The sequence below is a fragment of the Syzygium oleosum genome, unplaced genomic scaffold (assembly GCF_021117445.2).
Source record: "Syzygium oleosum isolate NSW1041296 unplaced genomic scaffold, Sole_v2.1 Sole_v2.09, whole genome shotgun sequence".
NCBI lineage: Eukaryota > Viridiplantae > Streptophyta > Magnoliopsida > Myrtales > Myrtaceae > Syzygium > Syzygium oleosum.
Window position 1 is genome coordinate 8,312,861 of NW_026607493.1, and position 59,027 is coordinate 8,371,887.

At 43.3% G+C, this 59,027-nt stretch overlaps 3 protein-coding genes across 3 annotated transcripts in view; 1 reads left to right on the top strand and 2 right to left on the bottom strand.

The window, feature by feature from the left end:
* Window positions 1-12,769: 12,769 nt before the first annotated feature.
* On the bottom strand, window positions 12,770-21,280 carry LOC130138987 (protein trichome birefringence-like 34). Its single transcript, XM_056314856.1, has 5 exons — window positions 20,761-21,280; window positions 19,624-19,649; window positions 19,229-19,411; window positions 15,654-15,849; window positions 12,770-13,351 (listed from the first exon to the last, which is right to left on the bottom strand). Exons 1-5 carry the CDS (start codon window positions 21,063-21,065, stop codon window positions 12,955-12,957), a joined length of 1,107 nt encoding a protein of 368 aa, XP_056170831.1. The 5' UTR covers window positions 21,066-21,280; the 3' UTR covers window positions 12,770-12,954.
* Window positions 21,281-22,399: 1,119 nt separating this feature from the next.
* On the bottom strand, window positions 22,400-26,419 carry LOC115662979 (protein trichome birefringence-like 34). Its single transcript, XM_030585055.2, has 5 exons — window positions 25,995-26,419; window positions 25,368-25,539; window positions 24,115-24,314; window positions 23,230-23,388; window positions 22,400-22,977 (listed from the first exon to the last, which is right to left on the bottom strand). The coding sequence occupies exons 1-5, from the start codon at window positions 26,417-26,419 to the stop codon at window positions 22,629-22,631; spliced, it is 1,305 nt and encodes a 434-aa protein (XP_030440915.2). The 3' UTR covers window positions 22,400-22,628.
* Window positions 26,420-56,424: 30,005 nt separating this feature from the next.
* LOC115662437 (protein trichome birefringence-like 34) overlaps window positions 56,425-59,027 on the top strand; it is a 19,031-nt gene continuing 16,428 nt past the window's right edge. The window contains exons 1-2 of the mRNA XM_030584585.2: window positions 56,425-56,768; window positions 56,894-57,066. Of these exons, the coding sequence (XP_030440445.1) occupies window positions 56,425-56,768; window positions 56,894-57,066 (517 nt within the window). The remainder of the gene's footprint in view (window positions 56,769-56,893; window positions 57,067-59,027) is intronic.

Sequence of the window (59,027 nt, forward strand, 5' to 3'; positions counted from 1 at the left end):
TGGATTCTTTGGGTGCAACCAGATAAGGACGATCGATGAAGACAAAGAGAAGACGGCGTTCATCACTCCATGGGGGACCTTTCACTACAGGGTTATGCCTTTTGGTTTGAAGAATGCCGGGGCAACATACCAACGTGCTATGGTCACTCTCTTTCATGACCTGATGCATAAAGAAATTGAGGTCTATGTCGATGACATGATCGCCAAGACCAGGTGCGGAGAAGACCACATTGAAGCTTTGAAGAAGCTATTCAGCCGGTTGCGTGAGTTCAAATTATGCCTGAACCCTGCAAAGTGCATATTCGGGGCGACCTCTGGTAAGTTACTCGGATTCATCGTGAGTAGCAAGGGGATTGAGGTCGACCCCTCGAAAGTCAAAGCAATATGTGAATTGCAACCCCCATCCACAGTGAAGGAGGTCAGAAGTCTTTTGGGAAGGTTGAATTACATTGCTCGGTTCATCTCCCAACTCTCTGAGACCGCACAGCCTTTCTTCAAACTTCTCAGGAAAGACGCTCAGATCAACTGGGATGAAGATTGTCGGGAAGCATTTGAAAAGCTGAAGCAGTATTTGATGAGTCCCCCGGTACTAGTTCCACCAATCCCAGGGCATCCTCTAACTCTCTATTTAACGATTCACAGTGAATCGTTAGGAGCCCTGTTGGCCCAGAGCCACCCCGACGATGGAAAAGAACGAGCCATCTATTATCTGAGTAAGAAATTCACCATTTCGGAACATAATTATTCCGAATCAGAAAAAACATGCGTCGCATTGGTGTGGGTGTTGCATAGGCTCCGACAATATACTTTGCACCACCAGACGTTCCTCGTAACTGAAAACGACCCTATTCGGTATTTGCTTAACCGACCGGCATTAGTGGGAAAATTAGCTAAATGGCAGATTCTAATTTCAGAATTTAACATCCAAACATCATCGCAGAAGTCAGTGAAAGGTCGGGTGATCGTTGATATGCTGGCTGAATGCCCTGGGGAAGCACATGAGGATGATCTTCCAGATGATCGTATTTTATCAACGGAGGAACACACATGGACCATGTTTTTCGATGGAGCAGTAAACCTGTCTGGCTCTGGCACCGGGGCAGTCTTGATATCCCCAGATGGGCAACATTATCCTGTGGCCGCGAAATTGGTGTTTCCTTGCACCAACAATATAGCAGAGTATGAAGCATGTATTCTCGGTTTACAAGTAGCAATTGATATGAAAATATCCAAACTAAAAGTGTTCGGCGATTCTGCCTTAATTATACTCTAGACTGTGGGTGAATGGAAGACTAGGGATACTAAACTAGTACCCTATTGTGACTATCTGGAGGAATTGGTTTCAGAATTCAATGAGATCTCGTTTGACTACCTATCTAGATCTCATAACCAATTTGCCGATGCACTGGCCACACTATCATCCATGTTGCAGGTTACCAATGGTTTAGAAATAGAACCTCTGAAGATTGAAGTCCTGACCAGACCGGCCCATTGCATGACCTTGACTGAGGAACTCGATGGTAAACCATGGTATTATGATATCATGAACTACATTAAGGAGCAGCAGTTCCCTGAAGGGATTAGCTCTGCAAACAGAAGGTACATAATGAAGATGGCAACGAAATTCTTCGTCAATGGTGAAAATTTGTACAGGAGGTCCTATGATTCTATTTTGCTAAGATGCGTGGATGCGACAGAAGCAACGCGAATTATGCAGGAATTGCATGAAGGAGTATGTGGTCCACACATGAATGGACACATGTTGGCTAGAAAAATAACAAGATTAGGTTATTACTGGCTTTCCTTAGAAAGTGATTGCATCCGACACGTTCGAAATTGTTACCGTTGTCAGATCCATGGAAATAAGATAAACGCCCCACCAACTGAATTACACCAGTTGTTAGAGTCATGGCCATTTTCAATGTGGGGCATTGATGTGATCGGCCCAATTAATCCGAAAGCATCGAATGGACATCGCTTTATCTTGGTCGCAATTGATTATTTTTCCAAGTGGATCGAGGCCGCGTCATATGCCAATGTCACTGCTTGGAATGTGATGAAATTCATCAAGCGATATGTAATCGCCCGTTATGGCGTCCCTGAAGCCATCGTTACAGATAACAAGACAAATCTGAATAACAAGTTTGTTGATGATTTACTCAGCGAATTCAAAATCCGCCATCTGAATTCGTCTCCTTACCGTCCCCAAATGAACGGAGCTGTTGAAGCTGCCAACAAAAACATTAAGAAGATCTTAGCCAAAACTGCTGAGAACTGTCGAAATTGGCATGAAAGATTGCCTTTTGCATTAATGGCATACCGAACATCAATTCGGACATCTACCGGGGCAACCCCTTTTTCCTTGGTGTATGGCATGGAAGCAGTCCTGCCTGTTGAAGTAGAAATCCCCTCACTGTGGGTATTGTCCCAATTGAAACTGTCTGATGCAGAGTGGAAGCAGCAAAGATTGGAGCAGCTGAATATGATTGATGAAAAGCGGCTGAAAGCTCTTTGTCATGGGCAATGTTATCAACAGAGGGTAGCCAGATCATTCAACCGGAAGGTGCGCCCAAGACACTTCGAAGTAGGCGATCTTGTCCTGAGAAAGGTGCTACCACTACCCCCTGAGCTTGGAGGTAAGTTCGCCCCAAACTATAAGGGTTCCTATGTCGTGAAAAAGACACTCCCTGGAGGAGCTCTGATTCTGACTGAAATGGATGGATGCCAATTCTCCAACCCGGTCAACTCTGATGCTGTGAAGAAGTACTATCCTTAAAATAACCTCTATGTTCCTATTGATAACAAGGGAATTGGCAGAAAAGTTATTGATAAGGACACTCCTGGTGACAAGTTTAACCGGAAAAGATTTCGCACACGACAAAATGGCGTCAAGGCCGATCCTAACAATCATGGAAGTCTCGATGGCAGTCACGCCCATATCCGTCAAAGACCTTTAAAGTAGAGATTAGTTTTGCTGCGAATATCCCCATGCAAGCAATTGCACATGCCCTGTGCATGTCAGGAATCATATGATTCCTGAGAAACTCTCCGACGTACCGGAGCCGTATTAATATAGCATGCGCTGACAATAAGACTGTCTATTTGGAAGCACCCTTAATCATATAGGATTTCATTTGAGCTTCGAGACCAACCATGAGAGGAGAAAAGACTCTGCTAGCTTTGAAGGCAAAATGAAAGAAGTGTAATTTATATCGTTCTCAATTTATCCTCAATCATCTCATTTCTAACATAAGCTCATGTTTTTGTCAGAAGGGAATTATCAACGTACGAGAAAACTCAAGGAGTTGTCAGTTTAATCTCATATGAAGGGAATCACGAAGGGTAATGTTGTATCGTTTCCAATTCCTGTCCCTCAAAGAACCGTTCATTAACATTGTCTTCCTTATTACCTTGCAGGCATATCCTACTATTGCAGCATAGGTAAGTATCTCTTTCCCTAAAAACTTTTCTCATAAGAGTACAAAGAAAAAAAAGAAAGAAGAAGCAAATGAATGCTTAACCCTCCCCCAAATGCATCGCATGTCTTTTGGAAAAGAATTTTGCATGGTAATTTTACTTGTTTAATTCACCAATTCCCTGTGAAAATTTTGACAATTCGACGAATGGTGTCGAACTGCTCCGATGTATTGAACGAGGTGTGTCAGGATGATGAGAGGCAATCCTTAGTCTATACACATTCTCACGTACCAAACCCTTGCAAGATGAGCGAAAATGTTCCATTTCTACAAGGTAAAGGGATTTCTCGCATAAGGTACGGTAGCCAAAATGACGAGAGGCAGTTCATTTCTCTGCCCCATACACTACCATTAATCCTTTGCTTGACCATTTTTGAGCCCATACACTCGAAGGTTCCTTTTAAATTACCCCTGTCAAGAACCACCCCACATTGGGGCAGCTTGAGGTAAATCAACATCACAGGGAGGATTCAAATTCAAAGGGAGCAAGAAGAGTGTCCCTCCCTTTCGATCACCACCCCCGTGGCTTCGGCCTCGCCGTCTTCACGGATCTGGCGGTCCTCGATAGAGTCCTCCAAGACAAGCACACCATCGACGGCAGGACGGTCGAGGCTAAGAGGACTTTGTCAAGAGAGGAGCAACAAACTAAAGCCTGTCCAAAATGCCAACATGTCATTGATAACAGTGATATTTTCACCTAGGAACTGAGCAAGACAAGAAGGATGAGGAGTTTGTAATATCTAAAATTTTCTATGATCATCAGTCGCAACAGCTCGCACAAGGTGAAAAAGATGAATAGAAATTTTATTGCTCTCACTTACATTAATCTTTGAGTATTATTATTGCAGATGAATTCTCACGATAATTTAAGTGCCTTAGAATGACGAAGAGCAATTCTTTTTTTATCCCTTACACTTATATCCCTTGCTAGCCCAATTGAGCCGGCGATTTCATTTCGTATGAACCCAGCTGGTGATCATCCCCCGCACCGGGGCAAAGTAAAAGTCATCACAGTTTGAGCATCAGGGTCCAAAGTACCGAATCAAGATGAAGACTCCAAGAGCCTAATAACATTATTCTGTTTAAACTTGTTTAGGCTAATCCTGACAACACCAAAAGAACAGCAAAAAAAAATGCTGAAAACTAGGGGCATGAAAAAGCAGTGTGCTTGGTAAAAGCAAGGCCAATGCCCAGGAAAAAAAACAAAGAAAAAGAAAAGGAGAAGAAGAAAAACGATGAAAAAGATGAAAAGAAAAGAGTCTCTAATTTCTGGGTAACTACTATGAAAAACAATGAAGTTTTAGCTGAGGAGATCTCTGAGCGTGATGAAGGCACTCTCAAATATCTCAAAGATATTAAGTGGTGTAGAATAGACGACCCTAAAGGGTTTAAACTTGAGTTCTTCTTCGATACAAATCCCTACTTTAAGAACTCTGTCTTTACAAAGATCTGTCACATGATAGATGAAGACGAACCTATTCTGGAGAAAGCAATTGGGACAGATCGAATGGTATCCAGGAAGATGCTTGACGCAGAAGCTTCTCAAGAAAAAGCTGTCCAAGAAGCCAAAGCACGGGATTACGCAGAGAATTTTCAAAAAGGATCCTGACGGTGGAGAAGAAGACTAGTGACAATGCCAAGATGATCACCAATTCTCACCCTTACACACATTTTTGAACCCAACGATCATTTCGTTCCTCAACTTGTAAACCGAGCCTACGTTACGTCCCTCATGAAGTCTCTTCTGACTAGAGCACTTGAATTAACGTGGGATTTCAAATGTTTATAAACAACGCTCGAGGAAGTGTGAGCAAGACTATTTCTATCTCGTTTTGCAGGGTTCTTGACTTGTAAACCTGGAGATGATTATAGAATATTTTCTTTCATGGCCTTGACTTGGACAGTCACCTTTGTTAAGCCATTGACCAAGCCTACATTACGACCCTGAAGAAGACCTCTCAGATTGGCAGTGTCGTACCGCTTACGAGAAAACTCAGACCCTTGTTGATGTGATAACGGTCAGATTGAGTGTTTTCGATGTTCCCGCCTTAATGGTCGGGAAAAACAATCCTTTTCAAATGAGAGTGAGTGGAAAGTCTTTTCTGACTGAAGGTCCCTCGTTCAGCATCTCGAGAAGTCCATCTTGCGAGCAAAAATTGTCTTGATTGCCCTCAGTGGATGTTTGGTGATGCAAACATGGCAAAATCATCATGCATGGACTTTCAAATACATATTCTGGAATAGCCTAGCTTGTCTATCCTTGATGAATGCACGCATGTTTGCGCTAATCATCTTTGACAGCTCAGAATTTTAATCCCCAGTGATAGGACACGAAAATTTGGGCGCTGGAGAAGCCCCCATTATCATCCCAAGAGAAATGTCCCGAAAAAGGTTGGATATTCAGCAGATGATGCATCAAACCTCCGGGTAAGAAATCCCAGGTATTTCATCAGAATTCTTTTAAAACTATCCAGAAGGTAAACCAGGTGTTCCTTTGAAAAAAGAAAAGTATCTTGACTAGCTAGCTGGTCAAGATATTTCATACGATATTCCAGAATAGCCTTAGTTGTCTATTTCTCCGATGAATACGTATGTCTTTGCACAAAAAAAACTTGTCTGACAGGAGACATGCCCTTAAGAGGCAGGAACGTGCCCAGGTAAATACATTTTACCCATGCTCGATTCCAAAAATTCATGTACCTACGATTGTTATGGTACCCTTTGAACATTGGATTGACCCCTTTGTTCACTAACTGAACATTGGATTGATCTCTTTGTTCACTAGGTACCTACGATTGTTATGGTACCCCCAACTGAACATTGGATTGACCCCTTTGTTCACCAACTGAACATTGGATTGACCCCTCTGTTCACCAGATACTTACGATTGTTATGGTACCCCTCCTGAGCACAGGATTAACCCTCTTTGTTCACATCAAGTCTTTTCAGCTACCTTTTATGATGCAGGTACTTTGGCAAAGCAAAATCCAGTCAAGGCGACCGAAGAAAGGTTCGGGTCCTGGACAAACGAAATCCAGTCAAGGCGACCGAAGATAGGTTCGGGTCTTGGGCAAGCGATTTCCCCAGTCAAGGCGACCGAAGAAAGGTTCGGGTCCTGGACAAACGAAATCCAGTTAAGGCGACCGAAGAAAGGTTCGGGTCCTAGGCAAGCGATTTTCCCAGTCAAGGCGACCGAAGAAAGGTTCGGGTCTTGGACAAACGAAGTCCAGTCAATGCGACCGAAGAAAGGTTCGGGTCCTAGACAAATGAAATCCAGTCAAGGCGACCAAAGATAGGTTCGGGTCCTAGGCAAATGATTTCCCCAGTCAAGGCGATCGAAGAAAGGTTCAGGTCCTAGACAAACCATTTCCCTGTCAAGGCGACCGAAGACAGGTTAGGGTCCTCGACACACAATATCAACTATCTGGAATTACTCTACCCTTCGGCAAGGTAAGTAGCCCCAGGTATGTTTTTATTTGCTTTAACACGTATCATCGTATCGCATCATAAAAAATGGGACTCACAGTCTCGCCAAAAATAATATTCATTGAGCATGCATGGGCCAAATTTAGGTGTCATTTTATCTTTGAACGTAACCTCTGCGAGCTCAATCTCTGCGAGCTCTCCTTTAAAGAGGGGCAGCTGTTGACACCTATTTTTAATTTGCCCAAAATTAATTGCACAAAATTTAGGAGTTAATTTTCTTTAATTCCTAAAAAAAAATATTTCTATTTAAATCCATTGCATATAGAAATTAGACACATTTGTATTAATAGAGTCTATTAGAGTGTTAAAAAAAAGAGAAAAAAAAGAATTTCCAAGTTGGGCCGGGTCGGGGCCGGGCCGACCCGGCCCTTTTCTTTTTCCTCTTCCTTCCCCCGGGGCTCGGGCCCTTTTCTTTTTCTTTTTTCCCCTCCGCGGGCCCAGGCCCTTTTCTTTTTTTTTCTTCCCCCTCTCCGCGCAGCTGGGCCCAGCCCGGCCCAGCTACATTCTCCTTCCTTCTCCTCCGTCGCCGGTCCCTTTCGCCTCCCCTGTTTGCCTCTGTTCTGGCCGCAGGGTGACGCACGGCAGCGCAGCCCCGCGCCGTCCCTATCCGGCCAGAGCAGGGCCGGAGGAGCACGCCGATGGGACTGGCATTAATTGCCAGTCCCGTCCTCCCCGTTTTCCCGGCCTCCCTTATCCCCTTCGTCCTCTCTTCTCCCTGTTCCTCTTTGCCATCTCAGAACCAGCCCTCCCTGCTCTGCACCGGCCTAAGTGGCCACGAAAGTCACGGGCCAGCGTAGGCCGGTGCAGGCCATCGTCAGCAGACGCAACGGAGCAGAGAGACGTGTCGTCGCCGGCTATATATAGCCATAGAGAGAGAGAGAGAGGCCGGTCGGCCATTTGAAACAGAAATAGAGAGAGACAGAGAAAACCGAGAGAGAAAAAGCGAGCCCAGAGCGTTTACAGGGTAACCAAGGACCGCCCGAAGCTTCGTCGTCGCCCGCCGAGCAGCCGGAAGTCACCCAGGCACGCCGTCGACCGGTGAGCTTCCCCCCGGGTTCCTACTGCCCTGTTTTCCGCTGTTTTGGTATTCGGTTTGGCCGAGACTCGCGCCGGCCGTTTCGCGCGAGTCCCGACCCATACCGTCGTTCCCCGTAGTCTGTATGTCTTCTTTGAAGGTAAGTACAGGTCTCTCGAAGACGGCGAGGCCTCGAGACAGGTCGAAATCTCTTATTCTTGTCTGTGTACGCCATGTGTTCGCTAAAATGTCTCAGTGAAACATGTTTGTTTTTGGCCACCGGCCGGCGAGTGGGTGGCCGGACGGCAATTGGAGTGACTGAAGAAGTTTGGTGGTGGCCCCAGAGGCCGGATTTGGGGCCGGCACCGGCCTGGGTCGACCGGCGGAAGGCCAATTTTGGCTCCGCCGGCGTCGCCGCGTGTTTGTGCACGCGGGGTTGACCCGACCCGGATCAACCGACCCGACCCGGGTCAACGGCCGGGGTCAGATCTGTTGACCCTGGTCGGTTCCGACCCAGATCAACTGACTTGACCTGGGTCAACGTCCTGGGTCGGATTCGTTGACCCGGGTCGGTTCCGACCCGGATCAACTGACCCGACCTGGGTCAACGTCCTGGGTCGAATCCGTTGACCCGGGTCGGTTCCGACCGACTCGGATCAGCTGATCCGACCAGGGTCAACGCCCTGGGTCGGAGCCATTGACCCGGGTCGGATCCGATCGACCCAGATCCGCCGACCCGGTTATTATATTATTATTTTTTTAAAAAAAATTAAAAAAATTAAAAAAAATTTCTTCTTTTTCTTTTCTTCTTTCGTATTTCCTTTTTTTTTAAAAATTTAAATTTTTTTTAAATTATGTGGTATTTCTAAATGTTTTGATTTATTGTTGTATTAGTAGACATGTTGTTAAAATAATTGCCGTGTTTAATTTAGATAAGCCTTTAGGATTATGCAGTAGTATTTTGCATGTTTTTTTTACTACTGTTTTGTTATTATTATGCATGTTTTTAATTAAAACATAATTGCATGAATTGTTATGTTTTGAATGTCATCTGACTTAGTTAGGATTAGAACCTTAGGTTGCATATCTATCTTGACTACTAATCGTTTATGATTATGCACTCGCTTGATCACCTCACATGTTAGGAAAAAGGTCCTAAAATCAATCCAAATTGCCTGATAAATGTTTTCAGAAATGAACAGGGTAAAAAGATACCGAAATGGCATTAGTTATTCAACTAGTGTAACCAAGTCCCCGGATTCAGTTAATCTCTGGTTCGCAGGAATAGGGTGATTCTCCCATCACCTTATTTGGGTTTCTAATCGACCCACCCCAAATCGATTAGTGGCGACTCCTTGATATAAACCACTTGCATGTTAAAAAACTTAAACCCTAAGTCGCGATATGGTATGGGCTTGGGAGAGCCCGAGTTAAGTCCCGAACCTAGACTTAGCATGTACCAGGCGAAACTCCCTCTTTTGCATGTTCGAAAAAAAAAAGCAGGAGGTCGGTCGCGACAATACTAAATCAATACAAAAAACAATAACAAAAAACAATTTCTTTTTTTTGATCGAAAATAAAAATGCCAAAAATCATTATTTGGATATTTTTAGTTGATGCTTTTTAGTTTACTTTTATCTCGTTCGACCAAAAAAATCTCGTTTGAAGACATTAGAATTAAAAATCACATTATTATTTCACTGAAAATAAGAGAAATTTCGCCAAGTGTCTCGATTTCTACTAATTAACTATAAATTAATATATGATGAGATATAACTATTTCCTATCTTATTTCAAGAAGTACTTAAAAAAATTTATAGACTTCCCTAAATGTATATGTTGTTCATCTTTTTCTCCACAATGCCAATATGATATTAGAAAAGATTTGTTTTATCAAATGTAGATTAAGACAATATTCCTCAATGAGGAAAAGTAGATTTCTTACCATTTGATCAAATTGATAGTATCGATGAATAAAGATCGATCATAGCACAAAAAGATCATTGCTTTGTGAATCTATTTACTCCTATGATTTTGTTTTTTAGTCTCCATGTTGTCTATTCATATCGGTAATTCTAGTCGTTCCTTAACCATACTTTATGAGTCAATTTATTATTTCTATATATGTGTAATAGATATTTTGTCTTAATTTATTTGTAACGATGCCGAAGTTTCCATTTGTAATGCCCCTACAATGGAATTCAAAGATACCATCGGTGATCGATGGCATAATAACTCAATTTAGAAATGTATTTTTTAGGTTAATGACACCACGGGCGCTAAAACTAGTGTCGGTTCGGACTTAAGTCTAAATTTTTTTTTCGTGTATTTAAGTTCTAAAACTTTTAAGCTTTATGCATTTCATGACTTCCCTAGAGTCCATGTATTTTTAGTGGATGGAAAATCCCAAGTGGCACCCGTTGTAATTTTTAATCCCATGTGGCGGAGCTTATCTAGTACAAAATGATGTTCTTTCACCATTGCCATTGTAGACTCTTATCTTTTACTGAGTTGACAAAATCCGGATTGATCTTCAACTTTTGCGAAAATTATGATCCTAGTACCATTGGCTCTTACTCTGCAAGGGCTTCCCAACGACACCCACTTTACTCAAATCAAATTCTTTGATCACTGGATACCCGATTTTTAGTCATAGCCGTCCGATCTCTCGACTAGGTTGAGAAAATTACAACCGTCACAAATCAAGTGATGAGATCACGAAAATCTGATTAACTTTTTCGATACCTTAGAAATCACCTCGATCAAAGTTTATTCGAGAAAGATATTGTTATTTTCTACCTCAGCACGGTTTCGTCCGATTCGTGGAAATCCACGATCCTGACATCTTCTCAAAAATCAAATTGTATTATTGGAAAGTTCGAGTCGTGAGCTTGATTGGACGTTGGATAACACAGATGGACGGTTTAAGATTGATCAAAGTCTTGACAAAATCGTGCGGACGTCATGTGGTATATATCAATGCCCCGTGATAAGCCGCCAGGCAACGACAACACAACGTGGGATTGGCCCAGTCCTATTTTTCACTAATCCCAAGAATTTTTTTTTTAAAGCATTTTATTAGCTTTTTCCTGCATTGTAGTGGCCTTGAGAAGCATTTCCCTTTTGCTTTCAAAATCACATAAGAAATAGGGCTCATTCTCACTCATTCTAGTCCTGGTAAATTCTATCTAGGCTCCCAGACTTTGAATTTAACTCTCTTGATGTGGAAAATCTCTCTCTCATTTGGACTCTCTTGTGTCTCGGTGCTTGCTTTGCAGGTGTTAAAAGCATCTCTCGAACAAGGGACATGTCCTTTCGCTCTCTCTTCAAACTAGCAAAATTGCATGTTGGAGGCAAAATGCTTTTAGAATGAATCCTCGGTATAGAAGTAACGTCGCTATGTTACCGAAATAAGTTCATACTTGTTGATAAACATATAGATTGACATTCTGGGGAGTATTATATGCATTTTTATTTAGACACCCTATTTGACCAAGCCGATCCCTTGTCCAATACCGAGGATATCGATCTGAATGGACTAGAGAGGTGGAGACCTCGAGCGCCGTCGGTTGCTGAATCCAGGCATGTGCATGTGGATATTTTCGTTACATGTTTTGACTAATATTGAAATTTGAATTGATAAAACTAACTCAATCTTTAATAAAAATTTGGCTTATTGTGCATCATGAGCATGCCGATTGAAATTGAGTAATGATGTTGAATCATATGCCAAAATTGTATCGTATGCTGTCATGAATAAGCACGTTGCTATGAAACTTGACTTAAATTTGAATTGGCACTTTGATTGAGTGTCACAACGTTGATTGATTAAGAACATCGTGTGATTTGCACGCTAATTTGCATTGAATAATTGGTCGAATTCGGATAATGTTGCATCCATAAGCTGCTCGACTCGCATGATTAATTTCGTTCGTTGATTTGAACTTCGCATTAAAGTAAGAAATGCACATTGTCTTGAATTTACGTGCTAATTAAGTCATTAATGATGGATAAAGTACTGTTTGAACCTGTGGGCTGTGTGTCAGTTGATTGACTACCTTGAATACATGAACACTGTTTTGATAGGATTGGATTTGTCCTAGTTCTTCTATTCAACATTTGAATGTAGCTCATTGATTGCTTCACGTTCATGAATCGCACGTTCTAAGAGACTGGGGACACACACAACTCGATGGAGTCGAGTCATTGTCCGCCCTGTGATGCCGCGATTTCACCTGAGGGCGGCAACAAAGTTCTCGATCTTCCAAAAACCTGAGAAAAAATTATATGTATATCAAAATAGGAAATCCTATGATATTGCATGAAAGAACTTAGCCAAGTGATGTGGTACAGGGCAACATGGGGTCGTTAACTCACTCCGCACGTGTAACCGAACTTCCGGACCTGAAGTTTCCGATTTGTTTAGACCAAATCAACTTCTAGGTGATTCCTCCCCCTAGCACCTATTAATTTAGGGTCTCAATCGACCTTGAATGATTGGTGACAACTCTTAGAACGATTTAAGGGTTTGATCAATTGTAGTTCACCTCGAACTAGGAAAGCTAGGTCATAGACTTTCAACGAATTTTCCAAAAAAAGAAAAGTTTAGACTTCCACTTTCGAAAAGAAAAAAATTGGATCGCGGGTTGTGAGACGAGGGGTTACAAGCACGTTAGGAAAAACTAAAATATAAAATTGCAGAACCTAAAATTTAGGGAAAAGCAAATCTGAGACTAGAAAGTATAAAAAATTGGAAATTGAGAAAAAGAGAGAGTTTGAATGCCAGCCCCGTTCTCTTTATTATTTCTACCTGCGGTCTAAAACTATAATGCAATCTGAGTTTGAATGCAATGGACGACGTTCACTCTTACAACTCGATGAAACACGAGACGTTTTAGCTGGAAAAGGAAATTCATCCTCCTCCACTCAACTGTCAACTGTTCGCCAAAATTAACTGACAAGTTCACAATCACTTTGTTACTCTCCCACTCCACTTTGTAACCCGGAAGTCCGATTCCGGAGAATGTAGGCGTAGAGGAGCTCGTTCCAAACGTCGGAGACCCTGGGGAGACACCAGTGGAAGCAATCGGCATAGCCGGTCGGGTTTGCTAGTTGCTCTTGGCTCAGGGAATGCCACTGCCTTTTATAAATGGAAGGGTGCGCGTCCTTGCGATACTCCGATAGCTGCGTTATGTTCAGGATTTGAACGTTGAGGCCCCTTGTCCACAGTCTGCAGATCGCCGCTTGCACTTGGGTCTTGGATTTGTTTATGTGAACTTGCAACCAATCTGACCATGTATTCAGGGCCATCTCATAGGCACGAGGCCCTTGTACCATCTTGTAAATTCCATCAGGACTCCCAAATGATCCCCACCTATATTTCGACATTTAAATTGTTCTTATATGTTGTTTTAATGAAATCATTCACTAAGAATTGTCTCTCAATTCAGTGCAATTATAGTGTAATATTTCAACAGCTAAACTGAAAATTGAAGTGATTTTCTTTTCTTGTTTTTTTTTTTGCATGAAAATGTAAGGACAAAATGAAGGATTTCCATCTCTTTTCCCTTTAAGAACTGGCTGAGTGGTCAAGTGCTTAGTTCAGATTGGGCAATGTATTTGTGTCATGTTATCACGCGGAGTCATCATGCATATAAGTCATGTTATCATGCTAAGACATAGGACTCATCAGGCATATAATTATAAATTAATTGATTGGTAGAAACTCTAGTATAGATATAAAAATGTTAACCAAACCTACGATTTCTCTTTTAGGAACACAAGCCCCACAAATGGGCCAATTGCTAGAAAATCTCTTTCTCAAACTGACATCCTTTTAGTCCAAAAAACTTTCATAATTTGTCTGGGTTAACATTTTTTTTCCACAAATGCTTTTATACTCACCTATGTCAATCGATCCTAATGCATTATGCAACAACTTGTTTATAAGCAATATTCTTAATCATCCTCTTATGTTGTCGAATAATTTAGATTATAAGAAAATTAGACATCATCTTCTCCCATAATGATTTGTATTATCATAAAGAGCTTGATGAACTATTATCATATGTAACATCTATTTTAAGCAACATGTTAAACTTTATTCAATTTAAATATTATGGAAAATTATATTTTTATCTACATGTCAATATTCATATATTGTTTTGAAAGTTTTAAGGTGTCTGCTTTACACAAAAGTAAAAATTTGAAGAAGAAAAAATGGCAAAAGTACACTAGAAGTGCCATAACTTGTGTACGGCGATCACTTTGGTGCCATAACTTTTTTTCGGATAACTTTGGTGCCAAGTTGGAGGAAAATCGATCACTTTAGTGACTCCGGCCAAAAAGCTGACCTGGCATTTATATTAAAAAAAAATGGTCTGACTTGTACACGGTGGAAATTACGTGGCTTTTTTTTCTTATTTTTTAATTTAAAAAAAAAAAAGTTGCAGCCGGGAAGGGCCGGCGGTGGGCGTAGTGGTCGGCGAGGGTCGCCGGCCCTTGGCCAGGGCCCGGCAACCCTCGCCGAGCCCAGGGAGGGCCGGATCCGGCGACCCTCACCTAGCCCAGCGAGGGCCGGATCCGGCGAGGTCTCACCTCGCCGTTGCGACTCAGGCGACGGCGAGGTTTGGCCTCGCCTTCGCTGGGCGAGGTGAGACCTCGCCGTCGCCTGGGTCTCGCCTCGCCCAGCGAAGGCGAGGCCGCACCTCGCCATCGTGACCCAGGCGACGGCGAGGTCGGCCTCGCCTCGCCAAGCAAAGGCGAGGCCGGACCTCGCCGTCGACTAGGTCGCGACGGCGAGGTCTCGCCTCGCCGAACGAAGGCGAGGCCAAACCTCGCCGTCGCTGGGTCGCGACGGCAAGGTCCTGGCCTCGCCGTCGCCGGGCAAGGTCGACCTCGCCGTCGCGACCCAGCAACGGCGAGGTCTCGCCTCGCCCAGCGAGGCGAGCCGCGCCTCGCCGCGCGACCCAGTGACGGCGAGGTCGGCCTCGCCCGCCCAAAGAAAGGCGAGGCCGACCTCACCGTCGCCTGGGTCGCGATGACGAGGTCTTGCCTCGCCGTCGCGACCTAGGCGACGGCAAGGTCCGGCCTCGCTTTGCCGGGCGAGGCGAGACCTCGCCGTCGCCCGGGTCGCGACGGTGAGGTCTCGCCTCGCCGGATCCGGCCTCGCCGGGGCTCGGCGAGGGTCGCCAAGCCCCGGCCAGGGGCCGGCAACCCTCGCCGACCACTACACCCACCACCGCCGGCCCTTGCCGGCGGTGGTGGGTTGGCGGCAGCAGCGGCGAGGGCTTCCTCGCCGTTGCTGCAGGTTTTTTTTTTTTAATATAATATAATTTTTTTTTTAAAGTACACGTATGCGGGCTAAACGGCGTCGTTTTTGGTTTTTAATGCTGACTGGACCTATCCAGCGAGTCGTGTTAGCGCCACATCGAATTTCCGTCGAGCCACGTCAGCATTGGCACTAAACTGATCGATTTTCAAAAAAGTTGGCACCAAAGTGATCCGAAAAAAAGTTATGGCACCAAAGTGATCGCCGTACACAAGTTATGGCACTTCTAGTGTACTTTTGCCAAGAAAAAATTAAAAGTAAGTTTCATTCCAAATAGTAAGACAAGTTATGAAAAGTTTGGAACTTACTGATGCTTTAGAGATGTCACAGAGCACAAGGGACTTACAGAACTTTCATCTCCGGTGTCAACCACCAGAGGTAGGAATTGAATACGAGAATGTCCGCATCCGACCAAACCCTTGCATGCTTTTCAATGGCTTGAACTTGAACAATTCGCTCGGGTAAACGATGATTATATGGATGGTCGCTATTGGATTCCACTAGCATCGGTGCCCAGTAGAACTCAATCGTCGCGTTGTATTCTTAAGTTCATTCATTAGCCCCAACATCCTCACCAAAGGTCCAAATTAGAGCACTGGGACTGATTAATGTGAGAATAGAGATTGTTACTCGTTCGCATGCATTGGCTCGCCCCCAACTTCTTTCTCATCCCCCTCAGAACACGCTCGTGCCCAATTTGTTACCAATTCTAAATTTGTGGCACTTTCTCTAGTAATTGTCCACCCCTAGCATCTCCCAAGCAAAGCCTAAATAGATGGATCGACTGCTGCAATCAATTTGAAAGGGACAAGTACTAGTTCCTAGGATCATCTCCTAGCATTGATGTTGGCGAAAAACATAAAAAACGTTATCGATGGGGGCGCGAGCTTGACTTCTGGCCCAGAAAGATTTGTCCGAAGCTCCCAATCCAATTAATGCACCTAACAAAAGATTACGGGTAGGCTTAGTCGGGCCACGCAAAATGAATTTGAAATCTCCGATTGGTGTAAGCAAGGCTCGCTCCTCCATCTTATCCGGCTACTTAACGATTTATAATAGGTTTGTGGAGGCTCTAATCTCATTTGATTGATTATATGAAAAATCAAGTTGCGATGTATAAAGTTTGGGAGAGTCCCTGCAAAAGCATTAGGCACCACCTTGCCAGAGATGCATTTGCATCACCGAGGTTCATCTTGGGACTTATGGGAATCCTCTCATGTCCTGTCTAAGGGTGGTGGTGAGTATGCATTGTCCTTGGTTGATGAAAGATTGGGTTTGTCTACTTAAGTACATGAGTGAGGTAGTTGGCTGGTTCGCGTCGGGCAAGGCAATGATTGAAGAGCACATTGGAAGAAATTTCGTGTGCTTGTGAATTGAGAAAGGGTTGAAATTCTCAAATTTTACACAATTAAAGACATAGTGAAATACCATACCGATATCAACTCACCACAGCTGAATGGAGTCGCAAAACTCATGAGTGGTATTTCATTGGGGGAGAGCTCACTCTTTACTCTCAAATGTTTGACTTGATGAAGATAAGTGGGCTAAAGTAGTGATTATTGTATGTTGGTTAGTGAACAAAACACCACTACGAGCAATTAAGTGAAAAACTCTAGAGGAAATGTGGTCAAGTAAGCCTGCTATTGCGCTGAACTGCAATTGTTCGGTTGCCTTGCTTATGCTTGTGTGTGTGACGTGGCGCTAGAGTTGAGTATAAGAAGGTGCATATTCACATGCCATAGACGTGGGGGTGAAGTAATACAACATGTGGTGCTCTAGGAAGGATTCGTCTGGGTTTCCATGTTCAACAAATATTTAACTTTTGACGAGTGTACTCCGTTTCAAAAGAAGAGTGACAAATTGATTGATAGAAAATCTAGACGGTGTTAAAAAACAGGTGAAGAGTTTAGAGATGTTTAGAGTGCAGCAGATGTGATAGCGTTTGCAGAGTCACCAAATTCTTAGCAGCTGATAGTTCCTCTAAGTGACAGTTATGAAGCTTCGAGGTAGCCTATGAAGGTAGATAAGATAGAGCGATAGTCGTATGCAAATATTGAGATAGATGATTTAATTGCATTAGAGACAACTTCGGTACGGAGATACAAAGAGTGAAGGCCATTGGGATGTTGCAAATGATTTAGAGGAGTTATGTCGAGAACGCGTCGAGATACTTCAACATGTAGTTGAAAAAAATCCTACAAGTACCCCACTTGCTGCATATTAAAAATTATCTAAACTGTCATGGTGTTCTTGGATGGGGATGGAGTACTTGTTGCACGCTTTTTTTTGTGGTCAGTTACTTGTTACCTGCTTCACATGCTAGTACAGTTGATTGTTTGAGTTATGCCGAGGATAATACCAGCGTAATCTTTCATGTGCCATCGAGAGAATCTATGCAGTTAATCCAAGTGTACATAATGATGCCATGAAGTGGAACCTCCTAGTTTTGTTGGGGATGATAGTCGTTGGGGTATGTTCAGAGGATGTAGGTTAGGTAATGTGGCAACGACTAAGTTTGGAAGGTCACTGAGAGACATGGTAGTTTTGTCGATGACTGAAGCCGAGAACATGGTGAGACCACATAACAGATTGAAGAAATAATGCTTTGCATGAAATCATATTAGTCGCGGTACTTTTCGCGGATTATATTTAAGATTAAACAAGAAAAGTGTTAGAGTTTTTCTCTCTGTGAGTTTTCTAGGCAAGTTTTCTATGTGAAATTGTGAAACTTTATGAGTTTGTTTTGGCTAGGAAACACTTGAGCGATTGAAACTTTGCAATTCTCTAGATTCATAGTGGATTTCATTATGGCTATTCCTCCTCATAGAGTAAGTACAAACACTTGCTGGGAGTATGCAGCAGGAGCCTAATACTTTTGCTTGGGATATCGCCAAGAGGAGCTCAAGTTCGGGCCGTCAATATATTTAGTTGGACTCACCTTAACTCAAAAACTTAAACCAATAAATTATAAACAACTTGAATTTATTAACCACTACATGTTACACTAATTCTTCGACGTGGTACTCTTCGAACACAATTCACACTTCTCCCCTTTAAATGTGAGCTCAGTGTTAGGTTTATTTCCCTTCAATTTAGATATCTTTTTGTATCAACATGTCTCAACTTGAATTTCCAATGCTCATCTACATCTCTAGTCTCTTTTACTAGATTGAACCTCTCTTTTCCCAGACTGAGCCATGAAAGTTGCCATCGAGACCGCATAGCTACTTCACAACACCCACCTTCACCTGAAGCCTCTTTTGCCAGACCAAACCATTTAGGCTGTCAACTACCATCATGACTGCCTAGAAATCGCATTTGGCCACGAGATCCTTTCCTTAAGATATTCATCATATACTGATACACATTGGGTGTGAGCTACCAATCAACTATTGGTTTTGATACTATTTGTTGGGAACGTGCAGTAAAAATTCAACCTTCACCTAGGAGATCACCAAGAGAGAGCAAAAGTCCGAGCCTATCAACATATCTTATTGGACCCACATTCACTTAAAAGTTTAAAGTAAAGAGTTATCATCAGTTAAGATATATTAATTACTTTACACCACACCAATTCTCTAATGTGAGTCTTTTTTTAACACAACTCACACACGCATTTTCATAACACTCGGGTCAAACCACGTAAATATTTGACATATTTATCGTTCATTATTGATTTCTCTGGTAATTTCGTTCTCCTATATTTGGTATTGAATTGCGAGATCTGTTAGCTTCCGCATTAATTTCACAACCAGAAGCATGTGATAATTTTCGGTGACGAAGGTCCCAATCATCAAAATTATGAGAGGTTACAAAGTAACCAGCGCAACCAAAAAGGGGAACAATAATATCCGAGGGAAGATTTTCGTGTTACCAACAATCAACATAATCTCGAAGAGAAAAACAAAGGAAGGAGAGAACTTACCATGGCATTGAAGGCGATTAACGAGTGATTGTGGTGGTAAGATAACCATTTGAGGTTGGGAGGGATGGAGGACTCCACGAGGCAAATCATCGACACCCATTGTCCTCTGTTCAGAGAGTCCCCGACGTACACCAGCCTCTTGTTCCTCAATCTCTCTAGCAACCACGTCGCATTGAACCCGTAGAGAAATTATAGGATGACATACATTATACCGCATTTAAATCGTTAGATCTGGTGGGATTTACGTTCGATGCGACTTATCGACGAAATAGTCAAGGTCGAGTTTGGCACACTCGCTGGATTCTTGCTGGGGTGAGTCAGGAGTGACACCATCTAATAGCGATTCCTTTCATTACTGTTATGCATTAGAACAGCGAGAGATGCATCTACCTGGGAATGTCACAGCCATGGGGTTGCTGATGTAGCTAACAAGGATCACCTAGAGGGGGGTGAATAGGTGATCTTAAACAATTTTTGATAATTTATGCGGAAACAAAATAAATCACAGTAGAGTCTGAATAAAATTCAGATTCAAGACAGATTATAAAGACGGTGCTCTTGATGTGCATAATGTACAGTAAGAGATAAAGGATAGAGAATCTGCACACAAGTTTATAGTGGTTCAGCTTATAGCAAGCCTACGTCCACTCTCCCATGCTTACAACCTACTAGCTAGATTTCACTATGTAATCAAGAGGAATTACAACTTCTGAGTATTAACACTCTTGTGTATGATAGGACTCTCTATCTCACACAATCACTCTTACAAAGCGTCCCTCAAGATCTTAATGTTTTGCTCAGAATGACAAGAGAAATGATTGGAGTATGCTCAGACTTTGGACTTGTTGATTCTTGATTCTGTTCTTCCTTCTGCTGCTCGTTGATCTCCTTAAATACTCCTCTACTTCCAAAAGTAGCCGTTGGACAGCATTCAGAGGATCATCTTCCAATCTTCACCTTGGACAGATTTGTATAGAAAGGATTGAGTAGCCGTTGGATAACAGATTCCGAATCCCGCTGATTCTGGTTGCCCATACAATCAGAATCTTGGTTTCCATAAGTAGAGCTTTGTCCGTTGTAATGCATTCTTGTCGTGATGTTTGATTGTCAATTAATTTGATTGAGATTGAGACAATCAGAACATTCCTTCTGTGAAATCCATGCCAGATCACTAGCTGTTGTGATATGTTCTGAATTTTGCGTCTGAAGAAATTTTGCGTCTGTATCAGAAGAACTTCTGCGTCTGCGTCTGAAGAATTTCAGCGTCTGAATAATTTCTTCGTCTGTATCTACATCCGAATAACTTCTGCTTCTGCATTTGAATAACTTCTGCGTCTGAATCTCAGAACTTCGATTATGTGGGTCTTCAAAAACATACTTGACAGTTTGTAAAGTCTGAATAACTTTCTTCTGAGCTTCCAGAATATACAGACCTGGAATAAAATTGTTCAGAATAAGTATTAGATTTACAATAACATAGAAGGTTTTGTCATCTTCAAAATCAATAGGAGTTTTCCTCAACAGTTGCCACCTCCAATGGCGATACTGTAAGTCCTTCCATCCGAACTTCTCGCAAGCCACCTGGTCTAACGTGAACGCGCATTGCTTCTCCTCATACAACGGATAAGACGCGTTGTCGTACACCCACCTCCCCGAGAACAAATTGCACAACGTCGTCGCGCTTTGAGGCGAGGCACCCTTGGTCGGTGGCGGCCGTAACCGAGAGCCGTCACGCGCGACGGAGAGGACGGCAACAATGGCAGAGGCGACCAGGGAGTGGAAACTGCTCCTGACACCCCATGTGGCTGAAGTTATTTCCGCTTTGTTCGTCATATTTCACGCTTCTGCGATCTATCCATACATCTTCTGCATCTTTTTTTGCACTTATATGTACCGAGGGGGGACCTCTTGGGTTAGTCAGGTGACCCACACCTCATGTCCTTGTCTACTATCTTGTCTGGAGCAATTATTTTTCTCCATGATTGATTCTATTATGTAAAAAGTAGAAAAGTCATTTCACGAGTCCATCTAATATATAGGTATACTTATATGTACTTACACATTGTATTGTCAATCATTTATTAATCAATCAAATCTTCGAACCGATTCGAACCTCGAACTTCTTGCGATATGGAAGGGTCGGAATCTGAAATCTAAGATGTAACAGGTCTCAAATCTAAGATATTGCTTTGGCCATAGTCTCCAATCCGATCGAAGATTGAACGCCCCAATCCCTGCCTCTTGACCATGTAAAATGACAATGCCCCGGGTCAGTGCTGGACCTAGGTTACACCAAATCTGACCAACATTATCTGGCCTTGAATGAGAAGGTCATGAAAAATCTACATTAATTAATTTAAACGGGAAAATTCTACGTTGTGTAATATTAATAATGGGACCAATCCCCTTCAATCTAATCCGTTTGATCAAAGAGAGAATAGAGTACCATCGTCGGATGATGATAGAAAAATAATAACTTGTCAACGTCCAAAACACTTCCAAATGCACCGTTTGCCGCTTTAGTCTGATCGAAGGTGATAAAATCATGATTTTTGTCACTTTAGGTTTCACATAAGGTGATGAAAATTCGTAGGTTCAAAATTGTCCCAACTTTGATTATATCAATAGCAACAAAGAACAAATTTTGTCGCTTAAGTCTAACTTAAGGCAACGAAACTCTGAATTTGTCGTCTTATAGTATGAACTAAGGCAACAAAGAAACTCTGAAACTCTGAATTTGTGGCCTTTGGTAGATCCTAACGTGACAAACTCGACAATTTGTCGTCTTTGGGTAACGTAAGCCCTGTGGCAAAAATTTCTGTCGCCTTAGGGTTTTTTTCTAGCAGTGATTAGAAATTTCCCAGCATTTTCATAAATTTACCAACAATCGAAGATTTTCCAGAATTTTTTGTTGACTGGACCGTGAACTCGTCCTTGACTGATGTATTATGTGAACTATGTCGTTACTAATTAATAAATGAGGTAAAGTTGAAAGATAGGTTTAGATACAGGCATAACCTCTTCTTCTAAATGACCTTGTCAATCGGATGTCCACGAGCGGGTTAGGGCGCCTGCATTTAGGCGACAAAGGACATGAAAATGACCGCCAAGCTGCAAGTTTTAGCCCCTCTTATCGGGTTAACAACATTGAGAAACTAATTTGCGTGAACGCAAACCCCATTGATTCATTCATTTCGGACTTGACAAACATGTAAGCGAATTAATTTTCTGATTTGAAACAACATTGCTTGATTATATAATGTGTGACGAGGATAGAATAGCATGGACACAGCCTACTGGAGCCAACCAACTGCATCGAGTAACGTCAATTGGGAGCATATTCACTATAGTTTCATGATCTGTTAGATAATTTATCTATTTTCTATGTTTAGGAGTCTAATTATGTAAAATGTAGGCATACAAGAGCTCGTTCCACACATCCGGCAGTCCGGGAAGGCACCAATGGAAGCAATCTGCGTAGGTGAAGGGGTTTGCAATTTGATAACTAGTGAGGTTTCTGGATTGCTTTTTGTGGATGGACGAGTGCGCGTCCTTGCGATACTCCGAGAGCTGCGTGATGTTGAGCACGTGAACATTGAGGCCTCTTTTCTGGAGCTTGTTGATGGCCTTCTGGAGCATCTGCATCATCCTGCGATCCGACCCGCTTCCCCTATAACCTTCTTTGGTGATCGGTTCTGTTTCTTCGTAGCAGTTGTGACCTGCGATCCCACCCCAATCCTTGGCCCTGCAGCAAAAAGATGAAAAATAATGAGCTGGTAAGTTCGGAAGATAACCTTTGAACCCTGCTAAATGAAAATCATAGAATTCGGGCAACAAGTGTGGTTACTATGACCGAGTTAAGTAATTGGTATCACACGAATAATTCAACACGAGAGAACTGTAGTATGTTTCTTTTGGCGTGATTATCAGCACTTCAGTAAACCTAGATTTTCAAGTTAATATCGACGTATTTTGAGTTTCTATGAGTTAAGTCTACCTTTCATGAGTTGGAGACAAGCCCATGAAAAACACCTGGGTCTTCGATCTGTTTCTATGAACTTTGATCGAATCTGACCAAGTGTTTAAAGCGATCTTGTATGCTCGAGTCATTTTCACCATCTCATATTTTCTGTCAGGACTTGCAGCTGATCCCCATCTGGTTGCCAACATTCAAGGAAAAAATGATGTTAATAGATAATCCAAAAAAAAAATATGGGATGATATTTCTCAAATTTTACCGCATATAATATGTATACATTGATGATCTTCCGGAGTTATAGCGCACAAGACGACACACTAAAGTATCAAGTCTCTTGTGCTTAAGAGCATTGCAACAACAAACATATGAATTTAACAAGAGGATAATTACATCAATAGTCTTGGACTTTTATTAAACGTCAAATGACATCGACGACGAAGCTTTAAGATTGGCCGAATGTGGTGTTTCCACTAAAAAAAAGTGAAGGACATCATCTGACTTGCACATTGTGTTGTTAACCTGCCCTTCAATTTTTCATTTTGGCTCTCTCTGTGTTGCAATTAGAAAGTAAGTCGCCCCTATATATCATTAGTTCTTTCTACATAATCACCACGGAGTTGGCATTCTGCTTAATCGAAGGCCCGTGTTAAGCTAACTTTAGGAATTAGTGATGCAATTAAATGTTGAGCAAAAGTTTAGTACCCTATGATGTCATTACCCATTTTAACGAGTAAGCTAAGATAGAGAACGAGTTAAAGAGTTGATTCTCTCTCTCTCCCTCCATAAAGTAGCGACTAGAAACTTGGAGGTCAAATTGCAAACTTTAGATCTTCCAAGGTGCAGGAAATGCAGATATTGAGGAAAACTTACTATACTGGGTATGCTCAACATGTATATACTTACGAAACTTTGATCTTGGGTCCTTGCCTCCACCAAAGATAGGAATCGAAGACTAGGATGTCCACGTCGGACCAATATCTTGCATGCTTTCCAATGTCCCGAACTCGAACAATACGATCGTCTATCCGATGGTTCACCGGATCGTCACAGTTGGATTCCACCAGCAATGGTGCCCAATAGAATTCAATTGTCGCATTATAGTCCTAATCAATGTCATCCAAAAGTCAAGCGCAAAAAATCACTTCAATGCACCCAAAAAGATAACCCAGTTGGCCAACTTCACCATTTCACAGGCTCATATTTACCATCTTTACCTTTGATACCTATATGGTTTGATTTGATCAATAAATGACATAGATACACTTGATAAAGGGTACTAGTTAGGTTTTGAAATTGTGTTTTGTAGTAACATGCCAAAAAAAAGGATTTGACTGCACAATTAGAAAGTGTTTGATGTGCATCGAAGAATATTCCTACTTTTTTAGAGTCCTTATTTAAGTGTCCAAAAAATATTTATTAACAAGACCCATTTGGTATTGATGACTTCTTCTGTTAGAATATCAATTGAAAACATGGCTTAATACCGGCAATTTGATGTTCAAATAACTTGGTATCGAGTAAGCAGCTCTCCTTTGCGATGTTGGAGCTCATTGTCTCATATTACTTTCTTGTGCTAGACCTTGCTCTATTTTTCGCAAACTAAATGATAGAACTTTAGGTATTTTATATGCAATAATGTCGCCCCAACTCGACCAGTCACCCCAAGCGAAAATTTGCTTAAAATATATATCTTTAGAAAGAAATGATCACAAACTCGATTAGGTAGAATATCAAAGTATATCTAAAATATTCTCCCTTCCTCCATCCATGTTCAATATATCTAAAAATGTGGTTTGACACCGCATTTTGTGGAAAGTATAAGTACCGAATCCCCAAGACTATGAATAAAAAATCAGGAAATTGCTGTCAATTCATTGACCAAAAGTGTAACGGTCATCTTTTTCTAATCTTCCTAGAATAGGAACCTTTCGTGTAGTGTGGTGAAGTCGCGCTTCAATTAAGAGAAGAAAAAGAAGCTCATAACTTTCGTTTGAAACAACGTGGTAGATGCGTCTTCGTTAAACGTACCCAATGAGAGCTATTTCACATGTATCGGGATGACCGAAGTTTTGTATAATAAGGAAACGTGAGTAACTTGCTCTTTAGGGAGGGGGGACGGGGAGAAATTGAAGACAGAGAACTCAGAAGAGACTCACATGGGCATTGAAGACGATCAAAGGGCGGCTGTGCTGGACGGATCTTCGCTTCTTAGGGATCGACGACTGCACCATGCAAAGGAGAGAAACCCATTGACTTCTGTTGAGAGAGTCCCCCACGAACATCAATCTCCTGTTCCTCAGCCTCTCTAGCAGCGCCGTAGCATTGAACCTACGGCAATGTCACCATCCACACCTGTCAAAAACCCTAACCAAGATCTCCTCTGGTGAAGAACGTAATGCATTGAAATGTAGGCTCAAATGCTTCAACTAACGATTCTAGTTGCGAGCGAAAGGAAAACTGGTAGACATGGGTCGTGTATTGTGATCGACCCTTATTCATTAGTAACAAATAAGTGGCCTACAGGAAAACACACAATCTAGAAAGTAACAACGCCAGAACGTGGTTACGTACTGCGGCAGCCGGACGCACGCTAAAAACAAAGCTTTACTAGAAGGCGCTGCATCTAAAGTTGGTGATTCGATGTCCGACCGGTCAACTCTTCGCCCTCGACGCAGCACAAGAACGCTCTCACGGGCACAAACATGCTCCAGCGCTTGCAATGGAGAAAGAGAGATCGTGGAGAGACATAGATGTGTGCGCATTGTATTAGCTGGGGAAAATACCTAGGAAGGTCACAACCATGGGGTTGCCACCTCCATTGCTGGTACTTCAAGTCCTTCCGCCCGAATTTTCCGCAAGCCAGTTGGTTCAACCTGTGCTTGCACTCTCCCTCCTTGTACAGGGGGCGGGACGCGTTGTCGAAGACCCACCTTCCCGAGAACACGTCGCACAGCGTCACGGACGACGGTGCCATGCCGGCCGGGTTCGAGAAGAGCGACTCTCTATCTCTCCCCATCAAGACCAATGGCAGCTTCTCGTCGTTGCGCGTGGGGTATACCGCAGCGAAGATGATGTTGCCGACGAGCAGAACCACCAGGGAAGAGAAGAAGATGCTCCTGAGTCCCCACCATATGGTCACTGTCCGGGCTATGTGTGCCCTTCGATTTGATTCTCTTGTGCCATCTGATTTGATTCTCTCATGGCGCATTTTATGTTATCTGCTTGGAAGATTGAAAAGGAAAGCTGTGGATCGAATGTATTACTCGTGCAAGGAAAGCTTTGGTTATCGCTTCTTATGTAATGGGAGAAGGAGATTCTTTTCCATAAAAATATGAAAACAAGAAACCGCTACTTCTTTGAGTCGAACCGTCTTTGACACACTATTATATTTTCTAGATCTTTACCATTATGAACTTCATCCATATAAAAGAGGAAAGGATTATCATTATGTGCACCTTTTCTGAGCTACGTTTTACACTCAAGCACTAATACAAATTGCGAGCACTTCTAAATCGTGTTTGTAATGCGTATCAATTCGTGCTGATCTAATTGATTCTATATGGCAGATAGCTTAATTACAATGAAAACGTATGTGTCAATTCGTGTCAGCATATAAAGTTAGCATGCCTTGTCGTGTCATATTCGGATTTTCTTTCTGTAATTCGTATCTTGTGTCATATTTGTATTGTGCAAATGGGTTGTGTACAACATTGGGAGCCCCAAATACGCGTAGAATTGAGCAAAAAGAAAAAAAAAATGATTCAAACCGCTAAACCAAGTGAACTAATGTAGTTTAAGGGTGCGAATGATAACATTTCTGTTCCCGGAACAATTTCTTTTCAAAAATATATATTTTTTAATTTCTATTTTCTGGATGAGTTTCTTAGCAGAAAAACACGTTTGGTAACTGCATAAAATTTCTATTCTCAGAATAAAAAAACAACAGAAAAATGTTTAGTATGATCCTAAAAAAATTTTGTGACGTGAATTTTTTTAGTTATTTTAATGATTTTATGAGATTTTTCTAATTTTTGTAAGTTTTCTTTTTTTCTTTTCTAATTTTCCTTCCTTCTTCTTCCTCCTAGCCTCGCTGGCCATTGTCGAGGCTCGGCTCCCGAGAACACGTCGCACGACAGTGCCATGCCAGCCGGGTTCGAGAAGAGCGACTCTCTATCTCTCCCCATCAAGATCAATGGCAGCTTCTCGTCGTTGCGCGTGGGGTATACTGCAGCGAAGATGATGGTGCCGACGAGCAGAACCACCAGGGAAGAGAAGATGCTCCTGAGTCCCCACCATATGGTCACTGTCCGGGCTATGTGTGCCATGCGATTTGATTCTCTTGTGCCATCTGATTTGATTCTCTCATGGCGCATTTAATGTTATCTGCTTGGAAGATTGAAAAGGAAAGCTGTGGATCGATTGTATTACTCGTGCAAGGAAAGCTTTGGTTATCGCTTCTTATATAATGGGAGAAGGAGATTCTTTTCCATAAAAATATGAAAACAAGAAACCGCTACTTCTTTGAGTCGAACCGTCCCCTGACACCCTATTATATTTTCTAGATCTTTACCATTATGAACTTCATCCATATAAAAGAGGAAAGGATTATCATTATGTGCACCTTTTCTGAGCTACGTTTTACACTCAAGCACTAATACAAATTGCGAGCACTTATAAATCGTGTTTGTAATTCGTATCAATTCGTGCTGATCTAATTGATTCTATATGACAGATAGCTTAATTACAATGAAAATGTATGTGTCAATTCGTGTCAGCATATAAAGTTAGCATGCCTTGTCGTGTCATATTCGGATTTTCTTTCTGTAATTCGTATTTTGTGTCATATTTGAATTGTGCAAATGGGTTGTGTACAACATTGGGAGCCCCAAATACGGGTAGAATTGAGCGAAAAGAAAAAAAAATGATTCAAACCGCTAAACCAAGTGAACTAATGTAGTTTAAGGGTGCGAATGATAACATTTCTGTTCCCGGGACAATTTCTTTTCAAAAATATATATTTTTTAATTTCTATTTTCCGGATGAGTTTCTTAGCAGAAAAACACGTTTGGTAACTGCATAAAATTTCTATTCTCAGAATAAAAAAAGAACAGAAAAATGTTTAGTACGATCCTAAAAAAATTTTGTGACGTGAATTTTTTTAGTTATTTTAATGATTTTATGAGATTTTTCTAATTTTTGTAAGTTTTCTTTTTTTCTTATCTATTTTTCCTTCCTTCTTCTTCCTTCTAGCCTCGCTAGCCATTGTCGAGGCTAGGCTCCCAAGAACACGTTGCACAGCGTCACGGACGACAGTGCCATGCTGGCCGGGTTCGAGAAAAGCGACTCTCTATCTCTCCCCATCAAGATCAATGGCAGCTTCTCGTCGTTGCGCGTGGGGTATACCGCAGCGAAGATGATGGTGCCGACGAGCAGAACCACCAGGGAAGAGAAGATGCTTCTGAGTCCCCACCATATGGTCACTGTCCGGGCTATGTGTGCCATTCGATTTGATTCTCTTGTGCCATCTGATTTGATTCTCTCATGGCGCATTTAATGTTATCTGCTTGGAAGATTGAAAAGGAAAGCTGTGGATCGATTGTATTACTCGTGCAAGGAAAGCTTTGGTTATCGCTTCTTATATAATGGGAGAAGGAGATTCTTTTCCATAAAAATATGAAAACAAGAAACCGCTACTTCTTTGAGTCGAGCCGTCCCCTGACACCCTATTATATTTTCTAGATCTTTACCATTATGAACTTCATCCATATAACACTTACCTTTACCAAAAAAAAAAAACTTCATCCATATAAATATATTTTCTTTTCAATGTTTCTATTTCGCCGGTTTTATCCCGTCGAAAATCTTTCACCGAACGTTGCATTTTGGATTTTATTAGAGGAGACTAGGGTTTTGAGTCAAGCTCGGACAAAAAATGTCAAATGCGTTTATTAAGCCCAACTTTTATCTTACAACTTGACTAGACAATACACCAAACTCGATAATACCAACAATGGGATGATGACTTGCATCTATTGAGATCAAGCTATGTCGGAATCTAATCAACGACACAACTAATATGCGATATTACCATTCAAGGTACGCCAGAATCTAATCAATGACGTAACTTGAGAGAATATGGCTGAAATCTAATCAACAGCTATATTCCAAGCACAACACTGGAATTTAATCGACGACGCTGAACTGATGGCACAACATTGGAATTTAATCAACAATGTTGAACCTGATAAAGACTCTTGCCAGAATTGAATCTACGACGCTGAATCTGAAAGTTACAGCTCAAACTACTCCTAATGTGCTAAAAGTAAAGCTAGATAAAATATGTGTTGTGTTATTTGCGAAAAAGGTCTTTTCTACGTTGGAAATCCTTGAGTATTTATAGAGCAGCTTGATAACGGTTGACCGAACACTTCTCCTTGAAAGTCGTTTTCCACTTCCTTACGTTTCGCGCTTTAACCGCTTCCTGACTTATCAATGTTGCTTACGCTCCTTGGGCATCACGTAATAGCTGATTTTCTTCCATGCGTCTCTTTATTTCTTGCTATTTTCTAAGTGTTTTTCCTTGATCTTCATGCCCACGGTCATATCTTTACCTTTTGACACGTGTAAATGAATTTTTCGCCACGTGTCACCATAATTTCATACCACGTGCAAAACTCGTGATTTTGGACTTGTCGACGTCACGTGCAAAGCTCGTGATCTTGGATTCGTCGACGTCACGTGCAAAGCTCGTGATCTTGAATTCGTCGACGTCACGTGCAAAGCTCGTGATTTTGAATTCGTCGACGTCACGTGCAAAGCTCGTGATTTTGGACTTGTCGACACTTCTATGACGTGTCTTGTCGATAATTATCTTAAGTCTTCTCAATGCTTCTAGGCCTGACTCACGGCCTTTTCTGGATTTATGCCATGTGGGCCGTACTTTATATCCTTTGTGACTTGTAACCGACCTGTTCCCATCGGGGGTAATTTTGAGTGTCAACATATGCCCCCTTTTAAAAGGAATAAATTTGAATTTATTTCTTTTAAAGGTGTACCTTGTCTGTGTACGAATCCCTAGGCGATAATCATGCTTTTCTGTCCCTTGACGTCCTTTCGAACAATCCATACGAATTCTTCATCCAATATCCTTTGGACATATCACCTCGTATCTTCTTCGAACAGTCGTGACTTTTCAAATCATCTTCTTCATCTTGCATTCCTGTAAAAGCCTCGTTTCACCGCCGCGTCTTCTTCTTTAACCCTAAAAATCCTTTCTTGAACCCTTTTCCGATCTTGATCCATAATTTCTTATGGCGTCCAAAAAGTCTGAATATTTAGCCAGCGATTACATCGCGGCTTTCGACAAGTTTAAAGAAGATCCGCGCGCTGGTAATTGCTTTTTTCATTTACTGAAGCTGTCGAGGATGAATACAACTGTTTCTCTCTAGGCTCCAGTTTCATGGACCATCTCAATATTCCTGTGAATCTTCAATTCCATTTCCCGTATAAGCACAGTGAGACTTTGGCACTGCAAAATTCTTCTATTACGGATGTGTGGTCCACCGGGTCTTCTCGATTTCGAAGTTTCCCTTCTTCCGAAGATGATTTTCACAAATGGTTTTTCGGTTGAAGGCTGATCAAGAAACTCAACTTTTATGGACAGCTGCCGGAATCGACATCGCTCTCGAGGTCAGTATGTCATCTTATGACCTGGAACGTGGGTTATTGGGCTCCGCCATCACTTTCTGGTCCTCTTCCAGCAACTGTTTCTTTTTTCCTTGGGGACACATGTCCATCACTATGCTCGATGTGTTTGCCATAGCGGGTTTTGAATTGATTGGTCATGCCGTCGAGGATTTGCCTGTACTGTCCACTCCTTTTATCTCTAAAGATGCTCTGACATACAGCAATTTTTTATCTCGATTTCACCGAACTTCGAGTCCCGTTACCCAGGATGAGTGTCTCTTTTTCTTGCTCTTTTGGCTATCAAAATACGTGTTTTTTAGTCCCGCCCTTAAAGTTTGCAAAGACTATCTGTAAATTGCCGCAGCCTTAGCCACGGGACAACGCTTCACATTGGCCCCTCTTGTTCTTGCAGCTTTATATAGAGGCTTTACTCACGCCTCTCGGGCAATGAAGTTCAGGGATTCTGGAACCATCTCGGGCGCTTTTTGGATACTTCAAGCATGGATGGCTTTGTATTTCCCTTCCCTTTTCAGTAAAGGTGATCGTCATCTTCCCCATCTGTCTCTGCAAGGGTATAGAAGACCTGTACCTTTACCTCTAGGTTGTCAACTGCTGAACTGTCCCCCTCGACATATTGCTTCTCAAGCGCCTCCTTTTATCTTCTATCTTCGAGCTTTTCTTGAACTGAATCATGACTAAGTCATTTTCTTTAAATATGGCCATGTAGAGTTTGATTATTTGTTCGATCCGGCTCGATTCAACCTCTATAGACCTTTCTGGACCTGTGCTTTATCTGCAGTAGATCTTCATATATGGATTTCATTGAAGGGTCGATTCTATCCTGGGTTTGAGGTATACTCTCCACAATATTGTGCTAGGCAATTTGGACTCTGGCAAGCAATTCCCATGCCAATTCCTTATTCATTGGGCTTCTCGGAAGGAACCAAGAAGAAAGAATACTCTCTCAAGAATCGAAGCCCACTTCTCTGTTGTATTGAAATTGCTAACACAATGCGCACCCATTACAGTGCAGACCTCCCTAATGGTTTCAGAGCCCGTCCAGGACATCTTGCTTAATGGTAAACTTGGTGGTATTCCTTTGCATTTGAAAGTACCTACGAAAAGGCCCTCCGGTCCGCTATTGGTCCTGTGAAGCGGAGTGGTTCTAAGAAACCGATTACCTAAGGTATAGACACCACCATTCTACGTTCCTATTCAGTTTCAATCCGATGCATCTTCTTACTTTCCATTTCTTAACTTAGAAATAGAAGAAGACTCTGACGCAGAGGGTATCGATGCTGCAGAAAATCCTACTGATGGTAAATCTCTGTCTCTCTTCCTCTGTGTCAGCTCGCTTTATCTTCTCCTTTGTATTAGTTTGTTACTTATAAGGTCTTTCTCCCCTTTGAATTGTCTCTGGAATAAACGAAGAGGAAACATTGGAAAAAATGGTATCATTGCTGAAAAGGAAAAGGAAAAGATCTTCTCCTCCCTCTCCAAGAAAGAAGTCCAACACTTTATCTGTCGAACCATCTGCTGAGCCGGTTGCACGCAATGTGGTTTCTTCAGAACCCATTGCTTCTTTGGATAAAGGTCAAAGAGATAGTATCTCTGTTCCTACAATTCATAATCCTGTTACCGCCTTGGCATCTACTGGTCTTCCTTCTGTCAAGCAGGTCAGCAACATCTCAATTCCATCGACTGGCATTTCTAGCACAACACTGGCTACAACCGCCTTGGTGCCTTCCGGCCCCTCTGTTACCAATTCAACGACATCCTGAGTACAGCTCTTCATTCAACCTAGTTCATCCACTATTGTGATCCCTGGTAAACTTTTTGTTTTGTCTGGCGTATTCTGTTCATCTTGTTTATTGGATTTATTTATTCTTCTTTTCTTTCCAGTTATACCAGCAATTGTTCCTACTTCTCCACTTGTTCGAACTGCTCCAGTTCTTGACTCCACTGTAAGAACCATTATCGCCCTTAATATGGTTGGATGCGAGACAGCTATGCCTGAGACAGGTACGTGTCTTTCAAACATCACGTTGTCTTCAATTCTTATCTAATTATGATACTGAGATACCATTCCAATTTGCAGCATGTGGTCCATTGACAAGTATCATGGTTCAACGGACCACTATTCTAGCCACTATGGTCAATCCTTCCATAGTCTCACCGTCGATGTCCACTCCAATGTTCGTAGCTTCGGCTCTCATGACTAACTCTGCTGAGGCCTTATCATCGACGTCTGTCTCATCAACTCCTGACCATCAGTCGACTACCGCTTATACGGGCAAGGCAATGCACGCTATAAACGAAGATGAATTTATTTTGACATTTAATCCATATGACTTGTCACCTCATTCTGGTCAATCAAAACTGGCCATTATCAAGACGAAGATGGAATTGACGCGCTTTTTAGACTTCTCTATAGGAGGATTTGCAAGGATATCATATGATGTCATGGCCTTAGAGCAATTCAAACTCCTCATTGAGCATCTTGGGAATGACAATGCTGAAGTTGGATCTATTCTTCCTTCGGCACTCAGGGAGCGACTCAAGGTTTTCTCTCAAGAGTTTCAGACTATGTTCAACAAGTACCAACAACTCTTGGGCCACGTACGAGAGGTGGTCATTCCTACAGAAATATATAAAGAGCCAGCTGACATGGTGAAGGAGGCTAGTGAGACAGTAAACACTTGTCGCGAGTCCCTTTAGGTTATTACGGACGAAGTAAGTGTCCTTGTTGAGAAGGAAAGACGTCTTATGGAAATCCTCGAAGAGACTCGTCGACGGCGAGAGATGAAGCTTCATCAACAGGCAGAACTCGAGCAAGAACTGCGTCATCATGTTGGAGTTTTGAAGGGCTTGAAACAACAGGAGCATATGCGAGTATTGAACTCCGCAATGGAACAACGTCAAAATAGAAGAGCAGGTATTTCAGAGATGAGTAAACTAGGGCAAAAGTACACCAGAAGTTCCATAACTTGTGTACGGCGATCACTTTGGTACCATAACTTTTTTTCGAATCACTTTGGTGCCAAGTCGGAGGAAAAGATATCACTTTAGTGTCAATTTGGCCGGAAATCCGACGTGGCATTTTTTATTAATTTTTGACGCCTACGTGGCTCGCCAGAGGATGAGTCAGCGTCTACAGTCAGCATTTTTAATTTAAAATATTTTTTTCCAGCGTGTACAGTCAGCAATTTTAATTTTAAATATTTTTTTTCCTCTTCTTTCCTTTTTCTTTTCTTTTCTTTTTTTTCTTTTCTCCCCTCGCCGGCCGGCCACCGGCGAAGCCCGGGAAGGGCTGGGCGAGGGCGACCTTGCCCATGGCCGGCGAGGGGCGGCCTCGCCAGATCTGGGCGAGGCAACCCTCGCCGGCGACAGGCGAGGCCGCCCTCGCCGGCCCAGGCGAGGGCGACCCTCGCCGGCGTCGGGCGAGGGAAGCCCTCGCCTGGGCGGGCGTGGGCGACCCTCGCCTGTCGCCGGCAAGGGTCGCCTTGCCCAGATCTGGCGAGGCCGCCCCTCGCCGGCCATGGGCAAGGCCGTCCTCGCCCAGCCCTTCCCGGGCTTCGCCGGTGGCTAGCCGGCGAGGGGAGAAAAAGGAAAGAAGAGGAAAAAAAAAAGGAAAAAAATTATTTAAAATTAAAAATGCTGACTGTACACACTGAAAAAAATTATTTAAAATAAAAAATGCTGACCGTACACGCTAACTCATCCTCCGGCGAGCCACGTAGGCGTAAAAAATTAATAAAAAATGCCACGTCGGATTTCCGGCCAAATTGGCACTAAAGTGATCTCTTTTCCTCCGACTTGGAACCAAAGTGATTCGAAAAAAAGTTATGGCACCAAAGTGATCTCCGTACACAAGTTATGGCACTTCTGATGTACTTTTGCCAGTAAACTAGAATCTCAATTGTTTTTGCTCCAACGAGGGATTCACGACTTTCTGTCGGACAAACCTTCTTCTCCTCAATAAAATACTCTTATTTTTATTGAGTGTCCTACGTGTGCCACGATTATTCATAACCAATTTTGATAATGGATCCCGAGCCTTGCGCCTTCGTTCATGTGAACGTCACCAGTTAGTGGGCCTAATTCATCGGCCAAATAGACTAGTATAAATACCTAATAGTCGTTGCCAAGCTTCATCACCCGGCCCATCATAATGGCTAACTTTTCTTTTTCCCAAACCAATGCTCAAGCTCTCCTTCGCACTGAATTGTTTTGAGAACCTTCGGAGTTTTGAACGACAAGGGCGCCTCTCCCTATCCTTTACGGATTACGATGCAAAAGCTCGTCACGTGATCCTCGGTCCATATCTCAAATCAACACCTCCACCATCCATCTTTACCGAGCATTTTCCACGTCATTACAAGGAGGTTATTCCCATTAGTCGATCCCGACTTAGCATCTCTATTTGGGCATCACCAAATTCTTGTTTCAACTCGTACCCGTGCTATGACGAACAATTCTCTCGGTGGTACCAAAGGATGAAACCAGAGATGTCCAGCATTTGGAAGGCGGCAAAGATAGAAGAGGCCTTATCACTAAGCTGTCTTTCCATAGATCCTGTGGAATATGGGCTTATCGAAGCTCTTTGCTGTCTTTGGTCACCATCGACTAATTGATTTTTCCTGCCCCCTGGTCCGATAACCATCACTTTGCTCGATATGTGATCACTGACTGGCCTATCATCTTTTATGGAATTTTATAATCAGAAGTCGTGGTCATGTCCAAATTTTTATGGTATCTCTTTCGTTGATCTCTCATTTCATGACTTCATTAAGGAGTTTAGCAAGCCAGACGGACCAATAACTCCTCAAGAACATGTTGCATTCCTACTTTGTTGACTTTGTCGATATATCTTTTGTACTACTTCCATATCGTATGAGCTTGTGGACATCGCATACGCCCTTACTCAAGGTGTTGATGTGGGGTTAGGTCGAATGGCCTTGTCTGCCTTGTATAAAGGCCTGACCAATGCACAATCTTCATTGTTTAGTGCGCATCCTGACCCTTTTATCGGTCCGCCGTGGATATTACATGGTTGAGTTCGATCATATTTCCCTCATCTGTTCACGTCTTACGATTCTACACCCGTCGACTGGTATGATGCACATAAGCAACCCATAGAGACTGCTTTTGGCCCCTGGAAGTTTTGTAGCATTTTTCTCCAGCCAATTGGAGGGCTTCCGGTCTTGGAATACTTCCTGGGTATTCTACTTATCCTGAAGGACTTCATTTTTCATAGGTTTGGTGTAAACTTCATGTGTGACCCATCGACTGTTCAGCATGACACCTTGATATTTTGGGCAAGCATCCTTGTTCCCACCGATCTTCCACTGGAATTCACTTTTGGAGGAAGGTTTTCTATTGGCTTCGAGGCATACAACCCTCATTACTGTACCCGTCAATTTGGATTAGTGCAAGGTATTCCCATGCCAATTATCTACTCAGTGAACTTCCTTTATCCTTTGTCTCCAAGGAATGATGCTCTGTTATGCTACAACGAGATTGCTAAGTATATCCTGGGGCAGTTCAAGCTTGTCGATAATTTCAACACTCCGTATGGTTCAATGTCATTTAATCAATGGTGGGATGAATATAAGGTCTTGATTTTTCCTGAAGACCTGGATTCTGCCTTGTCGAGGATAACCCTGCTCCCAATGGAATTGTTACATCCTTTCAGGAGGTTTCCTATGTCCGATATGCCCTTATCTCCGATATGGATGAATTTTTAAGCGAATCGATGGACGAAGTGAGCCCTACTATGGATCATCATTCCCTTAAAACTCCTCAAGTTAACAACATTCGAGTTATTTGGGATAAACGTCCTTCGGTAAGCAACTTTTTTCCTCCTACTAATAATGATGAAATTCGCTCGAAGGGAGCTCAACTTTGTGAGCTCTTAAAGGAAGGGTACGACGTTATTTGTGACGTCCCAGAGATCGAAAGCAAAGTCAGGTCCTTGCTTGACTATCTGACCAATTTACCTTACCATTTACCTTGTCGAGCTCTAGATTTTGCTCTTCATAAATTCTCCGATTCATTCGATGTAACTATGAAGGCTTTCAAGGCAGGGCTTGAATATGTTAATGATATCGAGGGCAAAGATAAGATCTTGGGCCTCAAAGGAGAAGAGCTGGATAAGGCCCGTAAGGTCTTTGAGGCGTTCCGCATCAATAAAAGCATTTCTATGTCGACACTTTTTGATCAAAGTAAGGTCATATTAGACCTCGAAGCGACCATGAAGCAACTGAGCACTGAGGTGGAGGACAGCCAAGCCAAAAAGGACGAAATTCTGGAATTAAACTGTGATCGAGAAGTCCAACTTCACGGCTTCATCTTGGGCCTTGAGCAACATTTCCTTTAATTTACAACTAGCACCATCCTTTCTTTTCCATGTCATTAATGCCGAGAATAGCACTGCTGTAAATATCTCTACTGCTCGGCTTTTTCTTTTCCCTGAATCATAGTCTGCGCCTGCTTTGATGACCTGTATGGTATTATTGACCAAACTACCCTTTCTTTATGGTCTCGAAAAGACGTCTGTGTGCAACCTTCTGCACTTGCATTTAATGAATCGGTACGATACGTAATCAATCTATATCAGTGTAATTTGCTTTTGCCGTCGTATGGGCATGCGCCTGAGCAATAGTTAAATCCCATCGGTACACGTGTAAACCATCGAACGGTTGGGAGTAATCATTGGCACGTTTTTCCCAAATCTTGCTTCGTGACCTTCAAGGAATAAATACCCATTACTCGCAACGTTTCAATCCCTGTATCTTGGGCTGATCAAACAGATACGATTGTGCGAACCGAGATATTCGTCACGTCAGTTGATCTTCTCATACCGATTCGCGAAGATTTGAGACTCAAGTCGCGAGCTATAAATAGTGGGTCAAGACTTAGACCTCAGCAACTTTGAATTCTGACTCCCCATTCCCTAGAGACATTTTCTTTCTTTTATTCTGCCGATCGACGATGGAATCCAGTGCCTCGTCTCCCATCTTAAACGTTCGCAAGTTCAAGGCTTTGTGGAAGGAGATTATCTCCTACCTGAGCCTGACCTACGCCATCTTAGTCATCAAGCCCCAGGCGGTGGCCAAGGTCGAGAAGCTGATTCGCAAAGGGAGGCCTGATGGCCTGTCTTCCGATCACCCTTTCCTTGCTGACTATGAGGAATTCGTGACCGTCTTCGAGCACGGGGTGTCCTAGTTCCAGGACAATGGAAAGGCCATCCATGCATACTTCATTATGAAAACGCTTGTCCGAGAGTCTCAAGGAGGAGATCGAGCATGCTGATGTAGTGTACAACACACTCTTTGACGTGCAAGGCCAACTCCACTCCTCCCGAGAGCATCTTGACAAGTATCGGGAGCCGATTGTTGAGCAGATCTGGGGGGCGGAGAAAAGACTGAGGCGAGGAGTTCCTTGCCCTAAAAAGGATGAAATCGAGATGGACCTCTCAATGGATTCCCGTTGTGAAGTTTTTGTCAACTCCACTTCCACATCCTTGGGCACAATGGCTGAGAAGTCGGATGAACTGGTGGAGTCCTACCTTGAGCTTATCCGAAGACTTAACAAATGGCTGTCGAACCTAGAGGAGATGCTTCCCAAACTCGAAGAGGCCAAGGAGCATGTCACGCCCCATACCCCACGAAGCGCGAGCATCCCATCTCCGGTCGTTTGTGATGCAACGCTCACAGGATGCGTCGCCGACCCAACGCTCAATCAGAGATAAGTCACATGCGGAAACAATGTATATAAATATATATATATATATATATATATATATATATATATATATATATATATATACACACACACCTGTACAAAGCGACACACGAGAGACCAAGATAGAACAGCCATCAAACAAGAATATACACTTGTACTATTATAGTAAAACCTTTTTACACTATCCATTGTACAACTCCAAAAACCTCAACATAAGTATTTAACTGCCACTATATCAAAAAGGGTAAGTGGCACAAGTGGTTAGGCTAACTAGGATATGAATGCTATTCAAAAAGAGACGGTCTTCGCTTCCCAGGGTACCGGCCTGCTCTAGGGCTCCCAGTCAGGGTCGAACGACTTGGTAGAATCATCTGGCAACTCCTCGGAGGCATCTTTACGGATGGGGGTCTGAAAAGTTTCGGTTTACACAACCGTGAGACGAATCTCAGTGAGTTCAACCCCTAAACCTAGGCTAGGCTAGCATGCAATCTCCTGACCGGAAATAAATATTTAAATCACAATACAACAACAATCAAACCATTCTCTGACCCTGCAGGTTAGACAGATCAACATATAATAGTCACGGCACATACGTGGCACACATTATCACACGTACTCCAATAACATGCTCATGCAACGAGTCTCACACACTCGCATGCCAGTCCATGCATGTTCATGCATGCAAATATCGTCGACATATCACGTGCATTTCCCGGCCCACTGGCCCACACTAGCAATTGCCCAATTTATTATTTGTTACGATGACTCGAGTCAACAACATTCACGGCCCGGTGCGTCTAGCCTGCTTCAAAGTGCATGAGGCGCAGCAACCGATCTAGCCCAAGTGTCTCTAGCCTGCTTCAAAGTGCATGAGGCGCAACACTAATCTCGTCTTACGAACCAGTAGCCCTGGCTTCAAAGTGCATGAGGACGGTATCGACCCGAAGGTCATGACCCAAAGGTCTTTAGGTGATCACACAACTCATTATTATCTGAACCCAACGTATAACGCTTCGGGGTATTTTAAGTGATCACACACTCATGGCAGGCACGCATTCTCGCACAATTCCACCACATGCCTCACTCTAGGCATACATAATGCGTGTCCATGTTATGCGATGCAATGCACCATGAGCACCAATGAAATTCAATCACTCAATATCACAACACGTGCTCAATTGGCCCAATTAATACCGTGTGGCCCAACGTGAGATTCACAATTCAATAATTAATTTCAAACCAATCATTGGCTAATCGCACTCCACATAATTCAGCCACACGACATGCGGTGTGGTAGTACGAAATCAATCCCAATTAAGCACAAATTATGTACAACCAGTCAACCCGGACATGCCCGGTAATTTTCCAATGGGCTTCTAAATTGGTCATTTAATCCAATTAATCTCCCCATATAATTTTCATTAATCCACTAAACTTTCCCGATAATAATTTCTACCAATCAGTCCTCAACCCAGTCTGGAATACACACTGATACTACCTAAGCCAGTCCAAAATGCACCGATAATACCTAAACCAGTCCAGAAAAATGCACTATCAGTCCTAATCCGGGTTTAGGAATTTTACTCACTTAATCCAAGGTCACGACGACGAGGAACGGCAGCGGATCACTGGTGAACAGTGAAACCGGCGGCGGAATTCCCAACGACGGCGTACGGACAGCGTGAACAGTGACCGTACGGACGGCGGTGAACAGTACCGACCGTACGGACACTGTACGGACAGGTACGGTCGGCGTCGTACGGCGTGGCTGGACGGCTGGGTGGCGACGGAACGGCGATCCGAGCTCCGGCGAAGCTCCGGCGGCCCTATTTGCCGGACGGGAAAGAGAGAAAAAGAGGAAGAAAGAGAGAGAAATAGAGAGAGAAAGGGGCCGGACAAGGGTGATGCTGAGGCTGGGGGCTGAGGTGGTCGGTGGCGAGGCACGGCGGCCGGCGGCGGTGCTCCGGTGACCGGCGGCAAGCTCCGGCAAGCCAAGCCGAGAGAGAACAAGAGGGAAAATGGGGGAGAAGCTGCTGGTCTGGGTGGTTCTGCCAAAGGGGGGGAATAGAGGAGAGAGAAAGCAGTCCAAGCTGGTCAAATACAACAGCCTAGGGGCGCCACGTGTCGCCGATCCGCGCGATTTGACCAAAACGCCCATAATCTAACGGTTCTAAATAATCATATCCAAATAATTGTGGGGTAAAAAGGTCTTTAGCCCCAATAATGCAGCTGATAAGCACTCTTAAATATCCCAAATAATTTCCCAAAAATTCGGACGCGAACATAGCCCAGGGGCAAATGGTCATCTTTCCGGTCCCGGGGCGAAATTCCAATTTTCGCACGTATCAACCCCTGATGTCCGTGGCCAACATAATATGGCGTCGGAATGGCAAAAACAGCCCTTTAAGCCCTCGAAAATCGGCTGCAAAGTTTCGAGAATAAAATAATATTATTTTTCCAATTTCTGTCGAAATTCCAATTTTTGGCCATAACGACTCCTGGTATGTGTGGCCACCCAAAAATGGCGCCAGCCTCGAAAAATAATCTCAGACGGCCTCAGAATCAACGTCGGGGTCCCGAGGGGCAAAATCGTAATTTTTCACCCCCGGACCGAAATTCCAATTTTTAACCATACTAACTCAAAATATGCGTGGCCAGCATAATATGACGTCAGATTCCCAAAAATAGTCTCTTAAGCCATCGAAAATCAACATCGAAATCTGGGCCTAATTTCGTGATCAAAACTCACTCAATTTCCAATTTCAGGGTCTCTCACTAACGGGCGGCTGTTTAGAGGTTACGCGTATCGACCTAGGGTTATCCGAGTTATAACAGTCCGATCATTGAGAGAATGAGAAATTATCACTTGTCCCATAAGTCACGATCGTCCGGTTTAAGTTCAGGACTGGTTGGCCACGTGCACTCTCGGTCATGCAGAATCATCTGCGATCCGATTGTACATCGTTGGCCTTGGCCAAACCAAATCCGTCACCTTTCCTAAGATCGATCCACATTGGTTCATAATATTCTCTCATCATTTCATTTGATCGGTGTCCGCTTTGCGATCGGGTCCTTGGTCCACGTACCGTTTCCTAATTAGCTATACCCTATTGGTTAGTATCCCGAGAGTGATAAGCTCTAGGCGAGACTTACTAAAATGAAATGCGAAATAATGTCAATTTTATTGATCCCGGAATTACATCGAAATTCGGGCTGTTACAACTCTTCCCCCCTTACAAAAATTTCGTCCTCGAAATTTGCAATCTACCCTTATCTACTCAAACAACTGGGGGTGCTGACGTCTCATAGCTTCTTCGCTCTCCCAAGTGGCACCTTCCGTTCCGTGATGCTCCCAAACAACCTTGACCATTGGGATCGTCTTATTCCTTAACACACGGTCCTTCCGATCTTTGATCCTGACTGGCCTTTCCACGTACGACACTTTGTCGTCCACGTCTATTTCCTCGTATCTTAGGACGTGAGTCGGATCTGGTTCATACTTTCTTAACATTGACACGTGGAAAACGTTATGCACTTGGGACAGGTTGGGAGGCAGGGCAAGTCGGTAAGCCATATCGCCAATCTTTTCCAATATCTCGAATGGCCCGACATACCTTGGACTGAGCTTTCCTTTCTTGCCGAATCGGGATAACCCTTTCATTGGCGACACCTTGAGAAATATATGTTCTCCCACCTGAAACTCTAAGGGTCGTCGTCTCCGATCGGCGTAACTCTTTTGGCGACTCTACGCTATTCTCAGTCTATCTCGAATGATTTTCACAGCTTCAACTGACTGCTGTACTAACTCTGGGCCCGTGATACTTCGCTCACCAACTTTATCCCAGCACAAGGGCGTCCTACACGCCCTACCATATAAGGCTTCGAACGGTGCCATCTGAATGCTCTGCTGATAGCTGTTATTGTAAGCAAATTCCACTAAATGCAGCTGTTCCTCCCATTTGCCCCGAAAATCCACTACACAAGCTCTCGGCATATCCTCTAAGGTCCGAATCGTTCTTTCCGACTGGCCATCGCCCATGGATGATAAGCCGATCGAATCAGTAACTTGGTGCCCAAGGCCTCTTGCAGACTTTTCCAAAAATTCGTTGTAAACCTCGGATCTCGATCTGACGTGATCGTTACTGGTACCCCATGAAGATGTACTATTTGCCTCACATACAATTCAGCATATCTTTCCAGCTCAAAGTCCTTTCGCACTGCCAGAAAGTGCGCTGACTTAGTCAAGCGATCCACTATGACCCATATTGAATCATGACCTCTCTGGCTTCGTGGCAAACCCGTCACGAAATCCATCGTGATGTGCTCCCATTTCCACTCGGGAATCTCTAACGGTCTTAATAAGCCACCCGGCTTGCAATGCTGAGCTTTTACTTGCTGGCATGTTAAACACTTGGCCACATGCTTGGCCACGTCCGCCTTCATTCCGTTCCACCAATAATGTTGCCGCAGATTCTGATATATTTTCGTGCTGCCTGGATGGATACTATAATTGCTCTTATGAGCCTCTGACAAAATCTCTTCTTTGAGTTCTGTATCATCAAGTACACACATTCTTCCCCGGAACTTCAAGATTCCATTTTCACTCACTTGAAAATCTGACCTCCTCTGAGCAGCATCCAATCCAACGATCTTTTGGATTTCCTGATCAATAGACTGAAGTTCCTTGATTTTTGTCTGAATCTCCGGTTCGATCCTCAACGCAGCCAACAGACTGGACATCTGACTCACTTCAAACTTAAATTCTGAATCTCTGAGCCTCTCCAATAATGTCCACTCCTTGACCATTAGGTGCGCCATACTAGACTTGCGACTTAAGGCATCTGCAACTCGATTCGCCTTACCAGGGTGATATAAAATGTCGCAATCATAATCCTTTAAAAGTTCCATCCATCAGCGCTGCCTCATATTCAACTCTTTCTGCGAAAATAGGTACTTGAGGCTTTGATGGTCGGTATAAATCTGGAATTTCTCTCTGCACAAATAGTGTCTCCAAATTTTGAGGGCGAAAACAATTGCAGCTAATTCCAAATCATGCATCGGGTAATACATCTCATGAGGCCTTAACTGACGCAACGCATACGCTACCACTTTTCCATGCTGCATCAGGACACAACCGAGTTCTCTTAGTGACGCATCGCTATAAACCTCAAATCTTCCTAGTCCAGATGGAATGGTCAACACGGGAGCTGTTGTCAATCTATGCTTCAGCTCTTGAAAACTTCTCTCACATTTATCATCCCACACGAACTTAGATCCTTCTTCAGCAATCGCGTCAACGGCATGGCTATCGACGAGAATCCTTCTACAAAACGTAGATAATAGCCAGCTAATCCTAAGAAACTCCGGATCTCGGTCACCGAGGTCGGTCTAGGCCACTTCATTACCGCCTCGATCTTAGTTGGGTCTACAGAAATTCCATCTCCAGAAACTATGTGTCCAAGAAACCCTACTCGGCTGAGCCAAAACTCACATTTACTGAACTTGGCATACAACGCGTGTTTCTTTAAGGTCCGTAGCACTACAGCCAAGTACACCTCATGCTCCTCAAGGCTCTTAGAGTATACCAGAATATCATCGATAAAAACTATCACGAACTGATCTAGGAATTCTTTGAACACCCGATTCATCAAATCCATGAAAGCAGCTGGGGCATTCGTCAATCGAAAGGGCATAACTAAAAACTCATAATGCCCGTATCTGGTCCTAAAAGCAGTCTTAGGGATATCCTCATTTATGATCTTCAGCTGATGGTACACGATCCTCAAATCTATCTTAAAAAATACTGAGGCTCCTTGTAACTGGTCAAACAGATCGTCAATCCTCGGCAGTGGATATTTATTCTTTACTGTCACTTGATTCAACTGCCGGTAATCTATGCACAGCCTCAGAGTTCCATCTTTCTTTCGCACAAATTGGACTGGCGCTCCCCATGGAGACGCACTAGGGCGAATGAAACCTTTGTCCAGCAATTCCTGTATCTGTAGTTCCTTCAATTCAGATAACGACATCCGATATGGTGCCTTAGAGATCGGTTCAGTTCCTGGTGCCAACTCTATCACAAATTCCACTTCTCGCTCGGGCGGTAAACCGGGTAATTCCTCAGGAAAGACTTCGGGGAAATCGCATACTACGGGTATATCCTCCAACTTAGATTCCACCACTGTCGGATCCACTACATTTATCAGATATCCTTCACACCCATCATCCAATAACTTGCTCACCTCAAGCGAGGAAATCCAAGGGATCGAGGTTCCTCCTCAGTTTCCCTGAAATACAAAACTAGGACGTCCATCCGGACTAAATTGGATCGTCCTATCGCTACAATCCAATACAGCTTTCTGTCGGACTAACCAGTCCATTCCAATGATCACATCAAAATCGAACATGGCTAATACTGCCAAGTCGATACTCTCTTCATTACCCCCAATAATTATTTTACAGCTAGGGCACCCAAAAGAAACTAACACCCTATCATTCATAGGTGTCGACACGCAAAGCACATTCTCAAGCAATACCGATTTTAGGCAAACCAACTTAATAAACTGCTCGGAAATGAAAGAGTGGGTTGCCTCCAGATCAAACAATGCATAAGCGGCATGATCACATAAGGAAATCGTATCTGTGACCACGCCCGGCGCATTCTCAGCTTCTCTGCGCGCCATGGCATAAACCCTTCCTTGAGCTGGCGGTCGTCCTTGATTAGCCAGTGGGGGAAGTCTAGCCTGGTTTCCAATTCGTGGCGGCGGTAGTCTGGGCGGTCCTGAGGGTTGCATCTGTGGGCAATCGCGAATCTGATGCTCCATGCTCCCACATTTAAAACATGCCCCGGATCTACTTGGCTGGGGATTCGGCTTTCCTATTGTCCGTCTAGCGGGTGGAACAAACCGCCTGTTTCCTGTCATAGGTCTCTTCCCCATACGGCGGTTGTCTCTGATCTGAGCAAACCGCGATCCAGAAGCGGCTGCTCTTTCTAGTTGATCCCGCTCTATAATCTGTGCCCACTCATACATTTCCCCAAAATCCTTGATATTGTGCGATACAATCTGGCTCCGGAGATCCGGCTTCAAACCATCCCGGAATCTCCGAGCTTTGTCCTCGGGTTCTCAACCATAGTCGGTGCGAACTTGGCCAATCTTGCAAATTCTCTTTCATACTGATCAACGGTCATCTGACCTTGGCGCAGTCGCATGAACTCCATCAACTTCTTCTCTTGGGCGACTTCCGACAAGTACTTTCCTTAAAAACTTTCAACAAACACTGCCCAATTTAATTATGTACCTTCCGGGAATACTCTACCCTTGGTGGCTTTCCACCAATCATTCGCACTGCTCTGCAACTGATACGCCGCCAGCGTCACTTTCTCTGTGTCGGTGCACCCCAATACCTCAAATGTCTTTTCTAATTCCTCTACCCAACTGGGCAGACTTCGGGTCACCTTTACCATTGAACTTTGGCGGCCTTCATCTTCGAAATTGCTCCACCAATTGAGGCATCTGTCGGGCTATCGCTGGCTGGGCCTGCCCTTGCTGGGCTTGATTTCGTTCATTGCCAGCAATCGGCGCAACCTCAGCAGCCTACGCGTAAGCTGCAGCCCTTTCATGCGCTTGCATACCCATAACACGTCCTATCTCTCGCAGAGTGTTCATCACATCGTCAAACCTTGGATCTCTAGCCTCACGGGCTCCCTCGCTAGCCTGAGCTTGGGGCTCCTTTCCCCTTCTCCTGCTTGGAGCTTGAATAATGTCCTCTAGTCGGCGGTCTCGGCCCTCTTGGCCTTCTGAACTAGGCTGACCTTGGGGCTCCTTACCCTTTCTTCTACTCATATTGCTACCCGGCTATACATTACCTGCTATAATTCCATCAAGGAATTAAAGACTTAAACCAATCTATCCCAGTCTAAGTCCTAGGCAGGTATCAAACAACAATTAAGCAATCAGCATGCGACTTAATAAAAACTAGCCAACTCATCACCCAAGGGATTCGCATACTCAACTCAGGTCCTGCCGCACATGCACTTTACGGGTCATACCAGTAAGCACTCAATCAAACACAACTGTCAGGAGATGCATGTAGCACACAAGGTCACCCTACTGGCTACCCATGGTCTCATCGTTCCTTATCGCTCCGGACTTCGACCAGATTGGACCGAGCTGACCTGGGTCTGATACCAAATCAAACGGGGATGTCACGCCCCGTACCCCACGAAGCGCGAGCATCCCATCTCCGGTCGTTTGTGATGCAACGCTCCCAGGATGCGTCGCCGACCCAACGCCCAATCAGAGATAAGTCACATGCGGAAACAACGTATATAAATATATATATACACCCGTACAAAACAACACACGAGAGACCAAGGTAGAATAGCCATCAAACAAGAATATACACTTGTACTGTTATAGTAAAACCTTTTTACACTATCCATTGTACAACTCCAAAAACCTCAACATCAGTATTTAACTACCACTATATCAAAAAGGGTAAGTGGCACAGGTGGTTAGGCTAACTAGGATATGAATGCTATTCAAAAAGGGACGATCTTCGCTTCCCAGGGTACCGGCCTGCTCTAGGGCTCCCAGTCAGGGTCGAACGACTCGGTAGAATCATCTGGCAACTCCTCGGAGGCATCTTTACGGCTGGGGGTCTGAAAAGTTTCGGTTTACACAACCGTGAGACGAATCTCAGTGAGTTCAACCCCTAAACCTAGGCTAGGCTAGCATGCAATCTCCTGACCGGAAATAAATATTTAAACCACAATACAACAATAATCAAACCATTCTCTGACCCTGCAGGTTAGACAGATCAACATATAATAGTCACGGCACATACGTGGCACACATTATCACACGTACGCCAATCACATGCTCATGCACCGAGTCTCACACACTCGCATGCCAGTCCATGCATGTGCATGCATGCAAATGTCGTCGACATATCACGTGCATTTCCCAGCCCACTGGCCCACACTGGCAATTGCCCAATTTATTATTTATTACGACGACTCGAGTCAACAACATTCACGGCCCGGTGCGTCTAGCCTGCTTCAAAGTGCATGAGGCGCAGCAACCGATCTGGCCCAGTGTCTCTAGCCTGCTTCAAAGTGCATGAGGATGGTCGTCTTCCGGACGTACCGGGCATAGTCCTGCTTCAAAGTGCATGAGGACGGTATCGACCCGAAGGTCATGACCCAAAGGTCTTTAGGTGATCACACAACTCATCATTATCTAAACCCAGCGTATAACGCTTCGGGGTATTTTAAGTGATCACACACTCATGGCAGGCACGCATTCTCGCACAATTCCACCACATGCCTCACTCTAGGCATACATAATGCGTGTCCATGTTATGCGATGCAATGCACCATGAGCACCAATGAAATTCAATCACTCAATATCACAACACGTGCGTGTGGCCCAACGTGAGATTCACAATTCAATAATTAATTTCAAACCAATCATTGGCTAATCGCACTCCACATAATTCAGCCACACGACATGCGACATGATAGTACGAAATCAATCCCAATTAAGCACAAATTATGTACAACCAGTCAACCCGGACATACCAGGTAATTTTTCAATGGGCTCCTAAATTGGTCATTTAATCCAATTAATCTCCCCATATAATTTTCATTAATCCACTAAACTTTCCCGATAATAATTTCTACCAATCAGTCCTCAACCCAGTCTGGAATACACACTGATACTACCTAAGCCAGTCCAAAATGCACCGATAATACCTAAACCAGTCCAGAAAAATGCACTATCAGTCCTAATCCGGATTTAGGAATTTTACTCACTTAATTCAAGGTCACGACGACGAGGAACGGCAGCCGATCACTGGTGAACAGTGAAACCGGCGGCGGAATTCCCAACGACGGCGTACGGACAGTGTGAACAGTGACCGTACGGATGGGTGAACAGTACCGACCGTACGGACAGGTACGGTCGGCGTCGTACAGCGTGGCTGGACGGCTGGGTGGCGACGGAACGGCGATCCGAGCTCCGGCGAAGCTCCGGCGGCCCTATTTGCCGGACGGGAAAGAGAGAAAAAGAGGAAGAAAGAGAGAGAAATAGAGAGAGAGAGGGGTCGGACAAGGGTGATGCTGAGGCTGGGGGCTGAGGTGGTCGGCGGCGAGGCACGGCGGCAGGCGGCGGTGCTCCGGTGACCGGCGGCAAGCTCCGGCAAGCCAAGCCGAGAGAGAACAAGAGGGAAAATGGGGGAGAAGCTGCTGGTCTGGGTGGTTCTGCCAAAGGGGGGGAATAGAGGAGAGAGAAAGCAGTCCAAGCTGGTCAAATACAACAGCCTAGGGGCGCCACGTGTCGCCGATCCGCGCGATTTGACCAAAACACCCATAATCTAACGGTTCTAAATAATCATATCCAAATAATTGTGGGGTAAAAAGGTCTTTAGCCCCAATAATGCAGCTGATAAGCACTCTTAAATATCCCAAATAATTTCCCAAAAATTCGGACCTGAACATAGCCTAGGGGCAAAATGGTCATTTTTCCGATCCCGGGGCGAAATTCCAATTTTCGCACGTATCAACCCCTGATGTCCGTGGCCAACATAATATGGCGTCGGAATGGCGAAAACAGCCCTTTAAGCCCTCGAAAATCGACTGCAAAGTTTCGAGAATAAAATAATATTATTTTTCCAATTTCTTTCGAAATTCCAATTTTTGGCCATAACGACTCCTGGTATGCGTGGCCACCCAAAAATGGCGTCGGCCTCGAAAAATAACCTCAGACGGCCTCAGAATCAACGTCGGGGTCCCGAGGGGCAAAATCGTAATTTTTCACCCCCGGACCGAAATTCCAATTTTTAACCATACTAACTCAAAATATGCGTGGCCAGCATAATATGACGTCAGATTCCCAAAAATAGTCTCTTAAGCCATCGAAAATCAACATCGAAATCCGGGCCTAATTTCGTGATCAAAACTCGCTCAATTTCCAATTTCAGGGTCTCTCACTAACGGGCGGCTGTTTAGAGGTTACGCGTATCGACCTAGGGTTATCCGAGTCATAACGGTCCGATCATTGAGAGAATGAGAAATTATCACTTGTCCCAGAAGTCACGATCATCCGGTTTAAGTTCAGGACTGGTTGGCCACGTGCACTCTCGGTCATGCAGAATCACCTGCGATCCGATTGTACATCGTTGGCCTTGGCCAAACCAAATCTGTCACCTTTCCTAAGATCGATCCACTTTGGTTCATAATATTCTCTCATCATTTCATATGATCGGTGTCCGCTTCGCGATCGGGTCCTTGGTCCACGTACCGTTTCCTAATTAGCCATACCCTATTGGTTAGTATCCCGAGAGTGATCAGCTCTGGGCGAAACTTACTAAAATGAAATGCGAAATAATGTCAATTTTATTGATCTCGGAATTACATCGAAATTCGGGCTGTTATAGAGCAGGCTGAAGTGGCGAATCAGAGCTTGGAGGAGCGGATGCAGCACTTTGTGGACGGTTTTAGAGAACATGTCGGTCTCGACCTGGGAGAGTGAAAATGGCTGGCAGGTCTAGGTTCGGAAGGAAGGAAAAGAAGGAGAAAGAAAGGAAAGAAGAAAGAGAGATGGAGGAAAATAGAAAAAACCAAAAAGATTTTTTTTTTTTATAATCTGTCTTTTGTTTGTGAATGAAGCTGGACTTTTTCGAAATTTTCAATCTTTTCTTCCTCCATGTCTCGCATCTCCCACATAGTAGGATAATACTTCTTCAAATATTTGCCATTAATAGTACGGGAAAATTCCTTTCCGTCGATATCCATTAATCAATAAGCATTTCTGACAAATGCTTCAATTACCATGAATGGTCCTTTCCAAGTTGATGACCATTTACCAAATTTTTCACTGTCCAAACTCGTTGGCAAAATGGTCTTCCAGACTAGGTCACCAATTTCAAACTGTTTATGCTTTACATGTTTATTATATGCTTTGGCAACTCTATCTTTCTAGAGGATTAGCTTTTCCAAGGCAATCGCTCTACTCTCTCCCAATTCATCGACGTTGATGAAGATTAACTCGTCATATTCCTCCTTGGCCAAGTTATTCTGGAGTCTGACTCGTAGGGATTGAATCGTAACTTTAATAGGGAGAATTGCCTCTTGTCCATAAGTGAGCATATATAGGCTAGTTCCTATAGCAGTCTTTTTAGACGTTCTATAAGCCCATAATACAGTCGACAACAACACATCCCACACTCTGGGATTATCCTCCAGGTGTCGTTTAATTAGTGCGATGATGGCTTTGTTGGAGACTTCAGCCTGGCCATTGGCTTGGGCATAATAAGGAGTTGAATGAATCATTTTGATACCTCTAGCCTTGGCGAAACCGATCACCTCTTGTCCCATAAAAACCGTGCCTTGGTCCGTGGTTATAGATTCTGGAATGTCAAATCGATGGATAATACGCTCCTCGATGAACTCTTTCACTGTCTTTTGTGTTATACTTTTATACGAGGCTGCTTTAACCCACTTGGTAAAATAGTCGGTGGCAACCAAAATGAAGCTATGTTTTCTTGACGACGGGGGGTAGATTTTTTCCTATTATATCCATAGCCCAACCCCTAAATGGCCAAGGTTTGATGATAGGTTTCATTACGGCTGCAGGAACATGTTAAATGGGACCGTACCTTTGACAAGCTTCATATCCCTTAGCATAACTTATGCAGTCTCGAGTAATAGTTGGCCAAAAGTAACCATGTCGACGGAGCAACCACTTCATTTTTATCCCTGATTGATGGGCTCCACATATGCCTTCATGAACCTCGGCCATTGCTATCACAGATTCTTGTCGTCCCAAACATTTGAGTAATAGCCCATCCACAGTCTTACGATATAATTCGCCTCCAATCATCAAATAATTAAAGGCTTTTCTTTTGAAATTTTTATCAGTAGAGACTGGGTTGTTGAGATACTCTATAAATGGAGTTCTCCAATCTTGGGTTACTACTTCGTCAACAGTCGTATTGTCGACAAGAGTTTCTGTCGATTGTGTAAACATAACTCTATTGTTCATCGATGGTAGAACCTTGGTCTGGGTAATCATATGGTCAACAAGCTCTTCTGATATTTTATAACCGGAAGCCATTTGTGCCAAATTATTGGCCTCCGCGTTATGCTCTCTTTTAATATGGATCAACTCAAAGTGATCTAGGAGCTCTTTGGCCAGTGAATAATAAGATATAATATTCTCATTAAGACACTGATACTCCCCAGATAATTGCTTTATTACCAATTGAGAATCTCCTATAACTTTGACGAAATGTATTCTCATGTTGGCCAAGATGTTTAAGCCAACAATTAAGGCCTCATATTCCGCCTGATTATTGGAACATTCAAAATTCATTTTGAACATAAGTTTCGTTTTCTGTCCATGAGGGGATATTATCATGATCCCAGCCCTAGCAGACCCAGGGATACTGGATCCATCGAAGTAAAGCTGCCATGGGACCATGTGAACGTATCCCTCACAACTTTCATCTCGTGCTCCAGGATATTCCGTAATGAAATCTGCTATGGCTTGTCCTTTTATTGCTTTAAGTGGTACATAGACCAGATTTATTTCGGTCAAAACAAACGCCCACATGGCAATTCGGCCTTTAACAATAGGCCGAGTCAACATGTACTTAATCACGTCTGTTTTACATATCACATGTATTGTAGTCGGCAGCATATAATGACGTAATTTTGTACATGCATAAAATAATGACAAGCATAACTTCTCAATCGCAGTGTATCTTATCTCAGGATCATTCAACATCCGACTCAAATAATACACCGCTTGCTCTTTGCCTTCACCATTCTCCTGCGCCAGCATACATCCGATGGTAGTATCGGTAGCGGCCAAGTACAATTTCAATGGTTGACCCGCTCTTGGCGGCATCAATACTGGCGGATTAATCAAGTACTGCTTGACTTGGTCAAAAGCATGTTGATGTTTGTCTTCCCATACAAACTTTTCTTGACTTTTCAACTTCAACAATGGGGAAAACATCTCAATTTTTCCTGACAGGTTAGCGATGAATCGACGCAAAAAATTTATCTTTCCTAAAATCATATGAAGTTGCTTTTTGGTTGTGGGGGGCGGCAATTCCAAGATGGCCTTAGTTTTATTCTTATCGATTTCAATTCCTCTTTGATTAACCAAGAACCCTAAGAAGTTACCAGCCCTTACTCCAAAAGCGCATTTCAATGAATTCATTTTCAGGTCAAATTTCTGCATCCTAATAAAAGCTTGTTCTAAATAATTTAAATGACATACCTGGTCTGATTTGACAATAATGTCATCAATATAGACTTCCATAAATTCTCCAATCATGTCATGAAAAACAAAGTTCATGGCTCTTTGCTAAGTTGCCCCTGCATTCTTTAATCCAAATGGCATGACGAGCTATTCAAAAGTGTCAATGGCCCCAGGACACCTGAATGCAGTTTTATGGACGTCCTATTTAGCAATGAATATTTGATTGTAGCCTGAATGACCATCCATTAATGACATAATTTCATTTCCAGAAGCCGAGTCAACTAACATATCCGCCATTAGCATCTGGTACTCATCCTTGGGCGTGGCTGCATTTAAGTCTCAGAAATCAATGCAGACACGTAACTTCCCATTCTTTTTCTTTACCGGGACTATGTTAGACAACCACTCGACGTACCATGCCGTTCTAATAAACCCTGCTGCTAGCAATCGCTCGACTTCATCTTTTACTTTAAGGATAACCTCAGGGGCGAATCGTATGGGCGGCTGTTTATGAGGCCTAAACTCATTTTTTATGGGTAATCGGTGTTGGACGACATCTCTGCTTAATCTTGACATTTCTTTATAGTCCCAGGCAAAACAATCCCTATACTTCTTCGGGAGTCTTATCAACTGAGCTTTGAAGTCATCATCGATCAACGAACTAATGTAAATAGGTCGATGTTCATTGCCTAGCCCGAGGTTGACCTCTTGTAACGGGTCTTGAGTTTCAATTGATTTTTCAATTTCTTTTATAGGTGACTCTTCAAACTCAAGGATTCCATTGACAGCTTCTGTGGATTGTTCTGCGAGCTCGGTCCGATAGGCCGAGTACCTCTCAATGAGGTCTTTTGACAATATAAGGTTCTCCATGGACAATCTCATTTAATTGTGCTGCCAGTTGACTCTTCAGGACCCACTCAACGATCCCTTTGTCGAAACGGCAGAATGCAATACTATTGGGGTCAATGAGAGGTGGCTTACTGACGAATATATTACCTTCCAGTGCCGATTAGCGAGTTGGAGATGCATGTGCATAGGTTGTCTGTGACTTGGTGTTTGTTTTGATGTATTCTACCTTATCTCCATTCCAAAATGCTAGCATCTGATAGAGAGTTGATGGTACCCATTGATTGCCATGGATCCAATCTCGGCCTAATAGTAAATTGTAAGATCCATCTGCATCAACCACATAAAAGGACGTCCTGGAAATTTTGGTGCCCACGGTTAAGTCAGCAATGAAAATTCCTTTAACTTCGGAGATTTCTCCAGTAAAGTCGGACAACTGGATGTTCGATGGAATAATCTCCTCGTCACGTCTTCCCAGTTTCTTATAGAAACGATATGGGATGAGATTCAGTGTAGATCCCCCGTCTACTAACACTCGAGACACTGGTCGGCCATTAACTTTTGCGTTGATATTCAGAGCCTTTAAATGGTTTGAACCCTTGGGTGGAGGTTTTTCGAACTCAACCACTTCCTCTATATCAAAGTGAAATTCTACTTTTTCTTTCTCTTCCATTGTAACTTCTACCAGATGATCTGGCTCCGCCGTCATAACCCAAAGGTTCGATGGAAGACATACTCGAACCATGCAAGAACTTAATGACGAGATTGATCTTGACAATTGTTGTAGTTCACATTGCGCAGGCTTAATGTCTTGCTTTGGTAAAGACTACTAAGGTCGATCAGGTGTTGACGCTTGAATTCCTGGTTTTCTTTTCCAGACTAAGTTTCTACGCTTAGGGTACTTTGGATTGACCTTCTATTCTGCGATCAAAGTTGGTCTAACCTGCTTGATGTGAACTTGACTTACTTGTTGTTGGAGCTGATACTATTTTCTTTTCCTTAGCATTCTCCTTTTTTGAGTCCGCGTCAGATTTGAACTGCGATTCTGAGTTCGGCGGACCTCATACCATTGACCTATAAGTGGGTTTCTTGGCACTTTCAGAGTTTGTCGACGTGGTGGATGAGGGTCTGTGTGAAGATCTTCTCGATCAGGGAAGTTAGAACCCCATCCACTTGGCTCAATCTTCTTATTGTATGAAGGTGGTGGAGCATAACTAACATAATAATCAAATTTACCACTAGGCTCTCCCAAAGTACCAATAATCGGATCACTTTCTTCGTACCTTTACTTGAATGACTTAAAAGCCTTATTACGGCCTCGATGGCTTCTATGATGACTAACACCCCTAGAAGGAGTTTGTTCATCATATGAATCAGTGAGGACCAAGTCGCGGAATCCATCGACAACTTCACCAGACGGACGTCTTTGACTGTCGAAGTAATGTTTCTCTTGTTCCAACGGTTGTTTACACTTTTCGCAAAAACGATACGGCTGATGCCCCCTGGTCTTTGTCCTTAATGACACCATCCCTGCTATTACAGGAAAAGGATCAGCATCAACTTCCATCGGGGACTACCTTTGTCCTCAGAGAATTTTATCTTCCCTTGCTTAATAGCTTCCTGGACGTTTCTCTTGAATACAAGACAGTCATTGGTGGCATAGCTCCATGAATGATGCCATTTACAATACTTCTTTCCCGCTAATTCTTCTTTGGTAGGTAAAATCTGACCCTCCGTCGTTCAGTAGGCTAAGCTCGTGGGCCTGGCAATGGTTGGACAGTCTGGATGACATGTGGTACCACGCCACCGGCTACTGGCGAACACCACTGCAACGCTACCACAACATTCGGATACGTGCCACGTTGCGCCGAATATTCTAATGAAGATTGATAGTACACAATAAGCCAAAAGCTTAAAAATTTATAAACCAGACAATAATTGTGCCAGCATGGTTTTCTTAAACAATGAAATCTCTATTTTGCAAATTTCATTGTACCGAGTAATTTATGTCTAGCATTAACTTTTAAAGAATTATAGCAACTCAAATCGAAGTTAGATATCGCCTCATCGATGGAAATCATATTTCACATCTTGTGAACTGTATAACAACTCTAATCAATTTATCAATCGCAAAAGATTACATGTTCTTGGTACATGTATAGCCTTTTCTCCTCTTGCCACCATCACATGAGAGAAGCGAATCTATACTTTTGAAATATCTAATGTCCCCCTGCAAAATGTATAAACAAATTAACGTGCTTAGTGGGGGTGCTTTGCACGTGATCATTAAATTATGTTCTTTTGTTTACTAAGAACATGAAAAAAAAAAAAAAAACTAATCATCTGGGGAGACTAACTGAATTATTTTACTTTCGAGCCTTCGAATTGAATAATTAGATGCATACGCGTGGCACGTGAAAAAACTCCTTATTTCCGGGGCAGTTCAGTAGTCCATCTTTTTAAATATTTCTTCATAGCAGCACGGTGGACTCTTTTTCCTCTCCTCTTTGAAGTTTGAGGAACCGATGCATCGGAATCCAATCTCGGTCAACATTGCCTCCCCCAGTTATCCTACCACAGAAGAAAGTAGGAGCCTCCTCAGCAACAAGCCAAGAAGAAGGCTGAAGAAGGAAGAGAGAGAGAGGAGGAGAGCGTCAATAACATGGCAAACAGATCTCAGGTGGTTGCAATCGCACCACCCACTTGGGCGTCTTCAGTAACCGGCAGCTTCCACTCCCTGGTGGCTCTGCTCGTCGCCGTCCTTGTCATCTCCACCGTATGCCTCTCGCGCGACCGGCCTGGACTCGGGAGCTCGACACCGACGGTACCGACCCGTCAATGCGACTTGTTCTCCGGGCGGTGGGTGTACGACGACGTGTCGTACCCACTGTACAAGGAGAAGCAATGCTCGTACATGTCAGAAGAGATCGCATGCGAGGCTCACGGGAGGAAGGACATGAAGTACCAAAAACGGAGGTGGCAACCCCATGGCTGTGACCTTCCCAGGTATAAGCACTTGTGCGCACTCCATTCCTCACTTCTCTTGGTCTTCTATTGATCTAAAGAATGCATTAGCATCATAGTGTGCTCGTTGCTATTTTTTCTGCTTCCGTGACTGAAAATGTGGTTAGATTCGATGCGACAGCATTGTTGGAGAAGCTGAGGAACAAGAGGTCGGTGTATGTGGGTGACTCTTTGAATCGAGGCCAATGGCACTCCTTGGTTTGCATGGTCGAGATCCCTCCCAGCCTCAAGTCCATGTCGGACCACAACGCCTCATTACGCATCTTGAGGGCTCATGTAAGTGCTCTCTCTTTATAACTGTCACTAAATAATTCCTTTTCTTTTTCTAGGCTCTTAAGGAAAAGTTACTTATTCAATTACTGGCCTACTGTGATTTTTATGCATTTATTAGCCACAGTTACTTATTTATACTTATAAGTATCGACCCCTCTTGAACATTTGCCGAAATGACCTTCGATCGAAATATATTTCAAAATAGAATTGGGGTGCTCGATGGGCAAAAAGTGAAATATATTAGTGTTTGATACCACTATCAATTATTTTGATTAAGGGTGTTGTTTACACCAAAATCGGCATGGATGTCAAGTCAGTTTAATGTCAAAATCCGACGGACAATGGAGCTCAGTCGTCTGCCGAAGTACGTTTGGATAAAATTCGGGAATGTAGTAAGCGTGAATGGCACCATGTCCCGAATTCTGTGATTGGAGAGAATCGGTAATTTTACCGAAACATGAAAAGTTTACATTTCGGAAAATGTTGAAGCTACCGAAAATCGGCAAGATCACAACCCAGCCACGTGAATCGTGACAACAGGAAGTTATGAGCAAAAAGCGGAGATAGTGAGCACGAGCAGATCGTGGGAGATTATTTATCCAAATTGGAAGTCATCCCAGCGGTTGAGATCAATTTTGGTGGACAATGAAATTGGAAAACGTGGGTAGATAAGGCAGTTATTGAAAGCGCCAAGATTCAAAGTTCGAAAACAAAGAAGTAACCGACAAGCAGTTACAGGATAGGAGGAGATATAAATACTCAGAAGAAAGAAGAAAAGAAGGATCGACAACAATGCAAAAACACTTAAGCTTATATGCACTTTAGTTTCCTTTGCATTTTTACTTCCTGCGTTTACAGCTTCCTGTAGCTTTAGTTAACCTTCAAGTCTTTTACAACTTTCATAGGAGTATTGTAACATAGTTAGAAACTTTGTTGATCTCAGATCCATTTTCAATCCACTCAATTTCTACCCGCTTCCATATAACCTTGCACTACACTCTGTTTTTCGCCACGATTTTCCTAGAAATCAAGCCACAGAACCTACTTTAATAAAAATCGAAAATCGAAGTTTCGGTGAAGGATATTCCTCGTTGTAAAGCGAGCGAACATCTTTTTGGCACGCCCGGTGGGACCTGCGTGGTAAGATTTGGAGAAATGGTGAGAACTAGGCAATTTGAAGGAATACCGGTCGGCAACGTCAACAATCCAGTTGATGAAGCACGTTCTGAACACTCTGTGGCGAATCAAGTAGAGGAGAATGCCGACATTCCTCGGCAATTAACTGAAGAACAAGCCCGTGTGTTGGCACCAGATAATACCTTGGTAGCCACGATAAAAAGGATGTTTGAGGAACAGCAGAACGATCTTACCAATCATATGGTGCGACATGTAACTGATGTGATAAAGCCCATGGTGATCAATGCTATAAATGAGGTAATATCGCGTCCCAGTTCATCTTCTCAAGTTCCACCCTTTTATACAAATCCTTCTGGGACAACATCATTCCCACCAACATCGGGACCTCCTCATGTTGGATATAATGGTAATGGGGGATCAAATTCTCAACCTCCTGTTAGAATTATACCAAGGCCAGAGAATTCTACCCCTATAAACCTTGTGAATAGTGTGAGTGCTTATAATTCCCTCAAAATGCCTCAAATGAGGTTAATATGATTAATTCCATGGCCACAAATGCACCATCAGTGATGAATGTACCTCTACCAGTGAATATGCCTAATGTTGACCATATCAGACCACCTGCGCCTCAACCATATCCTCATGTGATAGAAAATCCTCTTTATAGACCACCACTACCGGTTAATTTCAACGTGGAGCAGCAAGGGGTGAATCAACTTCAACAGTTCGATCCTAGAGGTCAAGATCCTTGGTTAGGCCAACAAAATTTAAGGCCACGGAACCCAGATAGAGTTGCAGAATTGGTAATGCAACAATTGGGAGCAGAGAGAG

What these genes read in the sequence shown, in the direction of transcription:
- LOC130138987 (XM_056314856.1), bottom strand. Translation starts at nt 21,065, where the DNA reads ATGACGAACAAAGCGGAAATAACTTCAGCCACATGGGGTGTCAGGAGC. An exon ending in CAGTATCGCCATTGGAGGTG is followed by an intron (nt 19,650 to 20,760) that starts GCAACTGTTGAG and finishes TTAGCTACATCA; the next exon opens with GCAACCCCATGGCTGTGACA. An exon ending in ACACCGGAGATGAAAGTTCT is followed by an intron (nt 13,352 to 15,653) that starts GTAAGTCCCTTG and finishes GTCGAAATATAG; the next exon opens with GTGGGGATCATTTGGGAGTC.
- LOC115662979 (XM_030585055.2), bottom strand. Translation starts at nt 26,419, where the DNA reads ATGCGCCATGAGAGAATCAAATCAGATGGCACAAGAGAATCAAATCGA. An exon ending in TGATCGTCTTCAATGCCCAT is followed by an intron (nt 24,315 to 25,367) that starts GTGAGTCTCTTC and finishes GACATTGATTAG; the next exon opens with GACTATAATGCGACAATTGA. An exon ending in GGACCCAAGATCAAAGTTTC is followed by an intron (nt 23,389 to 24,114) that starts GTAAGTATATAC and finishes GTTGGCAACCAG; the next exon opens with ATGGGGATCAGCTGCAAGTC.